Raw genomic sequence first — 72,089 nt, 5'->3', positions numbered from 1 at the left:
CCAGCATTTCTCCAAAGAACATATACAAATGGCCAATAAGCACATGAAAAGATGCTCAACATCATTAGTTATTGGGGAAACGTAACTTAAAACCACAATGAGATATCCCTATGATGGTTCCTACTTTTCAAAAGTGGATGATAACAAATGTGATGAGGGTGTGGAGGCATTTGAAACCTCATACATTGCTGTGGGAATATGAAATGCTGCAGCCTCCGTGGAAGAGTCCAGTGCTCCTCAAAACGCTAAACACAGAGTTACCCTATGACCAAGCAATCCTACTCCTAAGTACACACCCAAGAACACTGAAAACATGTGCTCACATAAGAACATAGATGAGAATGTTCATAGCAGCACTACTTAGGCAAAAAGTAGAAACAACACAATGTGTTCCAAATGGCAAGTGGATAAACGAAATGCAGTATATCCATACAATGGGATGTATTTTTCAACCATAAAAAGAAATGAAGTACTGATGTATGCTACAACATGGATCAACCTTACACGCTACAAGATAGAGAGCCTGCTTAGTGAAAAAGCCAGACACAGAAGATCGGTGGCATGATTCCATCCACATGAAATCTCCCCAATAGGCAAACCCATAAAGACAGAAAGTAGGTTAGTGGTTGCTAAGGAATGGGGGAGGTGAAAGTTTGTGGTCTCTTTTGGGGTGAGAAAAATGTTCTACAATTGGATAGTGGTGACGGTTGCTCAACTCTGAGACTATATTAAAAACCACTGCACTACATACTGTGAAATGGTGACTTGTGTGGGATACGAATTGTATCTCGATTTTAAAATATATATGCATATAATTTTATCTTGCACTTCTCCCCATACTCACTGCCACGACTGTCATCCAGGTCGCTGCCACCTTTCACCCCCAGCCCTTCTTCACCTGCAAGAGCCTCATGACATGTCATCTTGCCTCCACTCTCACCCGCTATCACTCATTCGGCACACAGCAGCCAACACAGTGCTGTGTGTCACTGTGCACCCACGTGGGTTTTTGAAATATTTTATTTATTTATTTTTAGAGAGAGGGGGACAGAGGGAGAAAGAGAGGGGAAGAAGCATCGATGTACAAGAGAAACATGGATCCATTGCCCCTTGCGTGCCCCCTACTGGGGACTTGACCTACAACACAGGCATGTGCCCTGACCAGTGCCCTTTCTGTCCACAGGCCAGCCCACAGTCCACTGAGCCACACCAGCCAGGGCCACCTGCATGATTTTAAAAATGTGTCTATTTCTTGCCTAACTTTTTACTTTGTAATAATTTCATGCTTATAAAAAGTTGCAATAGTACAGAGTCCCCATGTACTTTTCCTCATCTTACATAACCATTGAAATATTGTTAAAACCAAGAAATGCATACCCTTTAGCTAATCTATAGACCTTATTTCATTTTCACCAGTTGTCCCACTAATGTTCTTTTTCTGCTGCCGAATCTAACCTAAGAACCCACATTGCATTTAGTTCTTCTGTCTCCTTAGCCTTCGCCAATCTGAGACAGTTCCTCGGTGTTTCTTTATCTTTTATAACCTTGAGATGTTTGAAGAATAGAGGCTAGTTATTTTATAAAACGTCTCTGTTTGAATTTGTCTGATGTCACTCATGATTAATGTCACGTTATGCATTTTTGGCAAGAACACTGCAGAAGTGACGCTGTGCCCTTCTCGGCCATCTTGCAGAAGGCACGTGGTGTGAACTTTTCCATTGCCCATGATCACTTGGTTAAAGGCGTGTCCCCAGGTTTCTCCTCTACAAATCTGTGAGTTTTTCCTCAGGAATTAACAAATATCTTATGGGAGAGGCAATGAGATTCTGCACGTATCCTCGTTCTCATCATACTTTTGACCACTAAATTTGATTAACTGCTGATTCTTGTCTGAAACAATTATTACTGTTTGCTGTCTGTCAAATGATGGTTTTCTATGTCTAGCATTTCTTCTGTGTTGATTAATTTAACCTTTTGTGATGAAGAGCTATTTATTTATTTATTTACTCAGTATAAACTCATGGGTATTTATTTTGTTCTCTGAGTTATGATTTATTGTTATCACTCTATTTGTTGCACAAACTGTCCCAGATTTGGCCATTGGGAGCTCTTTCAAGTGGCCCCTGTGTCCTTTTGAAATGTTCTCATCACTTTCTGAGTGCTTCTTTGATTTCCATCACAGTGAAACATTCCAGCCTCATCTTGTACCTTCCCTGACCCAGACCCGCAGCTTCATCTCTTTTAAGAATAATTGAGGCCCAGTCATCCTTTGCTTCATGCCCTTCAGTGACTCCCAGAGAATGCAATCCTGCGGTTTCCGGGCCCTTCTGTACTTCTCAAGCCTCAATCTCTGACATTCCCGTTTGCTCATTTGCGCTCTGGTGACGTGTATTCTGACAGTTCCTAGGACATGCCCAACTATTGGGACCTCAGCGCCTTTGCATGGCTGACTCTCCTTCATGCTTCAGCTTTCACTTCGCATCACCTCCTCAGAGCCTCAGAAAAGATGCCTCGCTGTCTCTTCCTGCAAGAGCTCCCACCACTCACCTGCCCATCCTCAGCACTGAGTGTAATCTCTGTCATGTTTGCTTTAAAACATACATATTGTCAAAACTTCCTCTTTACTTTAGGCATTGTGAAATGAGGCTTAAATAAATACGAATGTGACCGTGGTACATGGAGACCGACAGAGGAAATGAGCACTGGGCATCAGTGCTGTCACTGGTGATGTGATTCCCAACCCCTTGTGAACAACCCTTGGCAAAGTTCCAAACAAAACAAAGCACATGTGTAAGGGTCGAACCCTTGGAAAATTCTGTTTATTAAAACTGAGCAGAAAACACTTTGGTGTTTACATACGAAACTTAGGTTTTAAGCTCAGAGCATCATACACGAGATCAAGATTTTCACCTCCATAAATGTCAGGCAGGGTGCTTGCGAGCCAGGTGCCATCCACAGCGAGTTTTCATCGAGTCAGACTGCCCTGAGCTTCGTGCCCCTGACTCTGCGCTGGCCCACCTGCAATCCCCATTCATGTGCCAGGCAACGGGGTTCCCATCTGATTGAGGTTCCTAAAGCATCACCTGGGGGGGTGGGGGGTGAGGGGCATCGCTTTTTAGGAAGTCCTGGCAGGAACTGAAGTCCACAGACAAGGTGAGAAAAGGGACCACAGGAGTACCCTCTGTGGGTACTCCTGTGAGTACCCTCTGTGGGGAGGTCACCCTCCCCACCTAACCACCAGCAGGTATCTGAGTATCAGAAATAAGCTGTAATTGTCAGGAAGATATTCCCAAGCAGGATGGAAACAGAGCACGTTTATGCGAAGTCCTCCCTCATCCCAACTAGGAGTTACCTCTTGGAAGCACCTTTCCCTAGAGATATGATGCTTCCAGACCAACATCTATTTAAAAAGTACAACCTGATTCACTTAGCCAATCACATTATCTGCCTCAGCCTGCCTTTGTGGGGAAGACAGGCACTCAGGCTTACAAAGCTCCTACTCCGTACCTCGGCGCTCCACTAACCTCCCCTTGTGGGCCCTCCCCACACATCACACGCAGGCATTAATATTCCTGCCCTCAGATGAGGAACCTGAGGCTTACAGAGGTCATGCGACTTGCCCAATATCACACAGCTCAAAAGTGGCCTGTCTCCCCCTCCCCCCACTCCCTTGTTGCAGCCAACAATAGCCGTCCAGTGTGAGTGAATCGGATTTATAGCTACTTTTTGTCAGATTGGCAAAAACTATATTTTGGGGTGGGCAGCATAATTTCAATCATTAGTTTGTGTGTGCCATGAGATGGAAAAGGCTGCTCTAGAGTCACACACAGGACTGAGTTTGTGGTGTGAGTCCCTGCACTGTGGCCCTATGGTCACACGCTTTGAGAACTGTAAATAATTGCCCTGGATGGGGTCCAAGCAACTCCATATTGAGTTCTGGTGTATACAGACCGTTGTCCCTGTTACTTGCCAATGGGTTTGTTTGCTTAGTGATGGAAAGGGTCACCAAAGCTGGGAAAAACCTAGAAATCACAGCTGCTACCACAGCCACTAGGAGAAAAATAAAAACACCTTGTGTACAACCAAATGCTTTTGGGGTTTCCTGTGCCTGTAGCTACCAATGTGATATTATAACTGGAATCTCTCTGTTGCAGGCGACAAAAATGCAAATCAAACTAGGTACAGCAGATAATTTGTTGGCCTCTGTAACTGAATATTTGGGGGGAATCCTCAGGTGCGTTTGGATCCGAATGCAGAAATCTCTCTCGGTCTCTAGGAGCTGTTGTCTTCTTTTCTGCTAAAGTCATGATGTTTAAGCACCTCAGGCAAACACAGGCCCAGAACTTGGTCAGAGCACATTTGGAGAATGATGTGCCATTGGGAAGTCACTCTCCAGGCAAGGAGTGAACAAATGCAAGAGAACATAGCGGGGAGCCATCTGCCCCTGTGGAAAGAAGGATTTTATCCCTGGTATTATTTAGAATCACACAGGATAATAAAAAGCACACTGACCTTTAGTCAATTTTTATTACAGTTTTTTAATCATCTACAGACAGTATTCCCTTAATCTCTGCACCCAGGACAATTGTTCCCACCAACCTGCTGGCCTGTCACTAGGTGTGCAAGCCTCTCCTCCCACTCAGCACACTCGCCCTGAGAGCTACTCAACTGCCACAGCTTCACCCACCACCTCTTGGCTGGTGGCTTCCAAATCTCTCTCTCTCTAGGTGGCTATGGGGGAGCTTTGTTCAGCAGAGCCCCCCCACAACCCCAGCTGTCGTGGATAAGAATAAGCCTACCAAGACCTGACCTGCATGGGGAGGAGAGGTAGCCAGTCTCTCAGAGGAGAACGGCCTTCAGCCTGTTCCTCAATGGGCTTTATTGGGTTCAGTTTGCACAGGAATACAGGTAAAGCTCCTGGATCATTGTCAGGCAGTAAGGATCAAACAATAGATAGCATTCAAAGAACTAAGACGGCTTATTCTGAGGCAGGGTCAGTTTAGCTAAAGGGCTATAAAACTTGGGGGAAATAAACTCATTTCATGCTTGGACCCTTATCATTTAAATTGAGGGTGTTCTTAGCAAAGCAGATTTCACAGAATTTTATGCATTCTTTCTTAGGCCTGATTGCCCCAGGGAACCGCCTATTCCTGTCCAGGGCTGCACCACCCTCCAGCATTGTTTCAGGCTTAAATCAGGTGGGGAAGGTAAGGCAACCAAGAGATTAGGAGACTTCTTACAGATAGAATGAGGACTCAGGCTATGTCAAAGCTGAGGGGTGAGGGTCCATCACCCCTTTTGTAGAATTCCCCAAGTCCTTCCCTGATGGCCCCTTCTTGACCATACCTGTCTTAAATCATCCCTCCCTTGAGGAATCTTACCCATCATTGGCTAACCAGCCCTCCTCCAGGGGCCAAGCAGGGTGAAGTAAAGGGAACAGAGGCGGTGCCCCTGCCAGGAGGATAAACTTTGTCTCCTTAGTGGCTTATGGTCCTAAGGTCTCTCACTCAGCCTTAGCCATGAGGCGGGTGGTCGGGGCAGGGCGGTGGGGCGCGGGGGGGGGNCCGGGCGTGGGGGGGGGGGGGGGGGGGGGGGGGGGGGGGGGGGGGGGGGGGGGGGGGGGGGGGGGGGGTCGGTGGTTACAGCTTCTGAAACCAGGCAGGGTGGTTCCCAGCAGGTGGCATCATCAGCTGCCTGCAGGAAGGACATTTCCAGTTAAACATCCCACTATGTCTGATACTGAACTTCACCTTGCTTCTCCTGCTATTCATCTTATCTCAGAACATGTATCTACATAACAAACAGTAGAGAGAGTTATCAGGAATGCAGGAGATTGCAACCCTAAACTTTCAGGCAAGTCAGCAAGGCCTTCCTCAAACTGTTCTGTGCTGCACATCCCACGGGGATGAACCAATGTGCCCTGATACTGACATTGTTTATCCGAAAATTTCTTTCACAGATGTCCAAGACACAGAGTGTATGCTTTCCCCAGCCACTCCTCAGACAAGAAAAGGAACAAAGCACAGGTCACATTTCTCACTTTGTGCCTTTGTTCCCCAGGATTCCTGTTTGTGTGGTGTTCGGGCCTGGAGGATTCATTCAGGAATTCCTGAAGAGGTTCTCTGCGGGGCCTCCACTTTGTGGTTGACCCTGGAGCCCATTCGGGGAAATGGAGGCAGCGCCTGAGGGTAGGGGAGCCCAACAGAATTCAATCATTTCTGAAATTTTTCTCCAAACCCGGTACTTATATACCAGAATTTCAAAGGGATTATTTGGACTCTACCCCAACATCTACCCACCCCCACCCTGGTCCTGACAAGGCTGGTCCTTGCATAATATTCATGAAAATACTTGCCAAGTGCCCAACAGTGTCTTTTACATTTACTTGCTCACCTGTTCCAACCTGTGAGGGCTGGAAGAGTCATTTCCCCACTTTACAGAAGAGGAAATTAAAGCTCAACGAAATTAACATGACTTGGCTAAAATCCCAGAGCTCACGAGTGAGAGAGCCAGGACCCAAACCTGGACCTGTGCGCCAAGATCTCATGTGATGCTCGCTGGCAGGGAAGAATGTCACCACTCACGGGCACCATGCCCCCAATCACATTAGCACGCTCAGGGAGTTGTCCCTCTGAGTATCGGTGATGAGTTGTTATATAGTGGCTGGTTTAAATTCACTTGTCAGATTGCTTCCTGAGATAACAACACCAAGGATGTGGGCGTATTGCCAGGGAGAAAAGGAAGGCACAGGCGGGCAGCTAAGAGCCATGCTGAAAGGGGAGACTCAAAAGGTGGGACTTTGTGAGGGACTGAGCAGCCAAGGGCATGGGATCCTTAGAGCAGAACCAGGACTAGCCAAAGGACAGTAGGCCTAGATTCTGGCTGTGTCGAGATTCTCTCCCTGGAAAAGGGCAGGGAGCAGGCATAAGTGTGACCCCTTTGGCTACGTGCCCCAAGGCTCACTGTGCTCATCAGAAGGACAAATATAAGAGGGCCCAAAAGGGATTACATACAGGGGTGGGCAAGAGTAGCTAATAATAATAATAATAATAATAATAATAATACAGTAATAAATAAATAAATAATGCAAGAATAAGCTGTTTCATGTACTCACAATTATAAACCTACTTCTGCCCACCCCTGTCTGAGTTTGTCACACTGGTATTCTCTCCTAAAGGCTGATCTGTCCTACTCTGTCATGATCTTGGAGATATCAGCTCTAATTATGTTTTTAGCAATTCATTCATTCATTCATTCATTCATTCAAACATTGCCTGAGCATTCCATGCTGGCTTCTAGGGAGCCAGGGTAACAGAGCCAGACCCTCCAGGCCATCACTGATTTCCTGACCTCTTTTCAAAATTCCAAGCTCCTTGGTCAACTCGACCCTAGGATTCCTTAAACTAGAATCCATTGACTCTTATAAGCAACCAGTGGAATACTTGCATGTTTTTATTTATCATTACACATTTTTCTGGGGAACAGTCCCTTCCTTGGCTTCACCAGCTGCCCACCAAATGGCCTGCTGCTTAGGATCATTACCAGAGTAGCACTTTTAATGTTATTCTTCTGTGGATACTTCCAACAACACACAGTGCACTGGGAATCCTTCCCAGTGGCAACAGCATGCTCTGTAAAAGGAATAGATGCACTAACAAACCAACCCTGAAATTTGACTTTCTCTATATAATGAGTTCCTTTTTGGAGTGAGGACTAAATTTGTTCACATTTGGTAACAGGAAGCCAGAGCTGTCGACACAGACATTTATACATGTCAGGAAGGCCCTAAAATAGCCCTTGAAGCCAGCCACTAGATTCCGTAGAGTTGATGCCTTAATGGAACCATTCTTTTCTTGTTGCAAAATAGTCTCCACTTTGATAAACATGTTGTAAACTACAGAAAAAAAAATGTGTATTTGGGTTTTGGGGTTTTTTAAAAAATAGTAGTGTCTTGCAGGAAGATCTGTTTACATCATATTTTCAGATTAATATTATATTGGTATATTTTAAGAAGAGTTTTAAAGAGTGAGAGCCTGTTTTCTTCTGAAGAAATAAGATTAATTTATAGTTCTAAAGACATTAATCCAATCTGGTTTGGTGACTTCTTTGCTGATTGCTAGCTATGCTTACAGTTGTAGCAGTTATTTTGGAAACCCAACAAAATTGTAGCAAGAGAAAGAACATACCAAACTTTTATACGCAGAGATTCTCGGCAGCGTTGTACTTAGCTGCTTTGCTCCCTCCTCCTTCCTTTTTCTTCCCCTCCTGGAAGTTTTCTGAGCTCAGAACAGGGCATTCACTTTGCAACCAGCTTCCCAAGAACATTTGATGTCTTGAGCAACTTCCAAGTAATTACTGGATTGGACTTTACTAGAGCCACTTAGGAAAATGTAGTTAAAATTCAATTGTGAAGTCAGGACTGACACAAAATAAACAGAAAGTAGCATGAGAGGACAGGTAAGTAAGTATTAAATTATAAAAAGCTGATTCAGAATGTTATTTGAGTTTAGGGAACGGAGATGGCAATGCGGGCTTGATTATTAGGATGGATTTGAAGTAGAGGCAAAATCGGGTTGGACCTTGAAAGAAGATGGTAGTGATAAGACTTAAACCAGTACCATTCATAGAGGAAAAAAGTAAATAAATAAAGTACCAGTTTTACAACCTATTTCCAGTAAATGCTTTGTATGAATTATCTCACTTAATTTTCAGAGCAACCCATTTCACAGATGAGGAAACTGAGGCCCCGAGAAGTTGAGAACCTTGGCCAATAATGGAATTCATTTTGTTTGCACCCTAAGCCCGTGTTCTTTCCACCATACCACATATATCACCTTCCCAGGATGTGGGCAACAGCACCCTTCCTCCTCTCTTGATGAAAACTGTCTCTTAATATTTTGGAATTGTACAACTAGAATATTAAGATTCAAGATCCATCCCCTGGAGGCACCCATGTTCTCAAAAGGTAGACATGTTTCGTTTGCTGGGTGAGAGAAGATCTGGTCATTCTTCTGGCTAAGAAGTGCCCTAAATTGCTTAAGGAGCACAGTGAGAAGTAGGGTGCTTCCACAGTTACCCTAGAAACAAAAACAAAACTAGAAACAAAAGGAGGGAAGCCAAAACAAAAGCCCCCACTCCTGGAGTAGAAAGAGGCAAGGAAATGTCTAGCTTTCTAAGATGCCGGACACAATGCCAAGGAGCTCCAAGTAATGATGGGGGGCCTCATTGCAGCCACATGGCTGTCTGGCAAACCAACCCTCTATGCCGTTACCCTTGGGATCACAGGTGATGCCATCCATTTGTAACCATTTGATATGTGGCACCCAGTCTCCAAGATGGCCCCAGTGCTACCACTTCTTGGATTCACACTCTCATGGAGCGCCCCCCATATTGTGCCAGGGTTGGTCCGTGTGATCAATGGCGTGTGATAGCAGTGATGGGATGTCAGTCCCGAGACTAGATTCCAAAAGACTGTGGCTTCTATGGGCTCTATTCTTCTTCTCCTCCCCTTTCCTCCCCTCCCCATGCTCCTTTCACCACCTCCCTCTCCCCTGAAGTCAGCTACCGTGTCCTAAGCATTTTTTGTGGAGAGGTCACATGGCGTGAAACTGAAGCTTACCAACAACCATGTGAGTGAGCTTGGAAGCAGATTCTCCACCCTGAGTCAAACCTGAAGAAGACTCTGGCCCACGAAACAGCTTCACTGCAACTGCATGGGAGGCCCAGAGTCAGATTCACCAGGCTGAGGTGCTGATTCCTGACCTCTGTGACACTGTGTGAGATAATGTGTTTGCTGTGTTAGGCTGCGAAATTTTATGTGACACAGCTACCTCAGGGCAGGATGGGCCTTAACCACCAGATGAAAGAGATAGTCCTGACACACAGAGCCCAGAAGAAGAAAATGAGCTGTGGGATTTTCCTGCCTCCAGGTCCTAAAGCTCACTCTCCTGCTTCAGGTTTCCCTCTGCCTGGAGCATCTTGCCCTACATGTCTTCCTGTCTGCCTTTCAGGCCAGGGCTCAAACATCACCTCCTGCAGGAACTCTGCTCCATTGGGTGAGTTGCTCTACCTTCTAGGATCCCACTCTCCCTTCTCCTTGTGCTTCCTTCCATCAGAGCCCTGATTAGTTATGGCCTATTGACTCGTCCGTCCATCCCACTAAAACCACTAAACTGTGAGCAGCTTGAGGGCAGGACTGATCCCAGCATCTAGCTAAGTACCTGGCCCACAGTAGGTACCCAGGAAGGAGTAGAAGGCCTTCTAGAAGCTCAGAGCCATAAAAAGCTCCTGGAAGAGAAAGCCAAGCAACTGCAAAACAAATGATGACTGGCTTGAAAGCAAGGAGTGAATCTTTAGGACATATAGGAAAGGCACTTCCTCCTCTCAGAGAAGCAAGGGCCAACACAGGGATCAAGGCAACCAAGCCACCTGCCTTGGAGCATAAAGACCATTTTTAAACTGGGCTGCTGAGAGTGACCTGGGTTCCAAGGCCTGGCCTGAGACCAGGAAGCCAGCTCTGGACAGGACACAGCACCCAACTAGGCCTGGACCATATGCCAACCCAGTTGACCTTGGCCTGAAAGCCAGCCTGTTTTTATTTAGGATCCAGACCAGCTGCTGAGGGAAAGGAGCCTGGGGCCAGGTGTGAGATCAGCAGGATCAGCCAGTCTAATCTGGGGACAAGTTTGGTTAATCAGAAACTAGGTTGCTAGATGAGGCTCAAGCAATGGAGGTGAGGAATGCTGCACGGTTTTCCATTTGTTTACTTCTTAAGATTTTATTTAGAAAAACTCAGTTCAAACCCATAAGAAATGGATTTTTTCTACATCTTAATAAAGGCGCAGGGTAGTGAAGGCTATCTTGGGGAAAAAAAAATTCTCTTGGCCCCGCTGCCTTTTTGTCCAACCTTGCTCTACACAAATACCCCCAACCGAGACATGTGAAGCCAATATTATCACCAGCAGCACACCAGCAGTCTGAAACCAAAGCTTTTTGGTAAGTGCACAATTGCACTTCTCAGTCCAGGTGGGTCACCGCCCAGGTGCGAGACACCCTGATAATATAAATCACTCCTGGAGGCCCCGATGATTAACCCAGCCCAAATCCAACCACCACCCACAGTCCTCAGAACATACACCTGTGTATACACGTATGCCCCCTCCCCAGGCTCAGTTTTGAATTAACATAGGTTTGTATGTATGCCCTGTTTCAGTTACAGTGCAAGGGAGACCAGGTTATAAATATTCCCCCCAGTTTGTCACTTGTTTTTATTTTGCACATGGTATTTCTTTCCCCTGTAGAAAAATGTAATGTCTATAATCAAATTTATCAATCTTTCTGTGTGTATGTGCCATCTAGGTTTTGTGCCATGTTTAAACCAAGCCTCCCTCATCCCAAATTACCTGTTTAAAGTCTTCCATGTATGCTTGTAAAATTTTTATGGTTTCCTTTTTAAAATCAATTTTATTGAAGTATAATTTATCTATGCTACAATGCACCCATTTCAAGTACATAGTTCAATCAGTTTTGACAAACTACAGAGCCGAGTAGCCAGCAATATAGTAAAGGGCATTTCCCCCACCTCATTGACTGAGTGTCTCTCACTGAGTCTCCACTGCCTTTACAGTCAGTCCCTACCTCCTACCCCACCGCCAGGCAGTCACCAACCTGCTTCTTCCCCATTGGATGTGATTTTCTTTTTCTAGAATGTTATGTTGGAATCATGCAGTGTATCTTGCATCTCCGGTTTCTCTCACTAAGCTCGATGTCTGTGAGTTATCTCCATGCCGTTGCATATATCTCGGTGGTTGTTGTTGTTGTTGCTGAGCAGAATTTCACTGTATGGACGAATCACAGTTTGTTCATGCTTTCATCTGTTGGATATTTCACAGTGTTTGGTTATTTCACAGTGTTTGGATATTACGAATAAAGCTACCTGGCTTGAAGTTTTTGTTTTGTTTCTGGTGGCTTAATTTATTTTAAATAGACTTTATTTTTTAGAGAAGTTTTAGGTTCACAGCAAAATTAAGTGGAAAGTAGGGAATTTCCGTACACACCATGTTTCCACACTATCACAAGCCACTATCAACATTCTCACCAGAGTTCACATTTGTTATCACTGATGAACCTACACTGACACATCACTGTCACCCAAAGTCCACAGTTTACCCTAGGGTTCACTCACTTAAGGTGTTGTATATTCTGTGGGTTTTGTCAAGTGTATAATGAAATACATCTACCATTATAGCATCATATAGAATGGCTTCACTGCCATAAAAATCCACTGTGCTCTGCCTATTCCTCCCTCCCTCCTCCAACCTCTGACGATCACTGATCTTAATGATGTCTCCACAGTTCCACCTTTTCTAGAATGTCACGTTGGAATCATACAGTATGTAGCCTTCACAGATTGGCTTCTTTCTCTAGTAATATGCTTTAAGTGTCCTCCATGTCTTTTCATGGCTTGATTGTTAAGAACCACCCTGCCTGGCTTCAGAAGCTGTAACCTTCCATGTCTAAGACTGAGTAAGAAGACCTTTGGACCATAAGCCACTAAGGAGACAAAACTTATCTACCCAGCAGAGGCACCGCCTCTGCCCCCTATACTTCACCCTGCTTGGTCCCTGGAGGAGGGCTGGTTAGCCAATGATGGGTAAGATTCCTCAAGGAAGGGATGATTTAAGACAGGCATGGTCAAGAAGGGGCCGTTAGGGAAGGACTTGGGGGACTATACAAAAAGGCTGTTGGGCCTTCACCCCTCAGCTTTGACATAGCCTGAGTCCTCATTCTATCTGTAAGAAGTCTCCTAATCTCTTGGCTGCCTTACCTTCCCCACCTGATTTAAGCCTGAAACAATGTTGGAGGGTGGTGCAGCCCTGGGCGGGAATAAGCAATTCCCTGGGACAATCAGGCCTAAGAAAGAATTCATAAAATTCTGTGAAATCTGCTTTGCTAAGAATACCCTCAATTCAAATGATAAGAATCCAAGCATGAAGTGAGTTTATTTCCCCAAAGTTTTATAGCCCTTTAGCTAACTGATGCTGCCTCAGAATAAACTGTCATAGTTCTTTGAATGTTATTTATTGTTTGATCATTACTGCCTGACAATGATCCAGGAGCTTTACCTGTATTCCTGTGCAAACTGAACCCAATAAAGCCCATTGAGGAACAGGCTCAAGGCCCTTCTCCCCTCAGACATTTTCCACCTTTCTTCCCCAAGCAGATCATGTCTTAGTAGACTGCTTCTCACCTGTAGCAGCCAGGAGGGCTCTGCAGGAAGGGCCCCCCACACTTGATACCTCATTTCCTTTTAGTGCTAAATAATATCCCATTGTCTGGATGTAACAGAATTTATCTACCCATTAACCTACTGAAGGACACCTTGGTTGCTTCCAAGTTTTGGCAATTATGAATCAAACTTCTATAAACATTGCGGGCAGGTTTTTGTGTGGACATATATTTCCAACTCTCTAGGTAAATATCAAGGAGTACAACGACTAAATTGTAGGATAAGAGACTACGGTTTTGAAAGAAACTGCCAAACTGACTTCCAAAGTGGCTGTATCGTATCGCATTCCCACCCACAGTGGATGAGCGCCCCTGTTGCCCCATGTTCCTGTCAGCATTTGGTGGTGTCCATGGTTGGGGTTTGGGCCATTCTTCTGGGTGTGCAGGGGTAGCTCATAGTTTTAATTTGTATTTCTCTGATGATGTATAATGCTGAACATCTTTTCATATGCTTACTTGCCATCTGAATATTTTCCTCGATGAAGTGTCTGTTCAAGTTTTTTGTCCATGTTTTTATTGGATGGTTTTCTTATTGTTGAATTTTATGAGTTCTTTCTTCATTTCAGATGACAGTCCTTTATAAGACATGTGTTTTGCAAATACTGTCTTTAGTGTGTGACTTGCCTTCTCATTCTCTTAATTGGCTGAATTTTTCGTATTTAAATCTTTGATCTGGAATTTGTTTTGATCCAAGTAATGAGATTGGGAATCCAAGTTTTGTGTGTTTGGGACTTCCGCCAAGATGGAGGCATAGGTGGAAACACTGTGCCTTCTCCCACAACCAAGTTTGAACACAACAAAGGTTTGGAGAACTAGGACACACCCAAAGACCAGAAAACGGAATTATACGGAAGTCCGACAACTACTAACCGTTCAACGGGGACAGTAAGAGAGGCGGAGCCAGCAGCGGAGCTGGGTTGGGTAGGACAGATCCCCTGACCTAGGCGCGCAGGCAGCCCAGAACCAGTCGGGGTGTGGGGCAGACTGACTGCAGTCGCACATTCGCGCACAGTGAGGCGGACCACACAGGCCCCAGGGGGCGAACTCAGTGGTGGAGGGCTGACGGCGGTGGCACACTCGAGTGCAGTGGAACGAAACGCATGAGCCTGGTGACGGTGGTGGCTGCAGCGCCGGGGCCGCAGCGGCAGGCGGCAGACGGGAGACGGGAAGCCATTGTCCCCCTTTGACCCCGCCCCCACATACAATGTCACAACCCAGCAACTTAGTTGCCCTGTTCTAGTGAACACTTTAGGGCTCTGATCCTGCTACGGAACAGGCACGAACAGCCCAAAAGATGGCACAAGAAGAACTCAAAGTCCCAGAGCCAATAACTCTAAGCGACCAAGAAATTGCCAGCCTCTCAGAAGCACAATTCAGGACACTATTTATCAGGATGCTCACAGAACTGGTAGATTATAGTCACAAATTAGAGGAACACAGTCACAAATTAGAGGAACATATGAAGGCTAAACTAATTGAAATGAAAGGAGATGCACAGGAAACCAATAGTGATGGAAAGGAAACTGGGACTCAAATCAATGGAATGGACCAGAAGGAAGAACAAAACATCCCACCAGAAAGGAAGGAAGAAATGAGAATTCAAAAAACTGAGGAGAGGCTTAGGAACCTCCAGGACATCTTTAAACATTCCAACATCTGGATTATAGGGGTACCAGAAGGGGGAAAGAAACAGCCAGGAGTGGAAAATGTATTTGAACAAATAATAAAGGAGAACTTCCCCAGTCTGGCAAAGGAAATAGACTTCCAGGAAATCCAGGAAGCTCAGAGAGTCCCAAAGAAGTTGGACCCAAGAAGGAACACACCAAGGCACATCATAATTACATTAGCCAAGACCAAAATGAAGGAGAGAATCCTAGAAGCAGCAAGGGATAAGGGGACAGTCACCTACAAAGGAGTACCCATCAGACTGTCAGCGGATTTCTCAAAAGAGACCTTACAGGCAAGAAGGGGCTGGAAAGAAGTATACCAAGTCATGAAATCCAAAGACCTACAGCCAAGATTGCTTTATCCAGCAAAACTTTCATTTAGAATGGAAGGACAGATAAAGTGCTTCTCAGATAAGGTCAAGTTCAAGGAGTTCATCATCACCAAGCCCTTATTATATGAAATGCTAAAGGGACTTATATAAGAAAAAGAAGATGAAAAATATGAACAGTGAAAGGACAGCAAACACACAGTTATTAACAACCACACCTAAAACAAAAGCAAACCAAGAGGACAGCTAGATCAGGAGTGGAACCATAGAAATGAAGAACACATGGAGGGTTAGAAACAGGGGGGTGGGAGGAGGAGAAGGGGGGAGAAGGTACAGAAAAATAGCATAGACAGCAGGTAGAAAACAGGGGTGAGGGCGAGAATAGTAGGGGAAATAAAGAATCTAAAGAACTTGAGACACGTGGTTATAAACTAAGGTGGGGAGAATGGTGGGGGAGGGAGTGTGCGGGTGGAGGGGAATGAAGGGGGGAATAGAACAACTGTAATGGTATAATCAATAAAATATATTTTAAAAAAAAGTTTTGTTTGTTGCAGATGTGACAGTCCAGTAATTCCAACATGATTTATTGAATAACTCATTTTCCCTACTATTTTGAAATATGTATTGGGATCTAAAAAATAGAGTGCTCTTTAAAGTCCATATCCCATGGTTTACTTAAAAGACAAGATGCCTATATACTATATAACACTTCTTCAAATGGGACAACGCACATTACTCATTTTCATGCATGTGTTCACCATAGCCTAGAGTTCATTGTAAACAGTGATTGTCTAAGCTACATTGTTGAAATCTTCCCCCAAGGACAAATTGGGGGTTCCCTGAGAATAGAGAACCTTGGCCTTGGGCCCCCTTAAACTTATCTATCCCCCCCCAAACCAGCCATTCCCTAAGGGAAGTATCGCATGTCTTCACACAGTGAGGTATTGCTTCCCCTCTCAGGGAAAAGGGCCCTTTTGCTCCTACTAAGATCGGAATGTCCTGGAGCAGAAGCTGTAACAACTTAGAAAAATCACTGGATTCCTGCCCCACACACTGGCCACGCCTTCCTCCTTGTTGACTATTTCTTAAAACTGTTCCTGGTGCTCTCCGAAGGAAAGGTGGCAACGTGCTCTGTGGTCCCAGTAAAATAAAGACCACTTCTGCTGGTGTTCATCGTGCACAGTCCTCCAGGCCAGCAGAAAAACACCTGGGCTGAAGTGGGGTCTCTTCTCACCCCACAGAGGGGCAGCTCAGGTCAGGTTCTCTTTCCTCTGCTCAGGGGTCTGGGCAGGAAGAGGAGGTCTTCAGCTTGACCTCCCCCACCCCCCTTACCCCACCTCCTCCTGGACAGTTTCTGCTTTCCCAGCATTGTCAGCTGCCATCGCTCCCAGCCGGGCTTCTCCCTCTCTCTCTTTTCCTTTGAATATTTTGTTTTCCTTTTCACAAAAATAAGCTTGCAGCTTCCCTGGGGGCGGGGGGCGGGGGGAGCAGAGCATCCTCTGCAGGAGGGGCAGTCTCTGTGGAGACAGAGAGAACTGGGTGAGTTTCAGTACTTTCAAGATCGCTGTAACTCAGTTACTCACTGTGCCCCAGACACTGTGTTCGCTAGAGTATATGATTAATATTTCACAGAGGACAAATTAATAAAACATGCAATGAAACGTTCCCTTCTAACAACTCTTTCATATTAAAGGCCCGCAGCCTCTGGTCTGTAGTGTAGGGGCTCACTCTGCTGGCAGATCTGAGGTGGGGTCAGCTGCTCAGGGGAGAAGGAACCAGCAGCCCTTTTCTGAGCCCCAGGGGGGGCAGCCTGGGGAGGGTCCAGGGCTGGGGAAAGAGCTGGTACTGAGGGGTGTCAAGCTGGGGAGCTGGGGGCTGGGAGCTGAAGAGGCCATTTTGGCTCTGATACTCACCAGCTGTTTCACTAGAGCCTCTGTTCCTCATGTCTGCATGACAGTGCCATTTCCCTCGCCTGGGATTGTCCTGAAAACAAACTGAAACCACAGAGAAAGCAAGTATGTGTCACAGTCAAGGCTCAATGAATGGCACTTCCTGTTCCAGTCAAGCCATCCAGGGCTCACTAGAATGGCCTTGCTTATTCACGGGGAGTGTTCCTAAACCGGCACCTTCTCCACATTATGATGAGGAGTCCCAGCTAAAGTTACATTCTGTAAAAGGTACCGTGTACTTTCTCCCTCCTCCCCGTCTCCTCCGCTTCCCCCCCCAGGCTTTCTCACTACACCTCTGAGAGCACTCCGTCCAGCCACCACCTGCAGGAGCCCCTAGCGCCGCCCCTGGTTGCTTTCTTGCCTCCCTTCCACCCAGTTTCTACACATGACCAGAGTGATCTTTTGCCGTTGAAAACTGATTCTCACACTAGCATGCTTAAAACCTTCCAGGGGCTTTCCATCTCACTTAGAATATATAATCCTGGCCATGACCTCCATACAAGTGCTTACAAGAGCCGGCCCCTGGCCACCTGTCCAACTCCATCTCCAAGCAGTCTTCCCCACTCACACTGCTCCTGCCCCACTGCGGTTCCTTTTCTTTTAACTCGGTCTTTGCCTGTGCTATTCCTGGAAATGCACCTGCACCCTGTTGTAGACTGAATTGGGCCTCCCAAAATTCACATATTGAGGTCTAAACCTTTAGTACCTCAGAATGTGACTGTTTAGGCATGGGGCCTCTAAAGAGGAAATTAAAGTAAGATGAGGTCATATGGGTGGGCTCTAATCCAATGTGACTGGAGTCTTTATGAAAGGAGAGTAGAACCCAGACTGAGGGAGAACCATGGAAGGACACAGCAAGAAGGCAGCCATCTGCAAGCCAGGGAGAGAGACCTCAGAAGAAAACATACTTGCCAACACCTTGATCTTGGCCTCTTAGCTTCCAGAACTGGGAGAAAATTAATTTCTGTTGTCCAAGTTGCCCAATCTGGTGTATTTTGTTACGGCAGCCCTAGTAAACAAATACAAACCCCATGTTCACATTGCTGGTTTTCTGTCACTGTCAGCTCTGAGCATGAATGTCTCCAGAGAGTATGTCTATAACCACTCAGTCTAAACTACATCCTCCCTTTATTTGTTTTTCTTCACAGGAAAAGTATGGAATTATTTTATTTGTTGATCACTATGTTGTCTCTTGTACACTAGAATAGAAACTCAATTAGGGCTTTTTTTTTTTAAGAGAGAGAGAACGAGGAAGAGAGGGAGAAAGAAAGGGAGAGAAACATTGATGTGAGAGAGAAACATCAACTGGTTGCCTCTTGCACTTGTCCAGGCTAGGGATCAAACCTGTATGTAACCCAGGCATATGCCCTGACCAGGAATCAAACCAGCGACCTTTCGCTTCGCAGCCAGCACTCAACCAAATGAACCACAGCCATCAGGCAAGAGCATTTTAAAAATTACTCTTGCCTTTGTTGCTCTGCCAAGACAGTAGCTGGCACAGGGAGCAACTTGGAAAATATTTATTGAATGTCCATGATTCCAAGTGCCAAAAAGGCTACAAAGAGGTTTGTATTTGTCTTTGTCTACAAAGACAAAAGTGAAATGATTCCCAACCTGGGGAAGCACGGTGCCTGTCCCATGCCAGAGGTCCGGGTGCTCAGGAAGTACAAGGGCCTGCGGAGTGGACAGGGCATGGACTGGAGAGGCCAGCACAGAGCTTTGGAAGGACAGAGGAGGGAAGAAAGGTGTTCTGCCACGTCTGAAAACCTGGAGGAGCGAAACAACTGTGTGAGTGTGAGCAACACCAGCAGGTCAGTTGGCACAGAGAATCAATGCCTATAGGAAGTGGGGAGAGAATGGGAGGAAGAGGTTTACAGGGACTTCACCGCGAAGTGCCAAGCTGGAGGAGTTGAACTTCTCTCTGTATCTCCCTCCCTCCCCCTCCTCCTCCTCTTTCTCTTTTGTTCTATTTCTTCATCTTTACTCCCTCTCTCTCTTTCCTACTCTGTTAAAAGTAGGGAGGGAAAAACCCCCACCTCACCCCTGTGTTGTGAGAACAGAGTGAGATAATACGTGAAAGCAAACACTCATTGTCAGATTCCTAACTGTTAAAAAGCGGTTGAATAAGTTAGTTGCATAACTGTAATAAACGTTTCATTTCTTGGACTTGAGTGGATGGTGCATTTCTCATCTACACCCACAATTTTACCAACTTAACACTTCTTCAGTCATCTACCCATTACCTACACACATCTAGAAACTCACTACATTCTGTCTACACATCCTCTCTTTGCCCAGGCACACAGTTTAAAGGAATCTAGTACTCACGGGATGCAGTCAAGCTTGAAACAACCCACGGTTCCACTAAAATTATGATTTCTAATTTAATTCCATAGTGATTAGGGAACATATATAACATGAACCCTCTTGCATTTTTTCAGATATTTTTGGTTGGCCCAGAATCTGTTCTACCTTGTAAATGTTCCTTATGCACTTGAAAGCAAAAATGTGTATTCTGCTTTTGTTGAGTGAAGTAGTCCAGAAATGCCAACTAGGACAAGTTAGTTGTGAGCGTCATTCGAAGCTAGTATGTCCTTGCTGACTGTCCACTTGTTCGATCAACTTCCTTTTGACTAAAGTTAGCATGGATATCTTTTTACTCTAAGATATCTGTGTCTTAATATTTAAATAATAGGGAGTACATATAGTATAGCTGGGTCATGCTTTTTGTCCAATTTTACCACCTCCCCCTTTGTATTAGGGCCATTTATATGTAACAGGTTTGCTATAGTTAGGTTTAAACATGTTATCTTGATATTTGTTTTCTTTTTGCTCCATGAGCTCTTCATGCCCTTCTCCTGTCATTTATTTGATTGTATATTTTTTTATAATTCAATTCTACCTTTTTTGTTGGCGTACTAGCTATAATTTTGTTATATCAGTGGGTGTTTAGGGGTTTACAACATACAGCTTTAACTTGCCACAGTTTATTTTCAAATGACTTGACTCTCCTTTGCATATATATATATATATATATATATATATATATATATATATGAAACTTACAATAGCATATTGTAGGCTATATATTCCTGCTTCTTTGCATGCCTGGTAATCTTTGATTGAAGCCAGACATAGTGACTTTTACCTTGTCAGACACTGGATATTTTTGCATTCCTATAAATATTTTTTACCTTTGTCCTGGATGAATTTCATTGTACACAGTTTAATCTTTTCACATCTCACTTCTAAGGTGTATTAGGCAGGACCAGAACAGTGTTTAGTCTAGGCCTAATTCTTCCCCACTAGTGAGGCCCTTCTGAGGACTATACCAAATACCCCATGATTGGTGAGATTTCCCATTCTAACTGATGGGAGTATTCCTGGCCCTCTGTGAATGCCAAGTACGGTTCCCTCTAATTCTTTGAGGTATTTCTTTTCTTTCTTTTTCTCTTCCCCTTCCTTGGGTAGTTTCTTCATGTGCATGTACCGGTCAGTATTTGGGCTAATACTTACAGGGGACCCTCTGCAGACCTCTGGGGTTCCTGCATTCTATCCCACAAACTATAGCTGCCTTGGTCTCCCAGGACTATAGGCTGCATTTCTTCAACCCAGAGAGCCAGCCAGGCTCTGCCTGTTGCACTTTCCTCACTATAGCCTGGAAATTCTCTCTAGGCAATAAGCTGAGGCAATTATGGCTTGGTTTGTTTGTTTTCCACCTCTTAGGAATCATCTTTCACTGCCTGTCAAGTGTCTTAACGTTCTGGCCAGGTAGCTCAGTTGGTCAGAGCGTCGTCCAGATATGCCAAGGCTGAGGCTTCAATTCCCAGTCAGGGCACCTACAAGAGGCAAGCAATGTATGCACCGATAAGTGGAAGAACAAATCGATATTTCTCCCTCTCTTTCTCTCTCCTTCTCTCTCAAATCAGTAAATAAATATAATATTTTAAGTGTCTTAAAAACCATAGGTGTACATGAGTTATGTTTTGCTGGATTTTAATGATATTTCTGATCCCTATTACTCCATCTTGTTTAAAAGTAAAAGTCCTACAGAGCCAAAATTATAAAAAAGCTGTGGAAACAGCTTTTGGTATTTCTAGTCAATGAAAACAAATTGTTTAATTATGGTCAAGAAATTGGATGCAGATGGTTTCACAGACATCCTGGAAGAAAACATTAAAGAATTAATTGAGGAGCAGACAGAAACATTAAGTACAGAAAGTTCTTAGGAGCCTGTTTCCCTGGGAGATTTAAAGGCTTTCCACAGTAAGTTTGATGAGGTTGTGGGGCTTCGCCTTCCAGCACTGACCTTTGACCCTACCCCCAAGAACAATGAGACTCCCCAGTCCTGCTCTCCATTTTCCTCCTGTTCACTTCAGTACTAAGTGGTATTTGAGGCCCATGGCTTAGAGTGGAGCCTGGAGAAGGTAGAAAGTTGCTGAACCAGTTCTCCTTGCCCCAACACAAAGGGCACTTGGGGAATGAAGCTCTTATCACTCTCTTCCCCACCAAATATTTGTCAGGTGCTGCTTCATGTTGCTGCCGAACCCGATATCTGCCTTTTAACCACCAGCCCCTGACTGTGGGCACTAAGCCAGTGCTAACTGGTGCTGCGGGGGAGAAATATCATCAACTACACTTTTTGGTGTTGGAGACTGAAAGCTCCAAATTAGCCCACATGAAACCACTGAAGAACACTCCAAGGACAAATCCTACATTTTCATTTCCAGACAGAAAGGCCCCACTGAGTACCCAGCACAGTGAATGAAGAGACCCCAGCACCAATGCGGCACTTGTCATAAAATGTCTCCAAATTAGGGGTTAAAGGAAGATCCTAAAAGGTTAAAAGAGCAAAAAACATGTTATATATAAAGGCCAGAGGTACAAATGGAGTCAAATTTCTCCATATTAGTCCTGGAAGCTAGTAACCATGGGGAAATGACTTCAAAAGTCAGAGGGAAAATGAGTCTCAATCTAGAATCTTACACTTAGCCAAATTATTAAATGTGAGGATATAAGAAATGCATGCAATATCTAGTAATAATTATAATACTAATAATACCTCCTATGCACCTTTTCTTTGGAGCTGCTGAAGGATGTACATCAGCAAAATGAAGTAACAAATAAAAACAAACAAAACCCATGAGCTCCAGCAGAAAGGCAGAGATGTAAATCCCAGGATGATACCTGTGCAGGTCGAAACCAGAAGATGGAAGAACACAGCAGGGACTTCTTTAGAGGGAGAGGGAAAAGGGGGTTGATAGGCTGAAAGTTAAATGTTATGAAAATTATATTTTCAGGTCATTGTCAGATATGATGTACTATGTAGAAAAATTAAAGATAGGTATAGAAAATTAAGCAAATGGGGAAAATGTGCAATTCTTAACCAAGAAAAGTAAAAATTTGTGCAAGAAAAATATGTACACCATGTGGCTTTTCAGGGGACAAAATTTACATAGTCATAATAAGATTGGAAAATTGTCAATTTAAGTAAAAATTGTGATGTGACTATTGGGAAGATTAAACGGAAAATAGGAATAGAGTGAAGCAAAAAGCTAAATCTGCATCTATTGTGATCAGAAGTGTAGTAGGAGATGTCTGAAATTGACAAATCAAGGAAACCAGTATGAACTGCTATTACTGAGAAATATGAAACTAAAGAAAGAGTGAAAAGTTGAAAGGAGCAAAAATGAGGAAACAGAAAGAATGAAGTGGGGAGTCTGAGAGTTCTCATTACAACTTTTCTTGTAAAAGAAAAGTTACTACTTACTACTCTCATACTTATACTTTCTTATATTTACTTTTTGACAACCAAGCACAGTGTTTTCACTTTTTTATTGTGGTAAAGTATCCAGGACATAAACCTTACCATGTTAGCCATTTCTGAGCATACAATTCAGTGGCCCTGAGCACATTCACATCATTGTGCCACCATCACCACCAACATCTTCAGAACATTTCCATCATCCCAACTGAAACTGCACACCCACCAATGCTAGCTCTCCTGTTCCACCTCCCCCCAGCCCCAGCAACCACCATTTTATTTTCTTTCTTTATAAATTTGACTGGTCTAGGTGTTTCATATAACTGGAATCATACAATATTTGTCCTTTGGTGATGCCTTATTTCCCCTTACACTGTGTCTTCAAGGTTCATCTCTGTTGTAGCATGCGTCAGAATTTCCCTCTGTCTTAAGGCTGACTATTCAACATTGTATGTATCAGTCATACTATAGTTTGTTTACCCATTCATCTGATGATGGACACATAGGTTGGTTCCACCTGTTGGCTATTGAGAATAGTGCTGCAATGAACATTGGTGTGACCCTATCTGTTTGCGTGTCTGTTTCCAGTCCTTTGGAGTACCCAGCCAGATGTGGAACTGCTGTATCATGTGGCAATTCTGTTTAAGTTTTTGAGAAATTGCTATCTATTTTCCACTGAGCTGCGCCATTTTACACTCCCACCAGCAACTCTCAGCGTTCCAATTTCTCTCCATCCTGACCAACACTAGGTATTGTCTGTTTTTGTTTGTTTTGTCTTATGTTTAAAATAGCCATCCTAATGGTGTGAAGTAATATCTCATTCTGGTTTTGATTTGCATTTTCCCAATGAGTAGTGATGTTGAACATCTTTTCATGTACTTATTGGTCATTTGTACATCTTAGACATATTAGAGAAATATCTACTGAAGTCTTTTGCCCAGCTTATGAATTGGGTTGTTTGTCTTTATTACTTTGTAATAAAAAACAAAGAATTAGTCCTAAAAGCAAGAGCCTAAAGCCAACAAATCGGGTTTCAAAGCAGGGACTTTTGATAGGCTTTTGCATAGGTTCTTAAATGGGAGATAGGGTATTGCTTACGTGTTACCAGAAGCCGCTGAAGTCCCAGGCATTATCCAGATAAAATTAAAACATGTGTGACACTCTTATCTCAACAAAATCTATGCACTTCTTTTCAAGGTTTCCCCACCACTTTAATACTCTTGTCTTAGAAAGTTGGTTAGTTTTTTTCCAAGCCTGCTGAGACACATTCCAGAGTTGGTGGTCCCTGAGAGACAGTGTTTTTTCACAAGCAAATTGCTCATTCACTGTGGTGAAAAATCCATTTCTACAAACTCACTATCTATTTCCAGTGCTATCTCTGCTTGTCACCTGTGTAGTAGAAGAACCTTTAACTACCATAAACTAAAACTGTGACACAGAGCCGCTGATGGGAGTGGTGGCTCCACGAGATACCAAACATGCACGCAGGCGCAGCGGCTCTTGTGACGCCGCCTGGGGCAGAGACTCCTTCCACAACGGCATCTGAAGGAGGTTCAAAAGGAAATGGTCACATTTTCATTGTTATTGCTTATTATGGGAATAACTGGTACTGCATGTGAGAGCTCTGGCTCCCTCCTTACCAGTTTCAGAAGCTTCATTAAATGTGATAACTGTGGCATTCACTATGTCAAAAATATGGAGCCAAAGCTATTGTCTTAATAGAAATACATGTAAAATGGTCAGTCGCTTTGGAAAACAGTGTGGTAGTTACTCAAGGGGTTAAATATTATCTTATGACTCAGCCAGTCCACTCCCGGGTATATTCAAGAAAATTGAAAACATATGTCTGGGCTAAAACTTGTACATAAGTGTTCTTGGCATCATTATTCATGATAACCCCCAAATGGAAATAATCCAAATGGCCATCAATTGAGAATGGATAAACAAAATGTGGCATATCTATCTATAGAATGGAAAATGATTCAGTCATAAAAGGTAATGAAGTACCAACACATGCTACAACACGAATGAACCTTGAAAAACAAAGCCAGACACAAAAGGCCACGCATCTTATGATTCCATTTACATGAAAAGTCCAGATTATGCAAATCTGGAGAGATAGAAGGTAGATTAGTGGTTGTCAGGTGGTGGTGGAGGGGAGAATGGGAGTGACCGCTAACAAGTGTGGAGTTTCTTATTTGGTGAGAAAGATATTCTGGAACTAAGATGTTGTGATGGTTGCACAACCATGAGAATCTAGTAAAACCCACTAAATTGTACACTTTAAATAAGTGAGTTGTATGGCATATGAATGATACCTCAAATTAAGATGCTACAAAAAGAAAGGAATACCCACTGAATGGTTTGGGGCAAATATGACAGGGGTGCCAAGTTTTATTTCTACTTTTCTGTTTTTTTCAAATTTCCCCCCTTTAAGAGGCAGCTATTACTCCACCAACTGAAGCCCTGGAATCAGACAGACTCTGCTGAACTCAAATCCAAGCTCCTTCTGGATGACCTGGATAATATTGGGCAAGTCACATAATTATTTTACACTTGAATCTCCTTATGAAAAACCAGGGGAATACAATCACATACCTCACAGGGTAGTTGTGAGAGTTTAATCAGAGAATGCTGTTAAGTGCTTAGATCAGAGACTAGCACATCAGTAAGTGCTCAAGAAATATCAGCTGTCATTTTTGTTATTAAGAATGCACGGTGGCAAACTACTACTAGGTATTCTAGGTAGGCCTTATATAACACTCCTGTAGGTGCTTTACATATTTTGACATAGTTAGTCCTTAACCTACCTTAGGAGGTGGGCACTCTCATGCCTCTTTTACAGATCCTTTACTGTGGCGTGGATGAACACTTGCCAGTGGCTTGTAGTCTGTATATTTTGCAGGAATTGAAGAGGTAAAGAGCATCCAGAGCTGAGGCAATCTGGGAGGACTTCATAAAAAAAATGGCCTAGGGAGGAAAGGAATGTGAGCCCTGGGTCATCACAAATGAGTAGGAAAGGATGGTGAGGACCTTGCAGGTAGAATGGGTTACCAAAGAGGTGAAAAATAATAACATTTGTGCAGTGTGGGTGATGAGTACAGTATAATATGTGTTATATTACTCTGTACTGTTCTGTACCTTTGAAACAATTACTAATTAACATTTTAAATATTTAATCATCATATTTTGGAGTAATAAAACATTTTCTTTCCTCTAATCTTTGATCTTCTTGTGTGTGTATGTATGAAACATTTGCTGATTAGAAGAATGAGTGAATGTCTTTACTCTTTCTAAAATAAACCTTAAGTGTTTTATTTTCCTGTTTTAGTTAGTAGTCTTGGAGATTTTTCCCCACACAGATCTACCCCACCCCTTGTCACATTTGCGTAATATTCACAATACGAATGTTTCATGATTTAATTTCCCTATTGATGCCAATTTTCCACTACTAGAAGCATTGTTTGTAATACTGTACTGTTGTTTGTGATCTTGCACGAGTATCCTAGTACAAGCCTTTTCATGCATTGTTACTTCTTGATAAAGAAGCAGAAATGTGGGTCATAAATCCCATTTTTAAAGAGTGAATTAAAAAGGAGTCAATGGGAAATCTCTATTTTGTTGTAAACCAGATTAGCTCTAAAAAAATATCTCTTAAAAAAAAGTAAATCAGAGACTTGGCAGGCTCGCGTCCCCACTCTGCTGGCGTACCAGAAATCCAGGCAGTTTTCTCACATAGTCAGGGTGGGAGCGTGGTGCACCGGTTCTGGTGCGCCCAAGGGGGCGCACAGGGTGCGGGGTGTTTCGAAGGCGGTTTAGGTGCGAAGGCACAATGACCCACTACCCTCACAACGCGAGCTCTGGCCCCGCCTACTAGCCCCTTTCATTGAAAAAAAAAACAAAAAAAAAACCCTCTTAGCGATCACGTGAAACAGGAATGCCAGAATCCTGACGTCAAGCGGCGCGGACCAATGGGAGCTTCTGTTTATATCGCGGTGGGGGGAAGGGGAGGGCCTCCGGCAAATTCACGCCCCTCACCCAGCCCGCCCTCCCGTCACCTCCGCGCTGCTGGCTGGGTCAGGTCGCGAACACTCTGCTCAGGCTGGAGACAGCGTGGCTCCACGCTGCTGGGAGGGCCGAGCCAGTCACCTTCTGCAGCCGCATCTCCTCCAGCTTCCCTTGCTGTCCTAAGTTGGGGTGTTGTGCGGCTCTAGTCCCCGGCCGAAGCCGCCTGCCTCAGCGCCCGGAGGACATGCGGGAGAGAGGATGAGCCAGAGGGACACGCTGGTGCATCTGTTTGCCGGAGGGTACGGTCCAGGCGGGGCGTGTGGACTGGGACTGAGGGACCGAGGGGCTGAGCAGAGCCTGAGGGCCTTGGTCTGAGATAAGGGCAACAGTGGGGAGTAGGGCTCTGGTCTGCAGGATGTGGGGATGCGGCCCTGGCGGGGAGGGATGGGAGAATGAAGCCGGGATAAGACGTGAGGTTTTGGGCCTGCGGAGGTGGAGCAAGACTGGGGCCTGATCCCTGGGCCTGAGGCGCAGCGGGCGGGGTTGGGGTCAACGCGGGTCCCTGAGGCCAAGGCTCACCCAGGCCTCGAGCAGATTTTCCTAGCTGGTGTCCAAGATGCAGGCCCCCAGGTGGAGTGTAGCTGCAGGCCTCACATAGGCTACTTGGAAGGTAAGGGGAGAACCGGCTGGGAAGTGCGGAGGCCGCGGACAAAATGGGCGCCGGGCCGCCTCCTTCCCTTCTTGCGGTTCAGGCTACGGGGTCTCCTCAAGTCGCTGGGGCCGCATCGCCTACTCCGGCATCCAATTTCTGGGCTCTGCTCTGCCGAGCAGAGTGATTCCGCTCTGCCAGGGTGATTCCTGGCACCAGGTGGGTTTTGGTATTCTCTCTCCCGCGGAAACTGTAGGGTTCTAGCTCTTGGAAAATTTACTTCGCGAGCTTCTCCAGGTTACGAGGTGCGTTGCAAAGCGGCAGTGCCTTTGAGGTCAGATTCTGTTTATGAAAGCCCACTCTCGGCTGCACCAATTGCTTCTCCTTTGCTTAAAAGAGAAAAGTATGGGGGTAGGGAGAGGTTAAAAGCTTTGACGGTATTGCGTGTAAAGGATTAAGACCGAACGGAAGTCTTAGATTGCCAGTCTGAGTGGTACAGATATTTTATTGAGCCAGTTGAGGCTCCTTTTTAGGTTTGTTCCGTATTATTTGGAGAATCGTCACAGTTTCAAGTTTAAGAGTTATCTGTAGGATCATAAAGTTATCAAAAATGGCTATGGTGAATTATGCTGAGGCATTTTTTTTACCTATATGATCATATAAAGTTGCATCCCCTTAAGCTATAGTTTGTTTTTAAATCGACCTTTTTAAAGAGTATTACGGTAATACATACACAGTTCTATTCACAGCGTCTTGATTTCAGTTAGATATATGGACTCTTGCCAACGATGGCCTTGCTTTACTTGGGTTGTTGGCACATTCATTCAACAAACATTTGCTGTACACCACTGTTTTGACGTTAAAAATATTTCTTTTAATCCATGATACCCAGATTAGGCAAAGTTTGTTTTCCAAATTACTGACTCATTTACCAATAATTTTGGCAAATTAGATCACTTTTTAAAATACTCGTTAGCCATATAGATGTTGTAAAGATGCTTTGTTATGCAAATAATTGGGTTCCCTCTTGTAATTACATCCCTAGCAAATAAATGCCTGAAAGTTAGGAGAGACTGCACTACTCTGGCCACTATTTTCAGTGGAAAATGAACAAACCCTTTGATTTTAGTTGCTGCATCAGTACAGTGGGAGGTTGTACTATATGATTTCTAAGGCTTTTTTCTAGGTTCTATAACATTTCTGTTACTCTGAATTTGAGATCTATGCATCAAGTGTTCTTAATAGTAGGGCGTATTAATTTGAAGTGTTGGCTCAACTGCACTAACTTACCAGTTTGGATAGATCATCAACTTTGTTGTTATTCATACATGTAAAGGCCCTTCTGGTTACCCTTTTCTTTAAAAACAGTAATGGAGAGGTTTTGTCGCATCCAAACATAAATAGATTTGGGAACCCCTCCTCTCAGAAAGAGCCTGTGCAGGTCTTTAGAATATTGAACAGAGATACTGGTATGTAGGGCCTGACACAAGATAGGCACTCAGCCTGGTAAATTCCCTTCCTTTGCAGTTTGACTTGACTTTATATTTATAAGTGGTTGCATAAGCCACTCAATATAAAACCTGGCTTATCTGTTTTAGAAAAACATTAGAACTAGAAAGGATGGTAAAAAAAAAAAAAAAAACCCTCTGTTTAAACCCCCAGGAATAGGGAAAAATACTAAGGTATGAAAAATTGACTTACCCAAAGTCAAACAGTTTTTCATACATGCAAATGAGAAGTAACTAATCTTAAGGGGGGAAAATCAGGACAACTGTAATAGCATAATCAATAAAATTTAATTTTAAAAATAAATCTCTAAAGATTCTTCCAGCTCTATGTTATATAAAATCAATTTTGTAGAATGTTCTGGAAGTCTTTATGATAAGCATCATGGGAATGCAAATCAGATTGTGTCAGTGACATTGTTCTTAACTGAAGATATCTAATTTTTCCATATCTTACAGTGGCTTAAGTCAGTTTTAGGATGTTCATCATAGAAAACTAGAGGTCATTATTTTATCCTGTTAGAGTCAAGTAAATGAGGAGTTAGGAAATTTCATTTTTACTTTAATAATAATTAGAGAAAAGGAGAGAGGTGTTTTTTTTTTAAGCTCTTTACCTGGGCATACATAGTATTTTGGGGGTTAAATTATGAAACACAGTATATTTTAAAAGAACTAAGTAACCTTTCACAGTAACACTTAATCTTAGGTTAAAAACTGTCTGAATGTGGAGCCTTTGCATTGTTTTCCTGATAATTATGACAGTATTTATTCAAGTATGTGTTCATCAGGACCTCAGAGAGATTTCTGATCTCTCTGTATTATTAAATCAGATACAGTTGAAACAGACCGGCACTGGGCCTCAGGTCTGGGTGACATACTCACATGCATAACTCGTGCTTTCTTTAAGACACCCTTTGGCCCCATTATGTTTTGCCAGAGTTAATATTCAGAATTTGTAAAGTCATTGGTTATGTTAATTGAGTTATGGAGCCAACCCAGCAGCCTAGCCCTCAAAAAGATGTCAGTAAGGTTTAATTTTAGTTGTGCTTTCAATAATACTATATTTCTGTATGGATATAAAAAATATGAAATATATTTTTAAATTCTTTCCTGGAACTACAGATTGTCTAGTGCTGTGTCAGCAGCACATGGCCACCAAGAGGTAGTTTGCTTTTTTCTTTTCTATTTGAGAGAGAGAGAATGTGTCACATGGGAGGACTGAACCTTCAGTACTTGAGTGGGTGAATGTTTTCCTTTCTAGCTCCTATGACTTAATACATGTGAGAGCTTTATACATGTAATGAGTCATATCTTAGATTATCTAAAAAACTGTTATAGAATTAATCCATTTATTCATTAAGAAATTCCTGCTTGGGTGTCAGATATTGATTCTGCATAAATTTGTTGTATTACTTAACCTGCTCCCTTGTAAAATCAAGGCAGAAATAGAATACTTAGAAGTATAATTAATGGGGTTTATTTCCACTTTATGTGTTTATTAGCCTATTTTTCATAATTTTTACACCTTTTCCTATCCCTCTTTTCCTTGTTAAAATGCATCCTTTTAGTCTTACTGATAGATTACAAGGCTAAGGGAAGTTGCCTTCTCATGTTCTCAAAACTGTGTTTCCATAACTGTATTAGTGTAGTTACAGCCATGTGGGTCATGGACCCCAAGAAATTCCAAAGACCCTTTCAGTTGTCTCAGGTTAAAGGTTTTTTCTTTTCTCCTTACCAATACTACTACCTCTAATTTACATTAACTAGAAAAGACAGAGTGGTTCAGTTATACTGCAGAGTATTATTAACATTGTTTAGTAGTTTGTGAGCAGGTTCCTCCAACTTAACATGTTTTCCTATTCCTTCCAAAACAGAAGATAGAGGTAGCTGAAATGTTGTTTACATCGGAGAAAGCATATACATGTGCACACATATATAGTTATTGTCATAAGAATACTAAGACATTTGCTTTTTCATGGTTGGCCTTTGTACCAATGGTTCAGAAGCAGCGATGGGTGGGAACGCTGGTGCCTTCCCGCGCACCAAGGCGGGGCCGTCAGATTGGGCTGGCACTTGTTGACGCTTGCAGTTCGGAACACCAGTTTTGCTTACAAATGTTTTCAAAGCAGAAACATTTTATTAAGTTTACTAAAATTTTCAAAAGTGAACATCTCTCTGTGTAACACAATGGGAATGTGAATAAAGTACTCCTACATACCAAAGTAGTTCTATGGTGGTTTCATTTCAAGCTGAACTAGCCTCTTTTTATGAGAACCATTCTTACTTGAAAGAACAATTGGTAGATTGACTATTCATATTCAGACTTGACTATTGGGCAGACATTTTTCTCAAAAAATAAAGGAAGTGGGCCAGTTGGTTCAAGGAAAACCACTGATAGTATTTTTGCCATATGATAAAATACGAGTTTTCAAGGAAAAACTATAGTTGTTGAAATCTTGGGCTGACAGGAAGTGTAATTTTTATGTTGTAATAAAACATCAACTTCAGTACCTATTTTATATACATACGTACATATATATACACACACGCAGGCAAAACACACAGAAGTATTGTGGACCCAATCAGAATAGGTTTCATCCATTTATAAATGACCTTGATATTGAAAACAAATGTCCTGCTCCATACATTCTCAGAAGGTGAAAACCGAAGAAATGTGTCTAACAACCAGTCTTAGAATCCCAGTTCTTCTCCATGACTCACCCTTTCTTGAGCAGAATCCTGGGGTACCTTGGTTTCCTCCTCTGGTCAGGCTAGTAAAAACTTCTTTAAAGCCAGAAAAAACGAAGATTTCAGTGAAGATTTCAGTGTTCCTCGGCTCCTGGGGGTCCCACTGATGGGGCTTTGTGTTTGCGCACATGCCCTAGGGATTGATGCCTCTGGCAGTGTGGCTAAAACTGATCTGTCAGCAATTCCTGTTTAGTGAACAGTTTCTCTCCCCTTGCTTCTATCTCCTTCACCCCTCCCAAACTTATAATTTGGGTGGGAGAGCACTTAGGAGGGCCCCAGAGTGCTCTTTTTTTCTTAGAAGATTTATTTGCACTGAATTGTGTTTTGCTTTGTTTTCAACCAGTCTCTTGGTTACATTGTGCCTGGCTTAAAAAAAAATCCATTGCAAGCAGCGTTTAGCCATTGTTTTACTCAAGGGATCATGGGCCCTTAAGTAGTTAGGACACCTGGCATGCCGGGATTTTAAAACAATTCTCATTCTCTAAAATCAATGCACCGTTGTATGATTACCTGGTTTGCTAAGCAGCCTTGGCCTTCCTGTATCTTTAAAATGCATGACATCTGCCTATAAAACTTGAAAATGAACACTGACCCAAGTAGTTTCACTAAGAATATATAGTATCAGGTGCTCTAACCTGCATATATATATCAAAGGCATGGTGACACTGAATAGCTTTATTAGATTCTTAACCTTAAGAAACTGCCCCATCTGGGTTTTTGATATGACGGGATAATGAACTAGGCTCTTCTGTCAAACTTGGCTGTTCTCTCATTAGAATTCTTTGCATTTAGAGCAGAAGAGTGAGCAAGTTTTAACTATTTACTTTTTAATATTAAAGTATCCAACTTAGTCTTTTTAATGTTTTTAAAGTTTTTTTTCCCACCACTATTCATCCCCCCAAACCCTCTTCTACCTCCACCCCTGCAACGGTCACCACACTGGTGTCTGCCCTTCAGTTTTTATCTCTCTCCTTTTTTTAAACTAAGTCCGTATTAGTAACAAATTTATTGGTGATTCCTTACACCTGATACTAACTCATCAGTCACGTCACTGGATCAGAGGGGCTCAGGACCAGCTGGAATGCAAGAAGGCACTTGTAATGGGAATCGAAAGGAGAAATAGGAAAGGAAGTTTTGAATGTAGAACCCGTGGGACTGGAGGAGTTGGGTATCAGAAAGCCTCTGCGTCTCCGTCGGTTGCAGCTGATGATTGTTACTTCAACACCTCATACCTAGATGATTATAGGAGCTTCTTCACTTGCCATCTTAAAAACTGTGTACATATAAGGTGTATAGCATGCCTCTTCTACGTGCCCTGATCTGGAATCAAATCAGTGACCTTGCACTTTGCAGGACCATGCCCAATCAGCTGAGCCACATTGGCATCTTTCTTTTTTTTTTTTTTTTTAGAGATTTCATTTATTTATTTTTAGAGGGAGAAGGAGGGAGAGAAACATTAATTTGTTGCCTCTCGCATGCTCCCGCAACAGGGTACCTGGCCCACAACCCAGGCATGTGCTCTGACTGGGAATAGGTTTGGTGACCTTTCAGGTCTCAGGCTGGGGCTCAGTCCACTAAGCCACACCAGCAGGGCTATTGATAATTTTTTTAAAAATATATAATATTGACTATGCAAATTGATGTTCATGATCAATCTGCTTATAAATAAAAATATTTAAATCAGTGTTCATTGCTAAGAAACTTCCTTGTGGGGTGAGTGGAATAAGATATAATTTTAAATGTCATGATTTTTATGTAGAATATTTTAAAAAGTAATTTCTAGGTTTTTTCCATTACTCGTTTTATGATTTGTTTGGCTTAAGAGAATAATTGTGCAGCCCACGTCTTATAAATTCATAAATGAGACAAGGAGTGCATGTATATATATGTGTGTGTGTGTATGTACATATATAAGTTGTGCTTACATCCTTTTAGTTGTGAGGCTGCAGATGCATGGTCCTCAGCTGTCAGCTATTAGGTGCTGCTTTAATCTTGCACTGAATTGATAGGCCCATAAAAATACCTGTACCCATAAGCTATACAAGATGTATTAATAATGCAGAAAAGCACACAGTTTCCTCCACCACTGTTGGTTAAATTGCATCTAATTAGTAAAGTGTTTCAAATTTTACAGCAACTCAGTGGATTATGAAATGCAGCTTGGTTGCTTTGTGACCAGCATGTTTGTATGGGAAATTCTACAATAATTAATAATAACACAAGAATAAGCTCTGTGTTTTGTATATTTAAAACTGTAAGCCTACTTTTGCCTACCCCGTATTCTGTGAAATGTTCAAGTGGCAATACTGATATAAAATATTTCTCATGGGTTGAAGTCAAAAGATTTACAAGCAGCTGATAAAAGAGAGAGAGCTGGACTAAGAATTGGGAGATAACCTGAAAAAAAGTAATTTTCCCTTTTAGGGCTTTTGTTTCCTCACCTACAAAATAAGGAAGTTGGACCAGACACTGTCTCCTTTCCCTTAAATTCTAGGATATTTAATGATACAGTGTTCATTCATTCATTCAGCACATGAGTGTTTGCTATGTCACAAGCATTATCAGAGGTTCTGGTTCATAGTAGTGTATAGAAATTGCTGCTTTCCTGATGCTTATATAGCATAAAGGGACACAAGAATAAGTATGTAAAATATGTTGGCAAATATGTTGGCAAAATATGTAAAATATGTTGGCAAATATGTTGGCAAATGCCACCAAAGTGGCATTTGGTGTGATCGGAAAGGACATCCCTGAGAAGCGACAGCTGAGCAAAGATAGGGAAGTATGGTAGTAACCCATTCCCATATTCCAGACAGGAATTTTACATTAGTGGGAGCAGCAAGAACAGAGGTCCTGAGGCAGGACCATGCTTGGTGTATTAAGCTCAAGTACAGTATTTAAGTTTGGGGGGTTTTACATCGAGTTATACGTGGATTTTCAACTACAAGGACGTGGGGAGGTTGGCACCTCTAACCCTCACATTGTACAAGGGTCAACTGTAATTAATTACAGAGGGCCATACCTATGGCTGGAGTAGTGAGAAGGTAGATGATAGTAGGAGATGAGGTCGCAGGTATCAGCAAAGACCATATTGTGTAAGATTTTGCACACCACTGTGAGGATTTGGGCCTTTATTCCAATTGAGTGAGGATGTCTGGAAAGTTTTGAGCGCAGGAGTGACTGGTCTGACTTGCATTTTTAATACAGTCGCTCTGACAACTGTATTGAAGGTAGAGGAGCTGGGGCAGGGGTAGAAGCAGGCAGGCATGGAATAGAAAGGGTAGTGGCTTAGACCAAAACCAGAGTGGGAGTAGCAAGAAGTGGGTGAGATTCAGGATTTATTTCTAAGTTCTGAGTCAAACAGTTGCACACGATACACATCATTTTTTCATGGGGTCCAATGAGTTCCAGAGACATGAACCACGTTCTCCAGATAAAAACTCCTGCTGTTTTTTAAAAACACTGCTGAAATTTTGGTAAACTAAAAATAGAAAAAAATGTTTTCAAAAGTTGTTTTTTTTAAGCTGCTGAAAAAAAAATTTAAAAAAACCACAACATTCCCCAGTTTCCTCCATATCTTCATCCTAGTGGGGCCTTCTGTAAGACCTAGCTATTTCTTTTGAAATTTTCTTCAACTTTCTTTTCTGGTAGATGAGGATTTAGTGACTGAATACCACTCCCTCTTTCCCTCTTTCCCCCTCGCAGTATGTAGTTATTTACATCACAATTTTTTGTTAAATCAGTAGTCAATTTCCCTCATTGTGACAATATAAGTATTGTTGGCAGCACAATATTGTCACCTTCCTTTTGAGTAACTTCATTTCTCCCCCTAGAGTTATTAATTGCCTCACATTTTTAAATGTTTGCTTAGTTAGGTGAGCACTTGTGTTAATACTTGAATATTTATTTTCATATGACCAAATATATTTGTCTGTTAGACTTTTTTTGTTTCTCCCCCGGAGTTCTTTATTCCTGTAAACTCTGTCATCCAAATCCTGTCTGGATTGGTTATTTTTCTAAGTCTTGACATTCCACCGTCATCTTGGGACTCCATTCTCCCTCTCCTGGGTTATTCTGCTGCTGCATTCATTCCCTCATCCCGTGCTGTTCCCCCTCCCCGCCCCACGTTTTATTGAAATACCATCAACACACAACACTGCGTTAGTCTTGGGTATAAGACGTGGTAGGTTGATATATTCCCTCTTCTTCAGTTTACCCCCCATGGAACACATCCTTTAGTAGCCTTTAGAAAAGCTACAAGATAGGAAATTTTTTGAGTATTTCTTTATCTAATTTGACTCATTCTTTTGAGGTAGAAATTAAGCTCCGTTCTTTCTAGCTACCAAAGGTACTTGTGTACAGTCAAAAAATGAAACATCTAAAAAATTGTTTCATCTCTGAAAATAAAAAAATGTTACATGTTAGTACCTTGGCAAAGCCTCTGTGGCCTGCATGTTTATTGACTCATAAATGCAGTAGACAAGTTTCGTTCTTTTCATCTTTTGTAGATGTGGTGGTACCGTGGGAGCTATTCTGACATGTCCACTGGAAGTTGTAAAAACACGGCTGCAGTCATCCTCCCTGACGCTGTACGTCTCTGAAGTCCAGCTGAGCACCATGGCCGGAGCCAGTGTCAACCGGGTGGTGTCTCCCGGACCTCTCCACTGCCTAAAGTGAGGGCGCCGTGTTCGTGGACTTGTTTAAGTCTTTTTTCTATTCTGTCGTATTTTAAAGGGTACTTTACAAGCCTAATAACAGATTACTCTCAATTATGTTCATTGAAAAACAATCATCCCTAATTGAGTATAAAATGTGTTATTTCCAATTGCATATATTTGGAATATTTTTGTATTTGCTCCATGGGTTTTTCCTCTAAAATAATTATCATAGGTATTTTATTTTGAATTAAGTAAGTGTATCCAATTAATATCAGTCTGTGACTTTTGTAGATTTAAAGCAGACTTCTGCTGATTTTAAAATGGGATCAGTGTTTGATATTTTTTGATGCTTTAAAAAACATTTGTTTTTACCTTTTATCATACTTCATTATGTTACAAATTGAATTTGAAATTTCAAAATTACTGAAATCAGACTTTGTGTTTTTAAAGTTAGGTATGTAACTGAACACCTTACATGTCTGCCTTATCAGCTCACTTAGGACATGATCTGTTTGAACTTGGTTCAGTCTGTTTACTTTGTAGTAGCAAATAAACTCATACTGTGTGTTTGCTTCTCCACTAAAAGATTTTATCAGTCTCTTCTATTTTTAAACTTACCTAGGTACATGAAGAGGTGAAATGAAATTGTTAAGAATTTTGTATTAAAGTGTCATATATAAATACTTCTATCGGATTAATAATAGAGTATTTTAATGTGATTTTGACGTTTATTACTGCCAATTACCTCTCCTTAAAGTTCTCCCTTTGACCTTTGTTACTGTACTGTATTTTTTATTCTGTTTTTCAGTGATTCTGCTTTTCCTGAATTTCCTCAGAGGAACTACAGGACCCTTTGGCCTCTGCTTTAATTTCTCACTTTTTCAGGCCCTCTTATATGAGTCAGTTGCAAGTGTGCGTGTGTGTGTGTGAGACTTTATTTATGTTTAGATACATGGGAAGGGAGGGAGAAAGACAGGGAGGGAAACATCAGCGTGTGGGTTGCCTCTTGAGCACCCCCTACTGGGACCTGGCCTGCAAACCAGTCATGTGCTCTTAATGGAATTGAACCGTGACTCTGGTTCACAGGCTGGCACTCAGTCCATTTAGCCACACCAGCAGGGCACATAATGTATATATTTTTAAAAGGACACTCACTTTCCTTAACTTCTCAAGGGGAGATGTGATGCAGAAAGGGCTAACAACCACTGAATCTTCAAAATGTGCTCTATAATTTTTCATTCTTAACTCTGCTCTGTGTAATCTAGTTTATCAAAACTGGTTCTGTATCAGGACCTGTATCGGTCCTGAGTGCATAGTAAAAATACAAACAGCCAAGCATTCTCTTACACCCATTGAATCAGAATACAGTCATATCTCAGCACTGCTGGCTTCAGACCTTGTCAGACACGGAACTCATCGCCTTTTTTTTTTTAAAGATTTTATTTATTTATTTTTCGAGAGGGGGAAAGAGGGAAAATAACATCCATGTGTGGTTGCCTCTCTCAAGCCCCCTACTGGGGGTCTGTCCCACACCCCAGGCATGTGCCCTGCCTGGGAATTGAACCAGTGACCCTTTGGTACCCAGACCCACACTCTATCCACTGAGCCACACCAGCTAGGGTGGAACTTGTCGCCTTTGGACGAGAAAAAATATTTCAGCACTGGCTCAGGAATTATTGTGCTTGCTAGAACTTGTATGAGTCACAACACCCCACAAGAGAAAATGTCTTCTGGGAAAAGTCATTCAGTACTTGTTGGTTTGGGCACTTATCCCAAAATCCAGAACAAGTTAATGGTGAGAGTACGAAATGACCACTGTATTTTGAGGTCGGATCAGAGAAATTTGCATTTTAAGCAAGTGCTTATGACTGTGAGCTAGGTACTCTTTAAGCTTTTTATATATTAACTTAGTTATTCCTCATGGTAACTGCCAAAAAGGAGTACTGTTTACTGCTGATGAAAATAAGGATAAGAGAAAAGCTATTACTTTGTGTTTACACAGCTTGTCAGGTAACCAGAATTGGGCTTCATATTGAGAAGTCTGGCCCAACAACTCAAATCCTTAATTAACCATTGTGCTCAATGGCCCTTCAAGACATCATTCTTACACATCTAGATTGAGAGCCACTGGCCCAGTTTGTTAACTCTAAATTAAAATATCTGCTGTATCACAATCTCTGTTTCTCCTCACGTCCAAAACTTAAATAATATTTTTTCTTTTTCAGGGTGATCTTGGAAAAGGAAGGGCCTCGTTCCTTGTTTAGAGGATTAGGCCCCAATTTAGTGGGGGTAGCTCCTTCCAGGTAAGAAAAATTAAGTAAAATTGTCTCAGTCTTTTCTTGTTTCAAGCTTAATGAGGGGAGATGCTGAAGTGAAGGTGGTAAGGATAAAGCACCGTGGTGTAACAAACAGGTATCCGTAAGCATCTAAAAAGGACTAGCAGGTGGCACCATATGGGAGGTACAGCAGAACTCAGTGAAATGAAGCAGTTATGGCACCAGGTTTAAAAGGCAAAAACCAAACTTTAAAGGAATTAGCTAAAGAAAGGGGAAGACCTGTATCTCTGGAACTCACCCTGTATTTAGGTTTAGGGGACAAAGTGAACAGATAGAGTGGTTTCAATCTCTGTTAAAGAACCTGGAAAGGCCTGGATACATTAATTTGTCATTTTCCTGCGATACGTTTTTACCTTAGAGTGACTTCTTCTGTGACAGAACACTGCAGTTTCCATGTTCAGAGTGAAAATGCATGCCCAGCCTTCTGCGTCCAGTGTACCCGATCCCTTCTCACTGTGTATTGGGTTTTGACTTCTTAAGACTGATTTTCTCTTAAAAATTTTTCCGAAATTTCATCCTATTTATAAAGACTAAAAAAAATGTGTAGCATAAAGCTTGGAATTCTGCCTTAAACACATTGCCTTTCCCTCACCCAGTGCGGTGCTCCTTCCCACACATACTCTTCTCCTTATACAAAACAGTCATAAATAATGTGGCATAGTCTTTCTTTAATTTTTCTGGCTTATCATATACATAGCATGTATAATATGGAGACTTATTTACATAAATTGAGTCTTACTAAAAATATTTCACCCAATTTGTCTTGTAGCCTTTTCCCATGAAAATATGTAGTTTTTTAATGACTGTTCCATCATTATTAAGCATTTTTTATTGATAAACCTTTAGATTTATTTCCAGATTTTTTATCTTAAAAACAATGGTTTTGTGAACTCCACTGTGCTCTTATCTTTTGTACTTAAATTAGCAGATATTTTTTAGGATAGTTACCTAAAAGTCGAATTTTTAGATAAAGGATGTATCGCATTAAAACTAAATGAATATTGCTCATCTGTCTTCTGAAAAAGCATTCCATATTTTTACTCTCAAGTAGTAAATTAGTTGCTGTTTCTTCATGTATTAGCCATGTTGGCTACTATTTTATTTGTCTTTACTTGCCAAATAGACTAAGTATGATTTTTCACTACTTTAATGTACATCAGTTTAATTTTTAGTGCATTCACACCCTCCTCACAATTACTTGTGTATCTCTTCTGTGAATTATCTATGTGTACACACAAGTCTGTCCAGAAGGTATCCAGCCACGTAATGTGAAAAATAGACATTTGATGAAGAAGATACATTACACTTGGGACTTCACACAATTCTCCCACTCACCATCAGCTGCCACGTCATAGTTTCCTGATTTTCATTGGCGGTCTGAAATTTCTTCCTTTTCAAAGGTGATTTTAGTTTTAGGGAAAGCCAGACGTCACAGGGCACCAGGTGATTTGAGGGGCTGAGATACCTGGGTGATTTGATGTTTTGGCAAAAAAACTCTGCATGAGCTGTAATGTATGAGCACAGGTATTGTCATGATGAAGCTGCTAATCACCAAGTTGCCTGTAGCTGCAGCCTTCTGAATCATCTGAAGTTTCCACAGAGGAATTTTCAAGCTTGATGCAAAATTTGTTGCAGATTTGTTGCTGTTTGCACAGTCATTTTGAATGTGACAGACACAAATTCACATGCTAACTCAATGGCGTCTACCACCCCCACTGACTAGTTCAGTGAGGTTGTCATTGTTCACACATGCACATTCCAGTCCACTCTCCTTGGCTGCCAGGTTACACTGATGTTGCACAAACTGTTCTTGTTACACAATAACTGGCTAGACTTTTTCCTGGACAGATCTTGCATAGTTTGATCAGTTGGGTCAGTTTTATCTTTCTCTCCTCACTCCCCCTCCCAACAATAATCTCTGTAAGTGTTCAGACCATATTTCTTTAATTCAAGTGTATTTCATTTAGCCTTAATGTTACATAAGCATTTGGGTCTTATTCATTTCATGTATTTTCAGAATTTTGCACAAATACTTTTAGTTAGTTGCTCTAAAAGTATTGGGGTGAGTTGAAGAGGGTGTATGAAGAACTTTACATTCGAATTTGTCTTAATGAATCAGTGCAGAAAGTACATCAGGGTCTTTGTGGAAAAGTGCAAATTAACCTGATGTGTTACATGAGCATAGACAGCTAAGACTTTGTGTATGCTTTTAGATTGTTCTAAAATCAGAGCACTTAATTTACATGTCATTTAAATCTTATAAATTAAGCAGTATGGTTATTGATAAAATTTAAATCTTTATTTTAGAGCAATATACTTCGCTGCTTATTCAAACTGCAAGGAAAAGTTGAATGGTATATTTGATCCTGATTCTACCCAGGTGCACATGATTTCAGCAGCAATGGCAGGTATGAACATGCGATGTTACAAAACAAATTTTCGGAAGCCTAGAACCTTAATATTGAATTTTGATTGATTTAAATCATGACGTTAAGACAATGTGCTTCTCACTGATTAGCATCCACAAACGTGTATTACACAGTAAATTCGATCAGGAGGTGAATGTAAGAGCTGTTGTCAGTTGGTATTTGAGGAGGTAAAGGAGTTGGGATAGCATGCCGGTCATAGAGTGTTTCCATTGTATTGTGTAGTTCACTGAATATTTAGTCATTACTTTTAACACGTTTCAAGAATCCAACCATAATTACACTACCAGTAAGTTATGGAGCTGTAATTTATTCTTCTCTCCTCAGTTTCTGTTAGTGCCTTTTCCTTTTTGCTGCATGTTTTGGCTTCTGTCTGAAATGTGCCGGCATCTTGGTAAAGTATTCATTTTGTCCCGTGCTCAAAATGCTGAAATTTTTGTGAATGATGTCTTACTGGTAACTCAGTTACTGTAATGTATGTATTTGGAAAAATACATTTAGCACTTCATGTAAATGACACTGGATTTACATTTAGCACTTGAAACTTAGGCACTGGCCATGTGTGCATGCTTACTATAGAAATGGTTCCAGGAATTCTGAATTATTAAGTATATATGATCCTAAATTAAAACAACCAGTCCCAGGCCTCTCTGCCCTGCCTTAAAGAGAAACTGGTAGACCGGTTGTCCGGTCTGGTTCAGAAATCATTTTTTGCTGTCCATGTTAGACAAATCCATGACCTTTGGTTCTCAGTAGAAAATTCTCCACAATTTTTTGAGATGTGTTGCATATTGAACCATGCCTGACATGTCTAAATTATGCTATGACTTTATAAAGCAAGTTATATCTCCTTTCTCCACTTGATCAATTGTCTATTGAATGCTTAAGAAATGCGTGCCTTAAACTGTTAACCATTTTCTGTTTAGAAATAAATTGGATCAATTTGAACTACATACTTAACGAACTAAGTGTAAGTTTGAAATACTAATTTCCAAAAGGTCAGTTGCCGTGTAATAAATCTAGCTGATTCTAGCACATATACCTTACAAAATATTTTCAAAGCTTTATATAGTTAGTAAACTCATTGAAGTTTTAAAGTTAGCAGAGAAACCGTAAAGAGCAAGATGGTAAAATATTCTTATATACCCATGTGGTGAGCTCTTGGGCAAGTTAAGTAATTTATGTGAACCTTCATTACCTTATCCTTAGATCGAGTAGGTTGCGTTATATAGGTTTAGATCTTTAGACTTAGTTCTTCAGTACCGTAGAGGTCATCTAGTTAGTTACAACTAGAATTATTTTTTAATGTACTTTTATGGATGTTGAATACCAATTTTCCCTCTGTACATTCTGTGGGATAATGTAAAAGTAGCTAATATCAAACTGTAGAATCTTTACATATTTCTGGATTACCAGTATTTAAGCATTTGTGTTTTTTAACCCCAGAAAATTACAAAGGAATGTTAATCTTTTTTGAAAGAATTAAAATGAAAACAGTAAACAATCAGTAATTTGAAGTGGAGGATAGTTGTTACATATTCAGTATTGCAGATTCAGAGTTTCAGAATGTCTTACCACTGGAACATTTTTTCATTAGAATATAGTATCAGAATTTATTATTGTATTTGTACAATAATACAATAATTTGTACATTGCAAAGAATTTCAGTGGAATTGTTATTTTGCACATTTCCCCCAAATATGTACAAGTGTTAAACTTTGCTTTTACCTAAACACTGTTACTATTTCCCAAGTTGAATCCTTTGAATCTTGGTTAATTGATAGTATTATTCAGAGGTTATTGCACTATACACTTATTGTGTAATTTGGAAATACTTTATTGTGTAATTTGGAAATACTTCAATGTGTTTATGGTGACATTTTTTTCTAAGAATTGTGCTTTCAGAGTTTTCTTGCACTGTTTATGAACATTAACGTTTAGCTTTGCAGTTTCTGTACATAACTGCGTGGTTGGTGAAACTGAATGGTCCCATGCAGACTCACTAAGGTAGCCTTTTGCCTCCTTCATTCTTGAAACAGTCTAGGCCAGATTGCTCTGGCTTTTCTTCAGGATCATATTTAGAGATCTTAAAAATATGAATTGGGGTGCAAAGTTCTTAGAAGAAATCATGTGAAAAATTGTTTTTGAACTAACCATTCAAAAAAAAAACTGCTAACCTTGTCACTTTAGTATCAAAAAACACACTAAATAAAAGTAGTCCATTAATTATAGAGCCTGTTGTATTTTCCCACATCAAGCAGCACACATTAAGGATTTAATAAAATATTTTCTGCATAATTGTATTTCAAGTAACTTCTCATTTCAGTTGCATTTTGCATTTTACTCATATAAACTAGAGTATTTTGATACTAAATCCTTTTAATTAAAGGGACACTCTGAAGTAGATTTTATTTTCATTTGTTGTAGTGTTTCAAGGGAATACAAAAGAATTTTGAGCCCTAAATTTGAGCTCTAAATTTTCATGCATTGAAAAGTTTATTCAACTGTGAGGCTATTTAATCAAATTAAGTAATGTTGACTCTGTGCTTTACCTGCCTTTTTCTACCCTACATACAACCTTTGACAGAGTAAGAGAAACTTGGCTATGGAGGATATTTGTTTTTATTTAAATGAACTTGCATATCCCTCTGTATATACCTATACACAGCTGGGTGTGCAAAAAATAAAAGTAAGGTTTTTTAAAATTTCTTAAAGATTTTTTTACATTTATTTATTTTTAGAGAGAGGGGAAGGGAGGGAGAAAGAGGGAGACAAATATCAATGTGAAAGAGAAACATTGATCCATTGTTTCTCGCTCGTGCCCCGATTGGGGGCTGCATCTGCAACGCACTCATGTGCCCTGACCGGGAATTAAACCTGAACTGGCGACCTTTCCCTTTGTGGGATGACGTCCAACAAAATTAAGCCACGCTGGTCAGGCCTTTTCTTTCTTAATAGTAATTCTCAATTTTTAAAAGATTTTATCTGGAATACACATATACTTTTGTACACAGCATTACAGATTTAAAAGAAACGACTTGTGGCCTGTATTGGATTATATATTCAAACAGTTATTGCTCAATTTTTAAAATACACATATCATTTAATATTTACTACTTTAACTAGTAGGTTTTATTTATAGCATTCACTGTTAATTTTTCAAGATATTTTCTTGATTGACTTAAAATTCATTATTAAAGATTAAGTTTTTGAGTGAAAACTGAAATAGAAATTTTGTCTTGTATATACAAAATATTTTTAAAAATATTTTATTTGTCCATGGCAATTCACTGACCCAGATTGATGGTTGGACAGATGCTTTGTGTGTTTATATGTAAACATTCTTCCTGTTTTTTGTTTTGTAGAACACAAGAAATTAAATACAAAATAACCCAAAATATTCCATAAAAATGGATGTGCAATATTACTGGCCATAGTGCAAAAGGTGAAAGGTACTACTGTAGCAACATATACTATAATTTATTTCATTAAAAAACTATAAATATTTACAAAATGAAATTACTTGAAATTTTTTTAAAGATTTCCTAAATAGTCTTATTGTTGTGATTTCAGCTTCGATCATGGTAGATGGTAACAGTAGGAAAATATTTTCTTAGATTCCCCTTTGACAAGGTTAGCATTTTTTTCTTAAAGGCAAAACTGGTCTTCTTTTAGGTAAGTATTTGGACTCTGAACTGCTGCAGATGGCAGAATTTTCAGTACTCGTATTTTTTTTAAAGAAAAATTATGACCCATTCTGATATTCCTTTTTTTTTTAACTTAAAATTTTCAAAAAAGTTAGATCTCACCGTAAATATTTCTCAAATCCTTCCAATGGGATTCATTTTGTACACATGTTTCTGATGAGGTCACTGCTTGTTGTTATGATACAGAAAAGCCTGTGTCTATTTTAGGCATTTACTGTACATTTCTCCCGAGAAAAGAGTGAGATCGTGTCATCTCATGCTCCCCATCCGCAGGTCACTCCTGTAGAAATATGGACTAACTTAAACCTCGTGAGTACTGATCTGAGCATCTCTTGCAGCCTCTAGTTATAAGAAACACCCCCTGGGATTTATAATAGCTTTGGAATTACTAGTAGGCGGGAAGTGAACTTTTATTTCCGGAATTTGTGTGTGCATTTTCTGAATATTTTATGGAATTTGAATTCTGCTCCCTTTATAATATTCCTTCTAGAAGGATGAATAGACTAGCTTTTTAGTCATCATGTAATAAAAGCCTGGGGTCCTCAGCTTGGTCATTGTAGTTTTAACCACCAGAGAATCTGATACCTGTATTTAAGATATACATGGTTGTACCTGGTGGTATAGTATCCTACAGCTTTGAGAACAAATAGTTCTGTTTGCTTAGCATAACGTATTTTAAAAATCTAATACAGTGCTTTCTGTTTTCTTGTCTGTTGATACTTGGCTTTTTCCTACTCTCTTGCAAAAACATCGATCTTAAAACCTACCATTACTTTCCAAATAAATACAGGATAAAAATATATACAGTTTTAGTTGTTTTGTTTTAATTTTTAATAGTGTTAACATTTCCCTTAGAAAGTTAGGTGGACTTTGTTCTTACTAAAGAAGTTAATTTAAAAAATTACTAAAAATGCAATACTACAGGTATCACTCACTTAATGAAATAGACATTTTCAGCAAATTTAGTATATGCAGGATTTCTGTTCATCTGGTTTTTCATTGATTTAGGTCAGCGATTTTCAACCAGTGTGCTACAAGAATTTTTAAAACATGTGATATCTGACTCTTTAGTCAGGAGCACTGACCTCTTTTCCCTTAGATTGTCAAGTTAAAAAATGACAACTAACATCGCAATAGATGTCTGGTGTGGGTGAATCAAAAGTATTCCTATTTTCTTTTGTTAGATCAGCAAAAAATATATTTTTGGTATGTCACAGAATATTAGTAATTAGTTTATGTGTGCCATAGGTAGAAAAGGTTGAAAATTGCTGGTTTATGTTATTAAATAGAGTCTTAGATAAGGCAAAACTTTAAAAATTGTATTTTAACAGTTTTTTAAAACTTTCTAATAAAATACCACACTACTAACAGTTTGGCCAATGTATTGCCACTTTGATTTATCTGATAGTGGAGCAATATTCATTCTTAACTTACAAACAGATCCTTCATATGCCACTGAATCAGTTTTAACATTTAACAGGTATTCAGAAGATTGCTATGAATTTGCATATTAGCAAAAGTCACAAAATTTAAATGCCCAAATAAAAAGTGATTCATTCCTAGTGTCTTTGTGTGTATGTTTTTTCAGTAAAAATAGGAAATGTTTAGCTTTGGCTGTTTGTCCACTTCAGATTACCTTACTATATATTATAATTCTAAATTTGTGATACTTTTTTGTTTCTTCCCACTTGAATTAATAGATTATATTTTTGTAGATTTATTTACCCTAACAATGTCTACTTAGTTTTTGGAAGTGTCTTTGGTAAAATAAGACCAACAGCTAACAACCTGTGGGTTATTTCTCAATTCTTTAACCTAATGGTTTGCTGGCAGTTACGATAGTGTCTTTATTAAGAGCCAGTTTATTGGGAAAGATGAACCAAAACAACTATAGTGAGCACAGGTTTCTGGTAACAGCAGTTATACAGGGATTAGATGACAGCATTCTCTCACCTAGATTCATGTTCTGTTCCACAGATTAATTTGTGTCTGGAAATGAATTTTAGTTAAGTGAGAAATACCTGTTGTTTGCATCCTGTCATTGTTTAATATGTACAGAGAATAATGAAACCTATACTGTAATATTGTAATATTTTATAGTTTACATATCTGGGGTTTTTTTCAGCCTCTGAGGAATTTTGTGATTTGGAAGAGTATTAGGCTTAGGGCACTAAGTTCATATTTTTAGAAATACAGTGTAATTATTTTTAAAAAATTATTTGGTGCTTATCTTCCTTTCAAATAGAGTATAATAAATTGAATGAGATTTTTACCTAGACAGGCTAGTTTAATATAAGAATTTTCTGATTTAGCTTTTCAAAATTAATAGAACTTTTTAATTTTCACAGATTAATAAAAACCGCTGGGAGTAATATAGACTATTTTGTTGGTTTGTCTGCCTAGCAGCTTTTCACTAATAAACCCCTAATATTGCTGTACATACATTTACCTAATTCAAATATTTTAAGTTTAAAAATAAAGAATTATTAAGGATATGACCAGAATACTGATTTCTGGTTTGTATTAGGTTTAAAATAAAATTTGAATATCTTTAGTTTGACTTTTACTTTTAAAAGTGAAGTTAAAGAGAAGAAAATAATAATATATACACTATAATTTGATTCTCAATTAAAATAGGCCATGCAAGAGAAATCTTTCCCAAACATAATATTTAAACTGATCTGACAGTTTCATACTTTTATCTTTTTCCTGTTACCAGAGTATATGCATGAAGAGAACCTTATTTAAAAATATTCCTGACAACCTATACAACACTTCAAATTTTTATTATTGAGTCCTGATACTTAGAAAACCATTGGTCACATTTTAGTTTTATCCATACGCACGTAGTATTAAGAGCACTCACAAGAAAAGGAGACTACGTAACCATCACAGGATGATTAAAGGAGTTATCAAATCAAACTTATTTATCTTCAGATAGACTCAATGGGAGCACCCCTTTCGGACCATCGGGCAATTTCTGTAGTCAAAGCGGTGGCCTGGGGAGTCAAGTTTGAGTTAAGTGATTATTTAGCCCTTGTGGAAGGGAAGAGAACCTGTGGCACTGAATTCCACTTTCTATACAATGTAATAAAATTACTTTGCATTTGTCCCTAATGTGCATCACAGCATTTTTGTTTCTGAAAGTAGTTTACTCATATTAAATGTGCTGGCCGTAGTCCACCTGTCTAAAAATAATGTACTTGACCTGCTAGTATTTGATAGAAAATATTACTTCAGTTTTTAAAGTAAACTGGAGGTACCTCTACCCTGAGTTTCTCTCTTCAGTGTCTATAAAAGTGAGAGGGGCATTCCCATTGTAACTTTTTTGAACTTTTGAGGTTTTGTATGTGTTTAAATGGTTGAAAAGTAGATTTGTCCTGTTAATCCTAACATAACCTTACCTCTTTGATATCATTATTTAACAGCATTAAGTGTATGTTTATGTGAAGTATTTGTAAGGCCGAACAACAGTCCTTTCTGTTATACAATCGGCTTAATACCTACTATCAGTGAATGTTGACACTATAGAGTCCAGTTTGAATATAGTGGTTGGTGATGTTAATTGGACCCCAAATAGTGGTTGTAGAGTTTGCATGCTAGAAAGCCCTAGAGTTATACAATTTTTGTGTGTTTGTCTATAGTAATGGGCTTCTGAATTTAGTTAGAGAGTAGAGAGCGTCCCAGAGGATAGCCTGAATATGTTGGGAGAGGAATTTATGCATAGTCAGATTTTGCTCTTAAAAGATTATCTTTTAGTTACTATGGTCAGAATTTGAAAATGTAGATTGGAAATAAAATACCAATGTTTGTGTTTGTATGGATCTGTAAAATAGAACTATAATGCATACATCAGTTAATACGTTAAATACTTATACTCATGTTCTTTAACATAGATTTATATAATTTTATAACCCTTAAAGTTAATAGTGTGTTTGTTCTTACCAGAGTTCATTGTAAACATATTTGTTTAGGTTTTACTGCAATCACAGCAACCAACCCCATTTGGCTTGTGAAGACTCGGTTACAGCTTGATGCAAGGTATGTTATTTCATTAATGATTTCAGCTAATTTTTTTCTGTAAACTGTTGTTAGTGAGATTTCAGTGTCTCCTTTTTTGCTGCTGACTTATTTTGCTTTTTTTTTTTTTTTTAAGAACCTTGGGTCCACCATCAGAAGTAAGAGTGATACAGAAGTGGGCAGGACAAGACTTTTCAGGGAAGAGAGTGTATTATGTGTTGTGTTTTTAAGTTGAAGGAGAAGAGAGAAGGGTCTGTTAACCTAGCCCAGTATATGATACCTCTACTACATGGTGATTATAATCGGCCTCTCAACAGCTATAAATAACCCACATGATCAGGTAGTCTACGACTAAATCTTTGAGGATCATCGTTCAAATTCAGTAACCATGAGGTTAAGAATTAATGTTGCTCCACTATCAGTAACCATGAGGTTACTGAATTTGAACGATGATCCTCAAAGATACAGAAAGTCCTGGCATAGGATTTTGCTTTCCTTTGTTCATAGACTTCATCTGTTACCACTGACAACTTTGTGCTAGCAGGATTCATTCATTCAGTAAAACTATATTGAGCAGGCACTGCTAGGTTCTAGAGATACACCAGGTGACCAACTTTAAATGGAATAGTCAAGGAATGGTTCTTTGAGCCCATTTTAAGCAGAGGCAACAGTCCGTGCAAACCATGCAGGTTCTAAGTTTAGGGCATGTTCTGAGATCTGAGAAAAGGCCAGAAGCAGTGCGGCTTAGTCTTGCCCTCTCAAGTCCTGTTAACCTTTAGAACGAAGGATCGGGAAAGGTGAACACAATTAAGTAGGGAGACGATCCTGTCTGGTGTATAATAATAATAAAGTTTCGAAACTGATTTAGCCTTTCAGTCTGGAGTGGACTATGCATAACAAATGTCCACTATTTTTGTATTTTAGGGTTTGAGAAGTAGTGTTATACCTTGTAGACTATAAATAAAACCAATCTATGAAATTATTAATAATTATGCCTGCTTAAATATCCATTATCCACATCTGTCATGGTGAGCTGTGTATTATTTGGAGACTTGAAATGTCTAATTCTTCTTCCATCTGGAATAATTTTTAATGAAATCTTAAGCGTTTTAGCAAAATTCACAGTTTGTTTCTTAAAGCCAAAGATCTGAAAGGTAATAATGGTGAGTGAAACAAACCAAAGGTTAAGAAACTGTGAGATGCCAGTCTATATTAAACCATTATTATAAACTACCAGTGACATCTTCACTATGTTACAAGTAGGGGATCCAGGAAAAGTGTGGCTTAAAATTCTTTAATATTATTATTATTTTACTTATAATTGTAACACGAGTCAACATACCTTCTTAAGCTTGGGATTATGGAATGGGATGTGTTGGGGTAATTGTGAAACATTGATAGAAAGATGCTAATTTATAAGCTGAAATCAACAAGAGGGCTAATCTGTTTGTGCATTACCCTTTGGGACTAGCGGCTCTTTTAACTTTGTAAGGAAAGATCATATGGCAGAAACTCATTTCAGTTGCCTACATGGATTATTCATCTAAGAAAGTATTTATTCAGTGTCATTAGTTGAAGACCGTCCTTAGTTCATGAAATTGGAGGAATCTGTAGGTTATCAGGTAGGTCGTCTTAATTGTGGTTTTATTTTATGTCAGAAACAGGTTTTGTATAATTTATAAACAGGTAAATTCTTTCCCTGTGGGTAGCATTTAAACCCATTTCTTATATGTGGGGTTCCACTGGGGGGAATCATAGTGTAAGTATTTTTATCAACTCAGAATTATATACTTAGAAGAATAGAAGCTGCACCTTTAAATAGCAGCACTAAGAACATTTGCTTGGGCCCAGTATTCAGTAAGTTCTTGGCAACTGTAGAGGTCCTGGTTTACTACTCATTAGGATACAGCAATGAAAGATAGGGGCATGACCTTCAAAGGTTCATAGGGAATTCATCTTCAATGGACCCAGAAATTAGACTGATCACGGTCTCTGCTTTTGTGATGGACCTATCATCATTAGTGTCTAAATCATCCTTTTTAATGTTATTAAATGTGAAAGAAACCTCAACTTAGAACTAGATTTAATATAATATATTTTTTGTTCATTTTCATCTTGAGCTGCAGCCACAGTATATTTGGACTAAAGGATTTCGTTCCTTATCCCTGTAATATACCACCTTCAGTGAGGCCATCAAAGTGAAGAGTCAGTGTAGTGTGCGTTGCATTCAGTAAAACGAACTTCTTACATGTTACCCATCTGATAGGACAAATTTGGAGCAAAAGAATATAAAATCTAGCCCTGGCTGGTGTAGCTCAGTGGATTGAGCGCGGGTCTGCGAACCACACAATCAGGGTTCGATTCCCAGTCTCAGGGCACATGCCTGGGTTGCAGGCCAGTTCCCTGCAGGGGACCCATGAGAGGCAACCATACATTGGTGTGTCTCTCCTCTCCTTCCCTTCTCTCTAAATGATAAATAAAATATTCTTTAAAATATATAAAATCTAAAATGAATGTTTTAAAATCTGATTTCACTGTTTCTTGAATTAAAGGGAATCATTCTTTATATTAGACTGGTATATTTCTACTATATTTGATTTATCTTAAAACCTGTGCTACTTTATTTACATTAAAAATATCTTTTCATTTTGCTTTTTAGGAACCGTGGGGAAAAGCGAATGGGCGCTTTTGAATGTGTCCGTAAAGTGTATCAAGTAGATGGACTTAAAGGATTTTATAGGGGCATGTCTGCTTCATATGCTGGCATATCAGAGACTGTTATCCATTTTGTTATTTATGAAAGTATTAAGCAAAAACTACTGGAATATAAGATTGCTTCTACAATGGAAAGTGAAGAAGAGACTGTAAAAGACGCATCCGATTTCATGGGAATGATGCTGGCTGCTGCCACCTCAAAAACTTGTGCCACGAGTATAGCCTATCCACACGGTAAGAGAAGCTGAGTTTTACGGGGCATATTCTGTTCATTCAGAAGTGCTGCTCCACCCCAGCCAACAGCCCACTTATATTTTATAATTTTACTGAATTTCAGTGTAATAAAGTTAAGTTTTTAGGAGTTAATCATAATGGGATTAAATCTGTACAAGTAACGTCAAGCAATTTTACTAGATCTGTATATGTTTGTTACAGTAGCATGGTGGTAATTTAGCATGAGCTCGGGACAAATTTTAACCCAGACTTGGTCAGATTGGGCAAGTTTCTATTTTTTTTTTCAGTATGGATGTCAATGTTACATATACTTTATAGATGTATAGATACAATATATACATTGCAGCTAATCTGCATGAAAACCCTGCAAAGCCGAGGTATGCTAGAACACAGCCAGAACTGTCTTCATTTTCAAGAGGGAAACGAGAAGTGTTGGAGTTAAGTGACTTGCTCCAAGCCATAGAGTGTACTCAGTGATTGACCCCAAATTTGAATTGAAGTCCATTCCCAAAGACCAAGCTCTTGTGCGTTATTTCATGTTGGCAAAAAAGATGTGACTGATTTCTTTTATTTCTGTCTTTAAAGTTTTACAATGTTAGCTTCTTTCATAAATAGCTAAAGAAATGACTTCAAAATTGGTCTGGAACATTCTGAGTTTTAAGTGTAGCCTTTGATTTTGGTGTGTTTGAGGTTTCTTTTAGTTTGGGTTTTTAACCTGGGTGCTTCACTTTTGTCACGGGGATTAACATTGACATTCACCCCATAAAGCTAAGGTTCTGTGGTTAAAGCTGTATCAGGAACAATGGACAGGTGTAGGAAATGAGTATCTGCCTTAAAATGTAACCTGTGGGTGAAACCAGCTGTTTAACCGAGTTGGACTATGGATGTACCCCAGTTTCCTCAGGGAAGTCCTAACTTCTTTGAGCCCCAAGAGGGCAGGACTGGCAGCAGCTTTGGGCTCAGGCCTCCTGAGGAAGGACTGGCCCCCAAGCCCGCCCCGGTGAGAGAGTTTGGGAGTTTGAGGTGTCCTGGTTCTTCACATGAGGTGACGTCGTTACAAGAGGAGGTGTAGTTTATAAACAGTATATTGGAGTGGAATGTATAAATGGCATGTGTTTTTAAAGTAGGACACAAGGTTTCAAATGTTCACATTGACAGAGGGAATGGCTTTAGGCTGTTGTCCTCAGTTCCATCAAGATTAGTGTGTGGAAAATGTTTGACAAGTAACCAACGTGCAAAGAACAGACTCTTCTGTGGACCCCTCTGAATCTGTCTGGTCTCTGCCCTCAACTGTTGAACATCTCTCAGTAGCCTTAATTTCCTCCTGTTTTAAAAATGAAGAAAAATTCGACTCTTTAAGATCCTTTGAAGCTCTAAAATTTTACGGTTTTTGCTTAGTTGCTCCCAGATAGGGCCTTTTAGCTGGCAACTTATATTTTAAACATTTTTACCCTTATCCACAGGAATTTATGTTGCCATGTACAAACCATGTGAACAGATCAGTAATTCGGTTTTCTTATTGCGCTCTCCACTTTCAGGAGCTCCTTCGCTTGTTTTAGCTTTGATAGCATCTCCACTCCTTTCCCTGGTTTTTATTACATCTATTCTCTTGTCTATATTTATTGTAATATGCAACTGATTCTTTTATTTCATTCTGTTGTTTACTGTTCAGAAACCTATGAAATTTCGTAACAACACAGGATTTTACCCAGCCATCTTAAAGTTTGGGGGTGTTATAATGTGACTGGTTTCAGTAAGTTACACATTAAAAATTACTTGCCCTAAGGTTATACTTACAGGTAAATGAGATGTGCTTAGTATTAAGAGGCTATAAAGATAACACTACTGTTTAAATAAAATAACTCTTTTTTCCCCCTTAAACAGAAGTTGTCAGGACAAGACTACGTGAAGAGGGAACAAAATACAGATCTTTCTTTCAGACACTGTCTTTGGTTGTTCACGAAGAAGGCTACGGGTCTCTTTACCGTGGTCTAACAACTCATCTGGTGAGACAGATCCCCAACACAGCCATTATGATGGCCACCTACGAACTGGTGGTCTACCTACTCAACGGATAGCGACGCCAGGCCGCCACACTGAAGAGGGACGACCAGACGATGACAGTGGACCATGGAGTAGCAGAACCAGCATGGTGGGCAGCAGGAAACGGGTCTGGGTACGTGCGACTGTGCCTGCGTGGGAGTCTGGCTGTCAGAATTAAAGTGATCACAACCACATTACTTGGTCTTTTCAGTAATGTGAAGGCAGCCTGGGCTGCCTCCGAGAGAAGGCCTGTAGAAGCACTCCTTCCTCAGAAATTGCCATTTTCTCTACCAGGTCCACAGGACACAGCTGCATTTTGTTTATTTGTGGCAGATTGTAGTGTTTTCCATGAACACCTTCCCAGTCTCGTAAACAATGCCATCTTTAGTTACATACTATTTATAAACTGCCCACGGATAGTATCAACAGTGACAAATTTCTCACTTTTGCATCCTGTATAATTCTTACAAAATAACAAAAATAGTGACATCCTGAGTATTATCTTCACATTTCCTTTAGAGGATCTGGCCCAATATTTTAAAGTTAATTATTTGGCATTAGTAGTCACTATTTTTGACAACTAATGAAATAGCATCTAAATATCTTGTTTTATTTTTATCTTTAAGATGTTGAGGTTCCCACTGCTAACTAACAGTTGCTTGATTTTTAGCATACTGTGGGCACTTGTTTATTAACATCAAACTCAAATGGTAATAGTTTGGGACAATCAACCAGTAAAATACTGATTTTCAACCAGTAAACTGTTAATTGGAGACCATTTCAGTACCTTGAGCATACCCTCATGTCTCTTCCAACTCGACAATAAATGAAAGACTGCACATGTCTGCTTGGTGAGTTACGGGCTTTGAACCCACGTGTCATACCTAAGCATTGTTTTCTTAAAGTGAAAGAAATATGCCACTTCTGAGTCTCAGTTTGCTTTCACATTAAGAGTTTGAACTTTTGAAATATCATCAGGTAGTCTGTATAGATCACATTTATTGTATAGAGAAAATGGTGATTTTTCAGCTTTGCCCTTACAAGTTTGGTTTTTTTTTTTTTTTGAAGGGGTCAAACCTGGGGCAGTAACAGCGTTATGGAAGTGGGCCTCTGCTGTCTGATTGGACAGGCAGTGATCCTAATTGACGAACGGTTTTGTAAATGAACATACTGCTTTTGCAAAGTTTATCCTAATTTCTTGAAAGGTAAATCATAGATGAAGTTAATTCAGAGTAAGTGTGCTGACAGGATACAGCTTTTACATTTTGTTAAGTCCAACTGCCCATTTTAGTACTTTAAATGTATTACATGGCTGTAATTCTATTAGGAGGCTTTAGCTTATGGTTGTTGCTATCCTGGTATAAGAAAACATCTACAATTAACCTCCATGTGGTACTCATTTCAGTACACAGGAACTATACGTTTGTGCAATGGCTTTATCTTAAGAATGACTCTTTGTGAATGCACTTTGTGGCCTTTTGGGCGGGCGGGGAGTCAGTAGGAGAGAGTTCCATGTTATTTTTTTAAACACTGATCATGTATTAGGCAGAAACAGTGTTCACAACATTTTCCTGGGTTTTAGGAATGTTGTTTTAGAGATCTTTAGTGTAAATATTTTAGGAATTCTCTGTACGCTGCAGTGGCCTAACAGAACGTGGCAGCATGTCACTGCAAGCTTTCTCTGCTGTCACCAGTGGAACATAGTCCCCTCCTAAAGTCTTCTGCCTTCTTAGCTTCCGTGTAATCGACAGTAACTGGATGTTTTTGAGGTGCTCTGATTGGGATGTAAAATGTTCCAATCTACTTGGAGACCAAAGGCAAGTTCAGTTTTATTACCTTTGGGGTTATTCATAACTTTTATGGTAAATTTCAGCTTTGACATTTATTATGAGGAACATGCCAAAAAAAATCCAACAAAACAGGGGTTTCTAACTTAAATCGGTAGAGAAAGTCTCCATCTGTAGTGTTTGCCTTTTCAGTACAGTGCCACTCATACTGCCTAACACAGTGCCATTTGCCTTGTGAAGATTCATAAATATTGGTTGTGTTGAATGTAAGACAGAGACCCCCCTTATCCCTCTGATCTCAGTACCCCACAAGTGATGAAGAACGATGTGGAAACTAGCAGCTAAAGAACATCTTGTGTAGTTGTAGCAAATCTGTGACAAGTGTCCTTCAAGGACAAACATGTATCTATTCCTGTTTGTATTTAGCAAGTACAACTTACCTTGACCTTTACTGCAGTATATTCATCTTTTAAGGGTCAGTTTTATGTATGTCCTGGAAGGAAACAATCCTAGAGTTTTAAATTTTGATTCTTTGTGCAGCAACTGGAATGGAGCAATGTCATTTATTGTAATTGTCTTTTTTTCCCCAAAGCACAATCTGCTGTAATTTACTTTATGTAGGACAGAGATGATTTTAAAAAGAAAACTATGAAAATTATTTCTAAAATTCATCCCTGAACATTTCTTTGGAGATCCTGTTTTTAGTTGATGCCGGTGTTTAGAAAGAAAAACATGTACTTAAAACATTGGACTTTATAACATTTTATTTCTAACATAGATTTGTCAGCAACCTTCAGGTATGTATTTTTATTGTAGAATCTTCTCAGAAAATTAGACTGAACCTAATCAGGTTAAAGCAATAGATACTGAAAGAGCACATTCTCATAGAACAGAAAGAACTGGTACCTGTGGCTCACACAGCAGTTTCCTAAATTTTAAAGTCCAAATCTGAGAATTACCAGCCCTATGATTGTGGGCTGCCATACAGTGCTTTTATTTACTTATTTTTAACTGTATTTTTCCATTACCATTTAACCCCATTATTACCACCCCTGCCCCATCCTGTCCCCACAGGCAATCACCACCTTGTCCATGTCCATGAGTCCCCTTTTTACTTTTTTGCTCAATCCCTTCAGGAAAAAAAAGAACACCCAAGCCTTGTCTTAATTATTATTCTGTATGTAACTGTGGAACCAGCCTCATTGGATGGGGCCCACAGGTAATTGGTTTGTAACTTTGAAACCAATACAAATACCATTAGATCATTTAAGCCAGACTTTTGTGTCCTAAAATCCTAGTGCCCATTGTAGGTTAGCATTAGTATATTAGGACCAGCAGAGTTTGGGTTAAAAACGAATATTTACTCTTACTGGAGCATAAACATGTCAGTATTTTTAGATTCATGTTATTTAAATCAATAAGAATACTGATTTGAACTTGAAGGATTTAAACGCTAGAAGTCAGTCAGTCCTTTACTCTCTCGTCATGTCCGTCTTCGGTTTACATGCGTCTGCCCAGTGCTAAGGGGACTGTCTGCGGACGGATAAGTATGATAGTTCAGCTTTCTCTTCCTCTGATATTGATCGTGATTTTAACATTCCTAAGAAAATAGATAGCTCTGGATGAGTTAAATCGGAAGGAATTTTAATTATAGAAAACGTTTCATGTCCTCACTTTCTGCCCGCTCAGATCTCGTCTCTGTCATGCCCTTAATTTCTCGTTAAGCTACATGCTGCTCTTCATGCTACTCCTTTTCGAAACTGAAAATTCTAGTTTCACGCAGTCTTTGTGTTAGTAAACATTTTGAATGTGTGCCCTGCATATGTGAACAATTAAACCTTGACCTTTCGGTCATAGCTAAATAATCAACTTCAAGAGTTGATACCTTTTGACCATTTGTATGAGGGTTGTTATTCTTGTATTCTATACATGGCTGTAAATTACTGTGCATTTACTCTATGTTAACTAGCTGGATTTTATTTGAATTGTTGAAATTTAAAAAATTAAACTATGCTTATGAAAATGTGTTGTTTTTAATGTATATGTATCTTAATATTTTGGTGTGGTGAGGATCCAGTCAGTTTTTAGGATTATGTGTAGGATAAATGTGCATTTCCAAGTTAAGTATGTTAGGCTCCTATCTGCTAGATCTAATGAAAACTCAAGGGATCAAAAGGTTAAATAATTTAACTCTCTTGGTTCAGTAGGAAATTTCTGTACTTCCATATATTCTATAGGTTTATTGACCTTTAAGTCCTGTACTTTTTACATATCAAAACAGAATTCACGCCCTGGCTGGCGTAGCTCAGTGGGTTGAGTGCAGGCCTGTGAACCACATGATTTCGCGGTTCAATTCCCAGTCGGGGCACATGCCTGGGTTGCAGGTCAGTTCCCAGCAGGGGACTCACGAGAAGCAACCGTACATTGATATTTCTCTTCTTCTCTCCTTCCCTTCCCATCTAAAGATAAGTAAATAAAAAATCTAGAAAAAAAAAACCAATTCACAAAGAACATCTGATCTGAGACATTGGAGCCTGTTTAGGTTGATCAGTACTTCCCTGCGGTGGTAGGTTATTTTATATTAGTAGCTTTTTTGTTTTAGTTTTGGCCTTTACAAAAACAGTATTTTAAAATTAAAAGTCAAAAGCTGGAAACTTGTTAGAATAACCAAATGAATCCACGTGTGCTGGGTTGACAAAGTAAAGTAGATACAAGTGTTATGTAGTATGTGCCCAGTTTGCATTTTGGTATTTTCAGTTTTTCCGAGCTGTAATTACCATCAAACATCAGCCAGTTCGGTCGGTGAGGAAAGGACAGATTTGTCCTGCTCCATTTCTGAAAGTACACGTAAAGCCGAAATTGTCCAGCCTTACCTAATGCTCTTTCTGCTGAAGACTGGAATGGTGGGTACTTATTTCTTAACTGTATTTTTTTCCATGACCATTTAACCCCATTATTACCACCCCCGCCCCGCCCTCTCCCCACGGGTAATCACCACCTTGTTGTCCACGTCCATGGGCACTGGCCAAATCATGGTTGAGGCTGGTACGACTTAGTGTCCCAAGTTTACATTGTGTATATGTGTGTGTTCGTTACTGAATATCAGGAGCTGTGATTAAAAAAGGAATTTGTGAGTTTATGATTCCTTAAGGCTCAAGTATTACATCTATACCACTGATAAAACAGGCAAGCAAGCAAATTGTAGTGAAGTGATTTCCTTTATATTTTGCATTGCACAGACTAGCTAGCTACTTTAATGTGTACAGAATCAGTCCAGCAGTTTAAACTTACATACTTCTGTTTATACAGCGATTCCCTAATGGCCTATAGATTATGAATGGCAAGTGATACTTAGAGGGATATTGGTCACAACTGGGCTTTTATCACATGGGTGTTCTCAGTATTAGTCTCTCATACACTAGGTTTTTTACCAACCCTTGGGATGATGCAGACAATTTTTTAAAACTTTAAAGGAAAGACCTATGAGTTGGCTCAGAATGAAACAATGGGAGTAATGAGAAATGGAGCCATAGATGGAAATTGGAACAGTATGAACTGTTTTTGCAGCTGATCCCTGTAGAGCTTAGTTTATATACACCCTTAGTTTATATATGGCTACTGGGAACTGGTGGTTTGTCCTCTAAACTCGCAGGGGTGTCCAGCCTTTTGGCACCTTGGGGCCACACTGGAAGGAGAAGAGTGGTCTTGGGCCACACGTTGAACATAAACGCTAACAAAAACCGATGAGCAAAGAAAAGGTTTTAAGTAAATTTACAATTTCGTGTTGGACCGCATTCATAGCCATCCTGGGACGCAAGTTGGACACCCCTGGTCCTAAAGCATCTTTGTGACAGAAAGTCAGAGTTAACATTGGGTTCAGTTTGTCTTATGTGAACTGCTTGCTCCCAACTACACCACCTCTTAGCCTCAGGGATGTTCTGTGTTTTCTGGAAGTGTTACGGTGATTCTTGGAGAAAGATTGAGGAAGGTTGCCTGGAGAGCATAGTATTTTAACCAGGCTTTGAAACGGATAGAAAATGGGCAGGCTGACGGGAGAAAAGCATTCCTTGTTGAAACAAAGCTCAAAGTGTAGCAGCTTATCAGGAGTAATAACCCATTTTCTTTCATTCTCCTGGGAGTTGACTCAGAACTGTCTGGAGATTGCAAAACTAGTTAGTAGACCCAGGGTTCTAAGTCTACTGTAATTCAGATGAGCCCATCACATCCAGCCCAACTAAATGTGCCAGGCCTGTTTCCTGGGTTGTAGGTCCCTCCTCTTCCAAAGCACCTCAACCTCATGAGTCTTTCAGTGTCAGAGCCCATTTTCCAAACCCTGGCTTTCAAGACTATCCAGCAGATTGCTCTCCATTGTATGAACTTGCTGAGGTGTTTTAGTGGCCTGGGTTGTGTGACGTGTACCTTCCTAAATTATGCTGATTTGGGATTTGGTTTTGTTTTGTTGTCTTCCTCACCCCCAATAAGTGTGCTAGAGCAACTGGATGTCGATATGAATGAAAATGAACTATTGTCTCACCATACACAAAGATCGGTGATAGGTTAAGGGTAAAAATTAAAATTGCAAGCCTTCTGGAAGAAAATACCTTTGCAACCTCGAGGAGACAAGGGTTAGATCACTAAAAGTAAAAATGCAGCCACAGAATGGGAGAAAATACCACATAAAACACACAAAAGTGAAGACATGAAGTCTCTACAAAACCAAACATGTGGAGAGATGCATGATGGGTAATGCAAACTAGAGCTGAAAGTGAGAACACCGAAGTGCACCCGGTACAGTGATGACACATACCAAGGATGTACAGACAGCTGGGACTCAGCAGTGCTGCACAGAGTGTAGAGTGGTGTGGCTACTCTGGGCATCCTGTTAGAGTAGGGGAAGGGGCTGCTCAGGTCACGAATAAAGGGGTTCCACACATACAGAATCCCAAGTGCATTGTAGAAGCAAATCCCATTCATTTCTGGAAAAAGCAATACTTAACCTCCATCATGACACCACGTCAGTAATTGTTTCAAGAGCTGAGCAGCAGGCAGCACAGGGAAATCACCCCACTGGTGACAACCCTCAAAAGGAAAAATTGTACTCTTCCCCAGAAGAAAACAGATCAGAACTGATTGTAAAAATGAAAGTAGTACATTTTTAAAATACACATACGACATGCTTGAAATATCTAGAAGAAGGGGACACTAAAAATGGTAGATTTGGAAACCAAATACAACTTCTAAAAATACAAAATAGAATTTAAAGTACAGTGGGTAAAACAAATTATTTAACTGAAAGATTTAGCAGCAGAAATGCAGAACGCAGCAAAGAGGAAAGAGAAGGCACAGAGGAGTGGGTGAGAGATACAGGGCGGGAACACGAGAAGCACTGTGTGCTCCGTGTCCCAGAGAAGCAACGTCCAATGAATCACCAAGACCATCAGAAGCCCTGAAGGCTGAGAGTTGTCCGAAATGAAAGAACACTACTCCACAGATTCAAAAAATGAACCCATGTCTAGACACAGTATCATGAAACAAGATCACTAAAGGATAAAAGCAGCCAGAGTTTTTCCTCTTACAGAACCTTCAAAGCAAGGACAGCTAGACTTGACAACTAACTGAATGTTTGTAACAGTACACATATTCCCAGTGTATTGCCAAACTAGAATTTTATACCCCTTCACCCCCCTCAGAGAAATAATAATTTCGGAAAAATTAAAACTGGGAGTTATTTATCATCAGCTCAGCAAAGGAAATCCTAAAAGAGGTACTTTTAGGCAGAAGGACTGTGATATCAGATGGAAGGCAAGAAAAAAATGGTAAACAGAAAAGTAGTAAGAGGTGAGCAAATGTGAAAGGGGATTTAATCTATAAAAATAATAAGATCATTAAAAACAAAAGATTGAAAACAGTGCATTACATACAGCTGTAACAGTAGAGAGGGCAATAAATGGAGTTCAGCTGTTCTGTGAACCTTATGTTATCCAGGAGGAGGGTAGAGATTTTGATTCATTTTAAATTTGTTAACTCTACATTGTAAGACAATCGATGAAAATACAGAAAAGCACCACTAACATAGAGAAAGGAAAACATGAAATTATTCTCTTAAAAAATCCATTGAAAAGAAGGCCAAATGGGAAAAATAGCATGAAATAACATAGCTTAAAATCCAAATATATTGGCAATTACATCAAAGTGGAAATGGACCCAATGCTCCAATTGTCAGACTGGATTTAAAAAACACGAAAAACTACTTGTGAGACACTTAGCTAAACCATAAGACATGTGAAAGTACTACCCGAAGTCAAATGGATATAACTGTATTACTACCAGAGAAAGCAGACTTTAGGGCAAGATAGCACTACTAGAATTCAAGAGGGTTGGTCACGACATGTTGATAAAAGGCTTGTTTCACCAGATACAGTGATAGAAATTTTTCATAGCTCTAATATTGTTGTAGACCGCTCTGCCTGGTTCTAGGAATTGTATCTCGACCCCTTATGGCTAAGGGCAAGGGAAGACCTTTGGAATGCGAGCCGCAGGAGATAAAGCTTGTCTCTGGTAGCAAAGGCTGCCTCAGTTTCCTCTCCCTGCCCCCAAAGCTTGGTCAGAAGTCAGTGACGGGTAAAACCCCTCACAGCAGGGCGGGGGGGGGGGCAACCTAAGCCAGACTCAAATCACTTAGGAGGCCTTCATGGAAGGACTGGTGAGGGGGCTGCAACAAAGAGAGAGCAATGGACTCTCACCCCCACCCCCGGCTTTGACATAGCCCAAGTCCCCATGTCCTCTGGGAGAAGGACTTCCTGGCTCTAATCCCCTTAAGCCTGAATACCTGTTGGGAAGAGGTGCAGCTGCTTGCCTTGCTAGAGTGTGTCCTGGCGAAAAATCTGGCATCACAAAGACTTCTTGATAAACCTGTGAAATCTGCTCTGCTAAGAGTGCTTTCATTCATATGTTAAGGGTTTGAGCAGGAAACCCTAAAACTCTCTTCCTGACAGACTCTGACTCATACTAAGCCCTCAGATTTCTTTGCAATGTTATCTACTGTTTGATCCTTGCCACCCTGTATTCCTGTGTATTACAAACCAATAAAAGACCCTGGAGGAGGGGTCTTGAGGCCTTTTTCTCCTTGGAAAAACTAGCCACTGCTGGCCTTTTTTCCTGAGAAACTGGCCACTGCCCACAACCTTTTTCCTCCATGAAAATGGCCACTTCTTCTCCCTAAGCAGATCACATCATGTCTCAGTCATATTTACTCTCATCCGTGGTACATGGGGGAACTTGTGAGGAAAGTTGCCCCCACAAGTGGACACGTAGCTTGTTTTGTGTCTTGGCATTATAAATAATACTGCAATAAACATAGATTGCAGATAGGTCTTTGAGATAGTGATTTCATTTCCTTCAGATATATGTTCAGAAATGGGATTGATGGATTATATAATAGTTTTATTTTCAATGTTTTAAGGAAACCCCATACTGTGGCTGCACCAGTTTATACTCCCATCAACAATGCACAAAGGCCCCCTTATCTCCACATCCTCACTAACTCTTGTCATTTCTTATCTTTTTTATCGTAGCCATTCTAACAGGTGCAAGGTGATTTCATTGTGGTTTTGATTGTCATTTCTCTGATGATTAGTGATGTTGAGCATCTTTTCATGTGCCTCTTAGCCATTGTATGTCTTCTTTGGGAAAATTGTCTATTCAGTTTCTCTACCCATTTTTAATTGGATTATTTGTTTTTTGTTATTGAGTTGTATAAGTTCTTTATGTATTTTGTTTATTAACCCCTTATCAGATATATGGTTTACAAATATTTTTCCCCAGCAATTTTTTAGTTTGACTTAGTCTCACTTATTGTTGCTTTTGGTCACATCTAAAAAAATCATTGCCAAGACCAATGTCAAAAAAATTTTTCTTTTCTTTCTAAGAATTTTACATTTTCAGGTCTTAATTTAAGTCTTTAATGCATTTTGAGTTAATTTTTGTGAGTGGTGTAAGATAGGGGTCCAATTTTATTTTTTTGCATGTGAATATCAGGTTTTCTCAATGCCGTTTATTAAAGAGACAATCTCTTCCCCAGTAAGTGTTCTTGGCTCCTTTGTCAGATGTTAGTTGATCACATATGAATGGGTTTATTTCTGGGCTCTCAGTTCTATTCCATTGGTCTATCTATGTGTCTGTTTTTATGCAGTTCCATACTGTTTTGATTACTACAGATTTGTAACATAGTTTAAAATCAGGGAGTGGGATTCCTCTAGCTTTTTTATTTCTCTGAATTTCTCTGAATTTGAATATTTGGATATTTTTGTGGTTCCAAATGGATTCCACCGTTGTTTTTCCTGTTTCTGTGAAAAATGGCATTAGAATTTTGATAGTGATTTCATTGAATGTATAGATGGTATTGGGCCATGTAGACATTTTAACAATTTTAATTCTTCAGTATTTTTTATCAAAGTCTTGTAGTTTTCAGGATACAGATCACTTCCTTGGTTAAATTTATTCCTAGTGATACAGGGTGCAGCCAAGGTGGGGCCCAGAAAAGATTTAGAATAGTGTCCAGAACTCAAAGTGTACAGGAATATTGGAGGAAATATTATTAAGATATCCCCCCCCCCCTAGGTGTCAGTTGGGGGAAGGGACGAATAGAGCAGGGCCATTGAGAGCTGTTTTGTATAGCAACAGTTTTGCAGCTAACCTCTGGAACGGTCATTTAACATATCTATAACCTTTAACTGGTTTCATAGATATGTTAAATAGCTGTGGCCAAGTTTTGGGCCAGGGAGAAGTGAGTGGGGAACCCAGGCTAGAATTGGGAGCTGCTTCTCTGAGAGAGGGCCTGCTTGAGAGCCATGTGGCTTTAGCAGAGTGGGGGTTAACCAGGCTGGAATTGGGAGCTGTTTCTCTGAGAGAGAGCCTGCGAGAGAGGCATGTGGCTTTAGGAGAGTGAGGACCCCCCCTCTTGGCCAGGTGAGGGGGAGAGCCACACTGTTTTGGACAGATGTAGACCCCTGTAGCCATTAGGAGGGAGAGACACGAGGTTTCAGCAGAGTGAGGACCCTCTGTAGCCATTAGGAGAGAGAGAGCCACATGGGTCTCAGCAGGGTGCAGACCCCCTCTTGGCCAGGTGAGGGGGAGAGCCACACTGTTTTGGAAAGATGTAGACCCCTGGAGCCATTAAGAGAGAGAGACACGAGGTTTCAGCAGAGTGAGGACCCTCTGTAGCCATTAGGGGAGAGAGAGCCACACGGGTCTCAGCAGGGTGCAGACCCCCTCTTGGCCAGGTGAAAGGGAAGACCACGCAGCTTTGCCAGACTGGAGATCCCTGCGGCCGGGTGAAGAAGAAAGACAAGCACTTTTGGTGGAGTGCGGCTTTGGTAGAAGAGGCCCACGCAGCTTTGGCGTGCTCCCTTTGGCCGAGTGGCCTGGAAAGCAGGAGAGACTTTGACTGGAACTTGGTACAAAGAACTCTTGCCAGTGAAAGGTGCCACATGACTTTGGATTACTTGGAGATCCTGCCTGGACAGGCAGGCGACACAGCTCACGTGCCAGCGACCTGAAAACGGACGTGTGCTCTTTTCCTGATTTACGGTACCCGGAGTTGGGACAGTGGGAGAAGGGAGCGCTGTGTGTGTGTGTGTGTGTGTGTGTGTAGGTGTATACCCTTAAAGACTTTAATATTTTAAGGAAGGCATTAGGCCTAAATAGCATTAAATAAACATTTTGTTTCCTTTTCACAAATCTCTGCCATTGAGAGATGTGTTTCCAATTGGCGGCGGACAGAAGAGCCCTATAGATATTAGTGTATCGTCCTTGGGAGGGGCCCCTGTTTTCTGTAGCAGTTTTTGGCACCCCTCGGTGGGCCAGGTATTGCCCCCCCCTTGGACCCTTTGTTCGGTAACACTAGTATCTTACTGTTTTTGATGTTATTGTGAATGGGATTGTCTTCTTTGTTTTTTCTGCTTTCAGATATTTTATTGTTTCATTTAGAACAATTATTTGTAGGTGAGGACTACTAATGCCATCTCATTAATGTTTTCTAATGTTTGTAGTTCCCTTGTTCTCTTCTTCCCCTCTTGATGCCTTTGTGTGTGTGTATGTGTGTGTGAACTGATGATGTTTGTTCTACACTGGTAGGCTTTCATTCCCTCCTCTTTACTTTTTGTGAATCTACTGTGGATTTTTGCTTTGTGGTTACTAACACCTACATAAGCATCCTATATGTGTAAGTCTACCTTATGCTGATAAAACTTAACTTCAGTCACATACAAAAACTATGCTTTTACTCCCCCACCTTATATATTTTTACATCCCAGTTTACCTCTTTTTATATTGTATATTAACAAGTTATTGAAGCACTACTATCTTTAATATTTTCTTTTAACCTTTATGCTAGAATTAAATGGTTAATACAATGCCATATTTTACAGCATGAGCACTCTGAATTTGACTATATACTTATCTTTATCAGTGTGTTGTATTTTTCATATATATTCATGTGTCCAAGTAGCATCATTTTATTTCAGTTTGAAATTCTGGAGGGCTTGTTAGAACACTGATTGCTGGGTGTCACCCCTAGAACTGGATTCTGTAGGTCCAAGGGTATGGTTTAAGGATTTGCATTTCTAACAAGTTGCCAGGTGCTACTGCTGCTGCTGCTGGTTCACTGACCACACTCTGAGTCCCACTGGACTTTGGATTCTCCATATCCAAGGTAGCTGGAAAGGAGCATGACCTGGAAGAGTTCATAACTTCTGCTCCATTTCACTGGGTAGAACCAGTCGCGTGATCACACCTGTTGGCAAGGAAGGCTGGAAAATACAGAGGAGCTATTGGCCCAGGAAGAAAAGGACACAAAATTTTATGAAAAGGTTTCTGACAGCATCCTTTGCAATGAATTAGGAAAAGATAGAACAAACCCAAATCGTTTAAAAATAATAAAATAGTTAAGAACAGGACTTGAACCAAAATTATAAAATACAATAGAAAATTTAAAAAGCCAAAAGCTAATAATTAAAGAAGACTAATATTAATATTTTAGAATAATACCTAAAAATAAATAAACATCCCCTGCCCAGTGTGGCTCAGTGGATTGAACGCTGGCCTGCGAATTGCAAGGTCACCAGTTCAATTCCAAGTCAGGGCACAAGCCTGAGTTGCGGGCCAGGTCCCCAGTTGGGGGCGTGTTAGAGGCAACCACACATTGATGTTTCTCTCCCTCTCTACCACCCTTCCCCTCTCTCTAAATATAAATAAATATTTTTAATATATAAATAAATAAATATCCTAGAACAATAAAAATAAATAAAACAAAGAGGCAGATCTACTAAGTCAATACTGGAGATGAAATGGAATACACAGTCCAAAAGAAGCTGGAAAAAAGGCTGGGGGCGGGAGAAGAGAACACATGAGATAAATAGAAAACAAATAGCAAGATGGTAGAGGTAGACCAAATCATATCAGTAAGAGCATTAAATATAAGTGGTCTGAGCAACTGATTAAAAGAGGTCAGACTGGATAACAATGCAAAATCTAACTTTGTGCTATCTGTATTTATTTCATTTTTAAAACATTCTAATTTTGAAACAATGTTTTTAAAAACACTATAAAACAAAATAAAGAGTTCTCATATACTTCCACCTATCTTCTCCAAAAGTTAACATAATTTATATTTATTACAACTGGGAGGTTAACATTGAAACAACACTATTAACTAATTTATAGACTATATTCAAATTTCAGCAAAAACATTCTTTTAAATGCACACAGTATATTAACCAAGATAGTCATAAAAGAAGTCTCAGTAAATTTAAAAGTACATAAATATCAGAAGTGTGTGCTTTGTCCTAAATGGAATTAAGTTTTAAGTAAGTAGCATAGATACTTGGAATTTCCCTCATATATTTGGAAATTAAACAACACACTTCTAAATCACCCATAGGTCAGAGAAAAAGCCACAAGTTATATTACAAAATATTTTATATTAAATTGTATTGAAAACACCATGTCAAAATGTATAGGATGAAGATCAAGATGTGCTTTAAAGGGAAATGAATAGTTTAAATGGTTAAAATAGAAAAGAAAGATATAAAATATAATATAAAAGAAAGGTACAAGTGGAATCTTATACTACAAAGAGCCTGTCTTCCAGATCATTCCAATATTTTGAGGGGTTCCCCCTCATATATATAACTGGGAAGTTACAGTATCAGGATATATAAAGAATATATAAAGAACTCCTGTGCATCAATTATTAAAAACAAATAAAAACCTGGGCAATAGGTAAACTAAGCTCACCTCCTTGCACAACCACACCAAAATTACAACTAAAATATAGAACAATTATCACTGAAAACCATCAGAAATAAAGTTGAAATGAAAGTCTGACAACTATGGAACTAAAGAAACAACATCCATTCAGACTGGTAGGAGAGGCACAGATGTGGAAGGGGCTGGTCCCACAACCACATGTGGTAGATAAAAATTCAGGAGGGATATCTCAGGAGCAAGGAGTCCCAGTCCCACACCAGGCCCCCCCAGCCCGTCCAGTGCCAGGAAGATAAATCCCCATAACTTCTGGCTGCAAAAACTGACAGGATTTAGTCAGTGGAAACTTCTGGAGTCCCAAGCAGTTTCTCTTAAAGAACCCTCACACAGACTTACATAGATTTACTCCCTTTGAGCTCCAGCACCAGGGTAGAAGCTCAAAAGGCACTAGTGGCATACAGGGAGGAACTGAAGTGTCTGGCATCAAGGCAAAAGCTGGGAGATAGCTTTCTCCCAGACAGCTATCTGGGAGAAAGCTAGCTGTCTGGATCTCCCAGACAGAATGGCAGGCAGAGGCCATTGTCCCTTTTTCTGAATCCTCTCCACATGGAGCCAAAGAGCCAGCAGGCAGGTGCCATATCTCAGACTCTATCAACCTGGCTAACACTGTTTGCCCCACCATTGAGATCCCCAGAGACTGTCCCATCCAACTTACAGGCCCACCCAAGCTGCTTTACCATATAAATGGCTGGTCTTGGCTCATGCTTAAAATTTTTCTAAATCCTCTCAAAACAAGCAACAGCCACCCTCAGTGAGCCCCCTAGCCCCCACACCTCTTGTTAAATGGCCCCGAACATGACACTAGCTGCAGCCAGCCTAGATTCACAATTTGGCTTTGCCTGGGAATCTCCAAACCCTGCACAAGTAGCAGCCATCTCAGATTGCTTTACAGCTCAGGAATGTAGCCCTGGGCAAAACACAGGTGGGCACTCACCTTGGCCTGAACCACCCAGCAAACCCCAGAGTCTGTGCACCCAGTGGGCAGCTATAGACTATGTCGTAGAACCACTACTCTGCCCCCTCCACAGCTGATCCTTCACAGGTGGTGGAGGTTGGTGGTCAGTGGTCACAGCCAGTCCTTGCAGCTTACTGGCCTGGGTAAATCTCTCCCATTTACCTGCCAACAGCAACCAAGGCTCAATTACAATAAAAGAGGGCACTCAGCCCACAAAAAGGGCAAACCTTGAGTACCCAACTTGGGTGATAGAAGAGGCTATGCTACTGGACCCTCCAGGACACCTACTACATTAGGCCACGCTACCAAAACACAGAGTTAAAGCAGCTCAACCTAATACATAGAAACACATGGAGGCTGCCAAAACAAAGAGAAAAAGAAATGTGGCCCAAATGATAGAACAAATCAAAACTCCAGAAAAAGAACTAAACAAAATGGAGATAAGCAATCTATCAGATGCAAAGTTCAAAACACTGGTTATAAGGATGCTCAAGGAACTTAGTGAGGACCACAACAGCATAAAAGAGATCCAGTCAGAAACAAAAGATACACTAATTAAAATAAGGAACAATTTGCAGGAAAACAACAATAGAGTGGATGAAGCCAAGAATCAAATTAATGATTTGGAATATAAGGAAGCAAAAAACAAAACAAAACAAAAAAACCAAAACCCCCAAAACCCTACAACCAATCAGAACTCCAGGAAGAATAGAGAATCTAAAAACTGAGGATAGTATAAGAAGCCTCTGGGACAATTTCAAGCATCCCAACATTTGCATCATAGGGGTGCCAGAAGGAAAAGAGAAAGAGCAAGAAATTGGAAATCTATTTGAAAAAATAATAAAAGAAAACTTCCCTAATTTAGTGAAGAAAATGGGACAGAGAGTCCCAAACAAGATGGATGTAAAGAGGCCCACTCCAAGACATATCATAATCAAAATATGAAAGGTTAAAGATAAAGAGAGAATCTTAAAAGTAGCAAGAAAAAAGCAGTTAGTTACTTACAAGGGCATTCCCATAAGACTGTTAGCTGATTTCTCAAAAGAAACTTTGTAGGCTAGAAGGAATTGGCAAGAAATATTCAAAGTCATGAAAAGCAGAAACATACGGCCAAGACTGTTCTACCCAGCAAAGCTATCATTTAGGAACAAAGGGCAAATAAAAAGATTCCTGGACAAGAAAAAATACTAAAGCAGTTCATTGTCACCAAACTATTATTATATGAAATGTTAAAGAGACTTATTTAGGAAAAAGAAGATCAAAACTATGAACAATAAAATGGCAAAAAATACAAATCTATCAAAGATTGAATATAAAAAACAAACTAAGCAAACAAGATGAACAGAGACAGAATGATGGATACAAAGTGTTTTGATGGTTGCCAAATGGGAGCAGGTATGGGGGAATGGGTGAAGAGGTGAGGGGATTAAGAAATACAAATAGGTAGTTACAGAACAGCCATGGGATGTACAGTATAGGAGATGGAGTAATCAAAGAACTTATTTGCATGACCCATGGACATGAACACTGGTGTGGGGAATTGCCTGAGGGAATGGAGGGGGAACATCAGGACAACTGTAATGGCATAATCAATAAAATTAATTAAAACAGTAAAAAGTAAAAATCTGGACAAGAGTCATTAATAAGCATTTCCCAGGAGAATAAAACTTAATGTGCAATAACGCTGTGAAAACATCTTCATCTTGGCCCCAGCCACCACTCCCAGTAGGCTGTCTGTCCCTCTGTCACTGCCACTGAAATGAGCTCCACACAGTTCAACAAGGGGCCCTTGCATGAGCTTTCAGCCGAGGTCGAGAAATGGCTCCTATCCAAATATGACCCTCAGCAGGAGGCAGAACCCCACAGCTGGACTGGGACTCACAGGCCTGTCTACCATTTCTGACTCCCACAAGGGTCTGAAGGGCACGATTATCCTGTGCACACTCATGAATAAGCTGCAGCCAGGCTCCACCTCTAAGACCAACCACCCTGCAAAACTGGTACCAGCTAGAAGACCTCTCCAAGGTTTATCAAGGCCATGGTCAGCTATGACATGAACTCCATGGACCTGTTCGAGACCAGTGACCTGCTTGAGAGTGGAAACATAGCATAGGTGCCAGTGTCTCTTCTGGCTCTGGCAGCGAAGGCCAAGACAAAGGGGCTGCAGAGTGGTGTGGACATCGGAATTAAGTACTCAGAAAAGCAGGAGTGGAACTTTGATGATGCTACCATAAAGGCCAGCCAGTGCATCATTGGGCTTCAGGTGAGCACCAACAGGTGTGCCAGCCAATCAGGCATGATGGCATATGGCACCAGAAGACATCTGTATGACCCCAAGTACCATATCCTGCCACCCATGGACCACTCAACCATCAGCCTCCAAATGGGTACTAACAGGTATGCCAGCCAGGTGGGCATGACAGCTCCCAGGACCTGGTGGCACATCAATGACACCAAGTTGGAGACTGACAACTGTGACAATTCCTCCATGTCTCTGCAGATGGGCTACATGCAAGGCGTCAAAGTGGCCAGGTCTTTGGCTTGGGCCAGGAGATATACGCCCCCAAGTACCACCCACAAGGCCCAGTGGCCGCCAGAGCTCCAGAGTCATCAGGTGACTACCCAAGCCCAAGGAAGGCCCCAGAGTACCCCTCCTACTACCAAGAAGATGCAGGCTACTGAGGCTCTTTTGTGGGGTGTCTCCCTATATCATTACCCCATCTAGGATTTCAGGATTTTCTGTCTTCACCTTGTTTTTCTATGTTTCAAGTGCTTCCAGCTGAGGGTCTATGAAGGCCAGATCCAGCTGCTTGTGGGATGGGGGGTCCCTGCCAGGGCACATCCAGATAGCAAATTTCCCAGCAAGCTTTGGGCCAAGCTGTAGGGGGAAGAAGAAACCTGTGCAGGGAGGGGAACTGGCCCCAATGGCTTCCAGTTTCTTCTGTGCCTCTTCCCTTTTCTCTGCTGATCAATTTGTG

General features: G+C 40.5%; 1 protein-coding gene and 1 pseudogene across 1 annotated transcript; both read left to right on the top strand.

Moving 5' to 3' along the window:
- Nucleotides 1–27,023: 27,023 nt before the first annotated feature.
- SLC25A36 (solute carrier family 25 member 36) lies at nucleotides 27,024–57,078 on the top strand. Its single transcript, XM_037051705.1, has 7 exons — nucleotides 27,024–27,303; nucleotides 36,415–36,579; nucleotides 38,790–38,867; nucleotides 41,208–41,308; nucleotides 49,008–49,074; nucleotides 51,713–52,002; nucleotides 53,887–57,078. The coding sequence occupies exons 1-7, from the start codon at nucleotides 27,263–27,265 to the stop codon at nucleotides 54,078–54,080; spliced, it is 936 nt and encodes a 311-aa protein (XP_036907600.1). The 5' UTR covers nucleotides 27,024–27,262; the 3' UTR covers nucleotides 54,081–57,078.
- Nucleotides 57,079–70,865: 13,787 nt separating this feature from the next.
- On the top strand, nucleotides 70,866–71,793 carry LOC118991001 (calponin-2-like; annotated as a pseudogene).
- Nucleotides 71,794–72,089: the final 296 nt, after the last annotated feature.

The sequence above is a fragment of the Sturnira hondurensis genome, unplaced genomic scaffold (assembly GCF_014824575.4).
Source record: "Sturnira hondurensis isolate 20B ecotype Veracruz unplaced genomic scaffold, ASM1482457v3 Scaffold0000867, whole genome shotgun sequence".
Classification (NCBI taxonomy): Eukaryota; Metazoa; Chordata; class Mammalia; order Chiroptera; family Phyllostomidae; genus Sturnira; species Sturnira hondurensis.
Note: the sequence above shows the minus strand (reverse complement) of the source record. Positions and strands in the feature narration are given on the sequence as shown.

Bases quoted from the DNA above. Each gene is read 5' to 3' on its own strand.
- SLC25A36 (XM_037051705.1), top strand. From the start codon at position 27,263: ATGAGCCAGAGGGACACGCTGGTGCATCTGTTTGCCGGAGG. The intron at 27,304-36,414 runs GTACGGTCCAGG...CATCTTTTGTAG, and splicing joins GTGCATCTGTTTGCCGGAGG to ATGTGGTGGTACCGTGGGAG. The intron at 52,003-53,886 runs GTAAGAGAAGCT...CCCCTTAAACAG, and splicing joins GAGTATAGCCTATCCACACG to AAGTTGTCAGGACAAGACTA.